The sequence below is a fragment of the Oncorhynchus keta genome, chromosome 19, assembly GCF_023373465.1.
Source record: "Oncorhynchus keta strain PuntledgeMale-10-30-2019 chromosome 19, Oket_V2, whole genome shotgun sequence".
Lineage (NCBI taxonomy): Eukaryota > Metazoa > Chordata > Actinopteri > Salmoniformes > Salmonidae > Oncorhynchus > Oncorhynchus keta.
In genome coordinates, this window is record NC_068439.1 from 73006661 (window position 1) to 73078749 (window position 72089).

The 72089-nt window shown below is 41.8% G+C and overlaps 3 protein-coding genes across 7 annotated transcripts; 1 reads left to right on the forward strand and 2 right to left on the reverse strand.

Moving 5' to 3' along the window:
- Positions 1-821: 821 nt before the first annotated feature.
- rd3 (retinal degeneration 3, GUCY2D regulator) lies at positions 822-9796 on the forward strand. The gene is made up of 3 exons (XM_035794565.2): positions 822-992; positions 6014-6340; positions 8104-9796. Exons 2-3 carry the CDS (start codon positions 6048-6050, stop codon positions 8471-8473), a joined length of 663 nt encoding a protein of 220 aa, XP_035650458.1. The 5' UTR covers positions 822-992; positions 6014-6047; the 3' UTR covers positions 8474-9796.
- si:ch211-22i13.2 (uncharacterized protein LOC553945 homolog) lies at positions 9470-13695 on the reverse strand. Of its 5 annotated transcripts, none has more exons than XM_052471255.1 (8): positions 13496-13695; positions 13172-13307; positions 12515-13027; positions 12265-12399; positions 11139-11200; positions 10964-11059; positions 10760-10852; positions 9470-10617 (listed from the first exon to the last, which is right to left on the reverse strand). In XM_052471255.1, exons 1-8 carry the CDS (start codon positions 13496-13498, stop codon positions 10567-10569), a joined length of 1089 nt encoding a protein of 362 aa, XP_052327215.1. In that variant the 5' UTR covers positions 13499-13695; the 3' UTR covers positions 9470-10566. The 5 variants fall into 5 exon arrangements, with proteins under 5 accessions (XP_052327215.1, XP_052327214.1, XP_052327213.1 ...); XM_052471254.1 differs by having other exon boundaries at positions 13136-13307; XM_052471253.1 differs by having other exon boundaries at positions 13100-13307.
- Positions 13696-14173: 478 nt separating this feature from the next.
- Positions 14174-29697, reverse strand: rhag (Rh associated glycoprotein). Its single transcript, XM_035794561.2, has 10 exons — positions 29303-29697; positions 20462-20645; positions 20113-20263; positions 19223-19370; positions 18465-18631; positions 18069-18206; positions 17632-17753; positions 17229-17299; positions 16948-17021; positions 14174-16438 (listed from the first exon to the last, which is right to left on the reverse strand). Exons 1-10 carry the CDS (start codon positions 29490-29492, stop codon positions 16367-16369), a joined length of 1317 nt encoding a protein of 438 aa, XP_035650454.1. The 5' UTR covers positions 29493-29697; the 3' UTR covers positions 14174-16366.
- Positions 29698-72089: the final 42392 nt, after the last annotated feature.

A 72089-nucleotide genomic window follows, 5' to 3' on the forward strand; every position in this document is an offset into this window, starting at 1 on the left:
ACCCAACAGTGCAAGCAAGCGAACAAGCAAACATAAAAAAACACCCACACACAGATTTCAATGTAAACGCTCTCACACATGCACACAAATGCACATACATATAATACTGAAGCTCATTTCCTTCTGTATTTGTAACATACTCAACACATACAGCATATGAACAAACCGTTGCTTTCATGATCATGCAGGAACAAACTGTGCCGACTGAGCTCATTAGGTATGGGACAAAATAATTGATATTGGACTGACCTTTAAAAAGCTATTAAAAGGCGACCATGTCGACCCATCAGTAAGCTGTCTTGTCATGTTTAGCCCACATACACCATCTCTCTCATCATCTTACTCTCTCTCCTACCCCCTCCTTTTATCTCCCTCCCTCCATCTCCATCCCCATCTCTCTGCCTCCCTCTCAGCTGATAAAGCTTATTGTGGCCAAATAGGCTTAGGAGCATCGCTATGGCAACAGGGAGTCCGTAAGAGGCTTCACAAGGCACTTCATCTGGGGCTGTGATCTGCCGTTGCCCTCTGAGACACTGCCCCCAATCTCTGGAAACAAGCAATGACAGGCCATGCCTCCGGGGAGGAGGGAACTGTGTGTGTGTGTGTGTGTGTGTGTGTGTGTGTGTGTGTGTGTGTGTGTGTGTGTGTGTGTGTGTGTGTGTGTGTGTGTGTGTGTGTGTGTGTGTGTGTGTGTGTGTGTGTGTGTGTGTGTGTGTGTGTGTGTGTATGGAATCAACCACAGGCTGTGGCTCCAGGTAGGAGGGGACTGTGTGTGAAAGGGGTGGGGTTTACTGTATAAGACTAAGTGAGAGTGTGTGTGCTCAAAGACTTCACAAGCAAGACGAGAACTATCGGAGTCCGTGCGACCGACAGCAACACATCTTCCAACAACATCTCTCTCTTCATCTATCTTTTGGTCATAATATACATAATATATTCACTCCCTTGTGAATTCACTTCTGCTATAGCTTCCAAGACTGACGAGAGTTCAGGTAAGCAGAGTTTATTCATACAATGTTTTGTTTTAGTTTAAGGGGAGATGTGCAGTATTAGTATGGACTACAATATGTGCCAAGTGAGGTTTCTGATAGTCAGGGTGTTAAAAGTAGACAATATAGTTTTAAAATATATAATTGATCCAAATCAGTAACATGCATATTTATATATTTATTGTCTAAGAAAGACGCGCTATACACTAGATGAGAACGCCTTTAACCTTAAATCTAATCACACCTACCTACAATTACATAAAAATTAAATAACAGGGAAGCCTATCTACTTCTGGAAAGTTCCATGAAAAAAACCCCTTCTATTCCATGTTATCCAATGTGTTCAGTTTGATCCCATAGTACAACATTAGCACCGTTTATACCTGGTGCTAACATGGAGCTTGTGTCTGGATCATATCCACATTCGGATTGTGCCCACATTTTCAGACAGGTGATATTAATTGTGAACTGATTTTGATGAAGTCTAAGTTTCAAATCTGTGTAAAAGGGGAAAATTCAGGACGAAGGTCACATGTTAGCACCAGGTATAAGCAGGGCTATTCTGGGCAGGAGGACAGAAGCGAGTGGGACACATTCCAGGAAACAGGAGTCAATGCAGGAGCCCTGTTTATACTTAGTTCTGCAGCCTTTGTCTTGATATTGTCCACATTCTGATTGTGCCAGCATTTTTTGACAAGTGTAGATTATCAAAAGAAACATTGTGATCTGATTGTGATCAGATCTTAAAAGTGTAAACAGACAAGATCAGGTCAAGACCAGGATGAAGGATGCATGTTAAGATCAGGTATAAACAAGGCTTGGGAAATACTTGCAAATTCATGTTAACCTTACAATTACACTCAATCAATATGGAAAGTGGTTGGGATTAGCACTGATGGTAGGATGGAAATACTCCATTAAGCGTTTATGAATACTCATTATAACATTATTATCATTATAATCATATACATTTGAGCTCACTGAAATTCTAAATAAGGAGTTGCAGTCAGTATCATAATCAGTGATTAATAATAAACTGGTCTTAAATACATCGAAACCTTAAAGCATTGTATTTGGTTCAAAATATTTTCTAAAACCTAAACCTTAGCTGGAGATGTGTATAAAGGGTGTGACCATTGAGCAAGTTAAGGGAGCAAAACTCCTGGATATAACATTGGATGGTCATGTATCATGTTCAAGCTCTTGGGGCCCTTATGCGCCGGTCATCAATGTCTATTTTCTCTTTTTTTTAAATACTTTTGACAGTACTGTATGCTGTGGTTAAGGCTACGACGGCGCCAGTCCAATGAGTGGAGCTTACTCAGGTGTTCAAAAGCCATATCAGACAGAAAGATGAATGCTTCTTAGGTAGTTCTTTATGAGGTTCCGTTTAGAAAACGATCTCTCTGCAGAAACGACAGTTACAAGGATGGTAAAAACAGCTTGATTGCCGTAGCAACATCAGGGAAACAGAAGTGAGTGGTGCTTCAAACACAGCAGTTCTGCAACATCTTAAGCCTAATTGAGCCTCTCATTCTCCTTAATTGCCGGCCTCAACACGTTACAGAAAGAGATTAACTGTATAGGAAGGATGCTCTGGGGAAAGATTGTCTGGATACTGAACAGCCCAAAATTTGTTGGTTAGATTTCATTTGATTTAATTTATCTTGAATATAACAAGACAAAACCCACTGAGTAGTGGCTGAATGTATCCTCAAGCCTACTACTGTTTTTTCCTAATTGTTATGCTATTTGATATGTAATTTGTATTAAAAGTTTATAAATAGTAGCTAAATAGTAACTAAGTAAGGTATATAGCTATATATAGTACACTGCATAATGAAACAATCGCTCGTGAACTAGTGTTTTGAGGGTGGACTGACTAATATTTGCAGTGGCAATTTTAGCATGTAAATGTTGGTCGGCAAACCATTTTTTTGGGTGGGGGATGCATGCCAGCAAAGCCACAACACAACACGAAACAATACATGAATTGTACTATAACGGTGACAAACTTTGGGCCTACATAAAGCAAGTTGTCCTAATAGCAGAGTCCCAACAGCAGGCCGAACACCTTACCACCACTACACCTGGCTAACAGCCTTGTCTGGCAGCGAAACAGTTTCATTTACTGCCATTAAAAAAAACAGCTGATATGGTTGACTTGTTTAAACAAATGTGGTTTCTACTGACAATTTAGATGTACAAACTACGGCATAGGGGGCAACAAGCGGATAAGAGGCTATCTGTAATTTCGATTAAGACATTAATGAGTGAGTTAGGATGGATGTAAATCATGTAATCAATATAACTATTTGTTCAGTGCTTTTGACATGTACATGACAGAATTCAGAACATTGGCCATTCTTAAAGTGTTCTTCGTGTACACCAAGTTAGAACCATAGGATAAATAAAGGGGGCATATAAGCAAACAATGAAAGCTCTTACAATATTTGATGATTACATTTCTCTAAAACAGGTTATAGGCAACATGTGCACCACCAAGTCAGAACAGTAGGCGAAATTAAGAGGGGTAAATAGACCAAATTATTAGGGTAAGGCACATGGGCTACTAACAGCTTACTACACAACATACACTTAGTATTACTTTCTTAGCTACAGTATACATATCTCCATGGTATTTTACATCATTTATGCAGCGGCATACAAGACATTTTTGGACTCATCTTGTTGTAATGTGTTGTTGTAATCTCTCTTGAACAGGAAGATGGCGTGGCGGTCCTTCATGTGCAAATTTTGTCATCAAATTTGTCATCAAAGTCTGGCATTCTCTCAATTTATGGTGCTTTCAAGACAACTGGGAACTGGGGAAAAAACAAGGTCGAATCATGATGACGTCAGTGATCTAGAACGCTCTAGAAAGAGTCTTTTCGTTCCCGACTTACATTTCTGAGTATGATGACCGTTGAAAACATATTTTCCCAGTCGGATCTCGTTTTTTCCCTGAGTTCCCTGTTGTCTTTAACTCACTGAAGTCAGATTTCCCCGTTTTGAGTTAACAGTTGTTTTGAGCGCGGCAGAAATCATTACCAACCCCTACGCTCAGTATTTTAAGCTGGCTGCCCCACACCACAGAAAGCACTGAGCTAGGCTGAAACACCTGCCTTTTAGTGCTGCCTTACTCAAGAAAGCAAAAAAAGAGACTATGTTAGTTTGCTGCTTTATTAACTCAATTATTGTAATAATGTTTTTGTTTACATTGTTTACAAATTGATATGTCAATTTAACATGCAAAACAGGCAACTCCCCCAAAATAATGTGGGGTTTAAAACAGGTGGGGCTCTGCACTGAATGATGGGTCGCCACTGATTATGTGGCATTAATAGACTGGTTTTACAAACAACTTTCCACCCAAGCTGAGAGAGAGCGCGAGGACGGCTCATATCATGCAGGGTCAGGTACAATCTGCAATGTTTGAATTTCCAACTTTAATTAGCCTATTGAACAAGTCATTATTTTATTGCCAGAAGCCAACATTCTAAAAATGGCAACATTGCGACACATTGTATAGATTGTGAAATGTGAGAAAATTAACATGAGAAGAATACAACCAAATAGGTCTACCAATAAACATGTATCCATTAGCCAAAGCAAAGCCAAACATAACATTGGGGGTGCAGAGGCCATGATCGCATGGAACTCCAATTCATCACCAATTACTCAAGCAAAATTGGAACGTCGGGGGCTGTAAGCGGACACACAAAAACACGCACACATAGACACACATAATCTTGTTTTTACTATAATGTTTTATTTGTTGTATTGTTTGTATATCGTTGTATTTTAATTTGTGTGACTGTCCTTGTCTATCAGTGTGTCGGTGTTTTGTTACTTGTCATGTTTGGTGTTTTTTTGTGGACCCCAGGAAGAATAGCTGCTGCTGGGGATCCAAATAAATCAATATGTACCATTTAAGTCGAAAAGCTACCTACCAAAAAGCTGCACTGATCTGATCATATAGAGAGCAGGGATGGGACTAATCTCATGCTGTCTCTCTATCTGTCCAATAAGCCCGTTTATAAACACCTACATTGTTCATCTACATAATTTACAATAAAAACCAAAACAAACATACAAAATATATATACATTTTTAATCAAAATCCCACTTTCGATAATAAAAACAATAAAAAATCATGCCAACACAGAGGCACTGATGGTCAAATTAGTTTATTCTGATTATTTATGCGTATAACAAACAATATCTTGTGTATTTTTTTCAGTTTTATAAATGCATAGAACAGCCCCCTTCAGTTTAAATGGACACCCCTGAAAGAGGTTGACAGGAAGTGGGAGTCATGAAGCAGAGAAGACTGCATCCCAAATGGTACCCTATTCCCTATATAGCACTACTGTTGACCAGAGCCTATAGGGTGTAGGGAATAGGGTGCCATTTAGGTCAAAGATGCAATGAGAGTGGATGTGAAGGAAGGGACTGGATATGAAAGGCTTTAGCTTGTACAGACAGACACCTGAGTAAAAGGATTGTGCCTGTGAAACACCTCTCTCTTTGTGCTGTTCTCCTTTGGGAATGTTTTTTGATCTGTGATAATAGCCTGTCCAGGGGAGACAGGTGTAGAAAGCCTCCAAGCTGTTGGCAACAAACAGATATTAGCTAGCGAGGGACGCACGTTACCTGTACCTCCCATGGATTACATTGATGTGATGGCAACCCAGGCTAAACATACTTTCTAGACATCCACACAATCCATCCAACGAAATCGTAAGATTACAAATGATCCTCTCTTATACAATATGGAGAATATCATTAGGAGTACTTTGTAGGATTCCCTCCCCTGCCATTTACAATGACCTTTTTCATTAAAGAAATATTGAGAAAACCTCATTGTGGAAAACCAACCCTATAAGACAAACAGTCCATACCACAACCTAGCAAACACAGTAGACTTTTCTTTTATTGCATGCACTGTACAAGAGAGGCACTGTACTTTAGATTTACACCATGGCCTCTCCTCACACTGCCGTCTGGTTCCTCCCATGCAGCACGGGGCACGAGGGGAACAAGGCGTCGGTGGCGATGGCCTCGTGGTTCAGTTGGAGCAGCGAGCCGGACTACCGGAGTCCGCGGCGGGACCCGTCTGACGTGGTCATGGACACCCTGATGCTGGAGCTCAACTGGCAGCTGAAGGAGGCCGAGAGGATGCAGCGTGAGAGGGACAGCGAGTACCGGCGCCTCCAGACTGGCGTGGACTACAGCTGGCTGGTCAACACGCCACGCAACACCTATGACGTGTCACCTGGTGAGAAGCTGGGCCTGGAGGACCTGTGCTCCAAGGTGCATCCAACCTACTGCGGAGCTGTCATACTGAGGTGAGTAACCTTTGACCTTAGTTGTTTCTGTACTTAACCCCCTAACCTAACATATCTGGCGTAAAAAGACGACAGAGCAGAGTCCCCACATCCATTTTTCAGGGAATAATACTGTATTCTGAAAACCAGAAACATCTGCTCCTTCCGACGCAGCGGAGAGTGTTATCCCCCTAATCTACACTGGCCTTTTGGTTAAGTTCTCTATACCACCCCTGACCTTCGACCCCCATTGATTCAATGCTGTCCTCATAATTGATTACCCTCTTACTCTGATCAGGGTTGAGTGATTTTCCTTCCGTGGAAAGAAAATTCATGCACAGTAATGTGAGGCAGAGAGAGAGAGGGACAGATAGAGAGAGACAGAGAGAGAGAGAGAGAGAGAGAGAGACAGAGAGAGAGAGACAGACAGAGAGAGACAGAGAGAGACAGAGAGAGAGAGAGAGAGAGAGACAGAGAGAGAGACAGACAGAGAGAGACAGAGAGAGAGAGGGACAGATAGAGAGAGACAGCGAGAGAGACAGACAGAGAGAGACAGAGAGAGAGAGACAGAGAGAGGGACAGATAGAGAGAGACAGAGAGAGACAGACAGAGAGAGAGACAGAGAGAGAGAGACAGAGAGAGACAGACAGAGAGAGACAGAGAGAGAGAGAGACAGAGACAGAGACAGAGAGAGAGAGAGAGAGAGAGAGAGAGACAGACAGAGAGACAGAGAGAGAGAGAGAGAGACAGAGACAGAGACAGAGAGAGAGAGAGAGAGACAGAGAGAGACAGAGACAGACAGAGACAGAGAGACAGAGAGAGAGACAGAGAGAGAGAGAGAGAGAGAGAGAGAGAGAGAGAGAGAGAGAGAGACAGAGAGAGACAGACAGAGAGAGACAGAGAGAGAGACAGAGAGAGAGACAGACAGAGAGAGACAGAGAGAGACAGAGAGAGAGAGACAGAGAGAGAGACAGAGAGAATATAAAAAGAGCTGGAGGCCAATCGGCCAAATCAACAGGAGCAAGGGTACAGGTGGGGTCTGACCTATTTGAAGGCCTAAGAACTTATCAGCCTAATCTTGAGAGGAGTAAGTATCTTTAAGTATCCAATCTCTATGGGAAGACATAGGGGCCACCATTAAATATCCCATCTGCTAGCGGCCAGCCGATGCGCAAGGGACGCGAGAGCACTGATGCTGTCACAAAAGAATGGTGGAAAAGCAGAGAGAAGCTCTTCTGATATAATAGGCTTGTTTGGATCAAAGGTTTTTCAAGTGCATTAGTGATAGCACGTTGTGGTGGTACAGTGGCGGTGGTAAACGCTGCTGAGTGGAATAGTACGAGCTCATCTCCTTCCCACGCACGTACTCTTTGAACCCTCCACTAGACGCCCACATAGTTTCTCACCTGTGACTAAAACTAGGCAAAGTGAAACAAAGCTATTGATTACAGGGATGGCTTAAGGTTTCTTGGTTTTGTACTATTTTTAAATCTATAGATAAAAGTCATCCATTTATCCTGATGCATATGTATTGGGGGAGATTTGGAACCACACTCACGTGATGAGTCCTGAAGACTTCCGTTGGCTTCTTGTATGAATGCCTAGGCTTGAGCTTGGTGGGCTAACATTCTAGGTTTGAACCCTGGCCAGTAATATGAAGACCTGTGTTGGCTCTCTGAGTTAATTCCTAGGCTGTAGCTCAGGGGCCTAACCTAACACAGCCACCCGACCAGTCACACATGGGTCTAACTGAGACCGATTTGACTTCTCTCTCTGACATCCAGGTTCCGCCAGTTGGTGACTGAGAACGAACCGGAGGTGCAGGAGGTACCTGCCCTTTTCCGCACAGTCGTCCTCGAGGCTTTGGACCGCATGAGGGAGGAGCAGGAGGCGCAGCGGCTCTCGCGCCAGTGGAACAACAAACGGGCCATGAGCATGTCTCTCATGAACTTCAAGTCACGCGTCAAGATCAACCCCTTTGGCAGCACCTTGGGCCTGACCTCGACTGGAGGGGGAGGGGAGGGTGTGTGCGAGCTGAAGACGGTGTCAGAAGACGTGGAGAAGGCGCTGGAGGAAAGGGCTGACAGGTCCCAGAGGGTGTGGAGCATGCCCAACTTCAGACATAAAGGGCTGTACACTACCAAGGCCGTCTGAGCTGGGAATCCACAGGACAGTGTTGTGGTTCAGTGGAGGATAGAGCAACGCTAGTGAGAGGTAGCCTATAATAAACCCATGGAACCTGCCCAGTCTGCTTTGAACAAGAATGGGGAGAAATAGGAGACATGTCTCTCCCATCCTCTCCTTCGGCAGTGTGGGGTCATCCACTATTGAAAGCTTTTGACTTATGAATTTGATATGGGGAGCTATGCTAAGGATATTTCACAATGTTTTGAGATTTTCAGACACATTCTTTGCTGTACCTTTATTGAAGATTAGATAGTTTCTAAGAGAATTGTGTTGCATGCACTTACTTTTACTGTGCTTTTTTTCCCTTTATAACAACATAATACTCCGGAGCTACATGTATTTAAATTGTAGTTAACCAATGAGGCTTACACATGAAACAATCAACAAGTTCTGTTTTTTTCTCAAGCATTTTTTTGGCACTGTAAAGGGAAGTGCTGCTTATCATGGCTTTTTAGTGACCTTTTTATAACTTGAAAAATCAACAGTAAACTGACTGCTCTATTGGAGTGGTTACCATGACATTGTAGATTATATCAATCTTCGTTCTAACTCTTTACAGTTGGAATACAGTGCATCTTGATCTCTTTGTGTTGTCGGTCTTACTTTATTGCTATTGACTTATCAGCAAAATACAATTGCTGCGCAAATATTTTAAATGCCAAATATTTCAAATCACTTTCTTACGGCAAAAAGCATAGAAATCCACATCTAAGCTATGGGGGTAAGCATGAAAAAAGCTAAGCGGTAAGCACAAAGGCACCGTTTTATTACTCAGCAACAAGGTTGAGGTGCCTGGGCTATTTGCCTTGTCCAATAAGACTGACAAAGCCTGGTTACAGGACAAACTGTGTCTCATAAGAGGCACACAATGGCAGCAATAATTCATACACAATGGGAATGGATGCTTGATTGTACTGTAACATTTCAGATGACTATTGTAAAGAATCTCTATAACAGCCGCAGTTTATTGCTGTTGAGAGAAGAGCTGTTTTATTGGGTGGACTCTAGCAGTTTGCCACATCAAGTGGGCTTCACAAAATATAAAAAGCTTTTCCAAAATAATATTGATTTATAGTATTACATGTGATGACATCCAGTCTCAGATTTGTACATACTATACATTATTCTCTGATAATCAATATATCTAACAATAAACTACATTCCTGGGGACCCGAGTTTAGCTGCAAGACTGTTTTGGACCTTCTTAAAACAACTAGAAAAACATAGATCATCATCAAACACAATGCAATGCCGGACTGGTGTTCTATTTGAGACTACGTTACAATAAAATGTACCCAAATCTCTTTGTTCATCAGACCTGGGTTCAAATAGTATTTGCTTTCAAATACTTTAAGCTCTTGAGCCTGCTGGCGTGAAAGATGGACGGGTTGGCACTTTTCCTTTTGTTCCATTGTGCCGGGCAAGCTTAATCAACTGAAGTACTTAAAAGAAAACCGATACTATTTGAACCCAGGTATGTTGTTCATCACTCAGATCTTTGCTTATCTGTAGTCTCCACCACAGCAACACTGTTCTAACTTGCTTAGCAACACCTTGTGCAGCAAACATACTGATAAAAAGACAGTGACTGGCTCCTTTGATGTTATAGTAAAATTACAATTCTAAAGACCAAACACACAGACATCAGTTCCAAACAGTGTGAAGCACAGGAGGTTGGTGGCACCTTAATTGGGGAGGACGGGCTTGTGGTAATGGCTGGAGCGGAATTGGTGGAATGGCATCGAATACACATGGTCCGATGCCGTTCCATTGGCTCCGTTCCAGCCATTATTATGAGCCGTTCTCCTTCAGCAATCTCCACTGGTCTGAAGAAAGGGGCCGACAACCACAGGAGTGACAACACGCTTTTTCTAAAAGAGAGACATGGCACATTCTGTCATTTTGAGATTACATGTCCCACATCTCTTGCAGTGATAATAATAACCCTGTAAATGGATGTTAGTTCAGAGCTTCATCAAAATGGTCGTCTTTCCCTGAGTTCTGTTCTGCACAAAAATTGGAAGGTTCTGGAACATAACCAACGGTGACGGCCCTTTGCATTACAACGTGGAGTTGAGGAACTCAAGCAGTTCGGCGCGATTCTTGTCCCTCTGTTGAAACAATGTGTAGCATGCATACGTTTACATTTTAGAGAGACTTACAATCAGTGCTTTCAACTATGGTAGGCAAAATAACCCTCACTTTTCATAATCAATGTAAGTAAAAAACTTTACGCATCACACTCATACACACCAGCTTGTCTTTCTTGGACTTCTTCAATTTCATTTTGATCTTCTTTCCTGTGATCATGCTGTACTTGCTTTTTCTCCATCTCTCCTTCAAATACTGAAAGATAGATATTTCATTTCAAAATGACAGCTTTCAGAAAGCTTCAAACCACTGGTATGGATGTAGCTAACTTGGTTAAGGATAAATAGTCCCATAAATGTATTCTACCTTGGAGATCTGAATAGGTCCAGGTCCAGCGCTTTCCTCCTCTGGTGTCATTTTCTTGTCCTTCTTTCGTTTATGCTTCTTCCCCTTTTTCCCTTTCTATAAAACAACAACATAAGTCACAAACCACACCTTTATCAAAATAAATACTGAAAACAGAATATTTGAAGAAAAATACCTTCTTGTGTTGTTTTTCCTTTTTCCTTTTCTTAGAATTCCTTCTGGATTTGTTGTGGGAATCTAGACAGGAGAAAGCCAAATCTAACTGAAACACGGTCCTTCAGGCTTTGCCTATTAGCTATACATATACAGGGCTCTAGAGCACTACCATTTTGGGGGCATACGCTCCTAAATATTTTGTTGTTCTACCTGAAATGTTTATTTGGGAGCACCAGTGCCTTTAGATGAGAAAAAAAAATAAAAAATGACCCTGTTAATAATTGTTGTAATGATTTCTTCACTGTTCCACAGCCTCAGAAGAATGCAGATGTGGTAGCACAGAAAGAACGGACAGGGGAGAGCTTCTTCAGGAGATGTGCTTCAAAAGTAGCTAGGATTCATATCGGCACAACGTAGCCTATATCTCAATCTTAAAAATCTATTCTGCTCCGAAATCCTGTATTTTGTAATTGCTGGCAATTATTTTCATTAATACCTCAAATATTTTTCATTGTGCTCCTGAATTTCTTTGTGGGCTGCTACATTTTTCAATATAGGAGCACATGTGACTGTAGAGCCCTGAAATAATATGGTCATCTTTCAGATACAGTGCATTCAGAAAGTATTAAGACACCTTCACTTTTTCTACATTTTGCTACGTTACAGCCTTATTCTAATATGGATGAAATAAATAAAGAATCCTCATCAATCACACAATACCCCATAATGACAAAGTGTCAGGGACTGGGAGATTAGTCAGCATCAAGGGAAAGATAAACAGAGCAAAATACAGAGAGATCCTTGATGAAAACCTGTTTTGAGAGACCTTGAGAGGATCTGCACCAAGTACAGGTGTGCCAAGCTTGTAGCGTCATACCCAAGAAGACTCGAGGCTGTAATCACTTCAAGACGCTTCAACAAAGTACTGAAAAGGGTGTGAATACTTATGTAAATGTGATATATTTTAAATTCACTTGCGAAAATGTACTGTGTGTAGATTGATTAAATTCTTTTTACTTTCATCAATTTTAGAATAAGGCTGTAACGTAACAAAATGTGGAAAAAGTGAACGGGTCTGAAAACTTTCCCGAAAGCACTGTACATGCGCGTCTTTACAATTACAGGACAAGTACTGGCACACTCACCACTGCTGCTGGAACTACTCCTACTGTGGGATGAAGAGCGGGATGAGGATGACGAGGATGAAAAGGATGATGATGATGAGCTGGATGAGGAAGATGATCTACTGTGGCTCCGTTTCGTTTTCCTTTTTTCTTTCCCTTCAATAGAAAAATACAAGAGAACAGTGACTATTTACATTGTCTCCAAGGTAGGCGCACGCCCACACACTTGTGATATCATTTAATAAGTGATCACAATAGACCATTAAATGACCTGTGCTTGGTGATCTTCTGTCATCTCTTGTGGCAGACTCAGTACTTCTTCTGTCATTTCCTCTTGTGGCAGACTCAGTACTTCTTCTGTCATTTCCTCTTGTGGCAGACTCAGTACTTCTTCTGTCATTTCCTCTTGTGGCAGACTCAGTACTTCTTCTGTCATTTCCTCTTGTGGCAGACTCAGTACTTCTTCTGTCATTTCCTCTTGTGGCAGACTCAGTACTTCTTCTGTCATTTCCTCTTGTGGCAGACTCAGTACTTCTTCTGTCATTTCCTCTTGTGGCAGACTCAGTACTTCTTCTGTCATTTCCTCTTGTGGCAGACTCAGTACTTCTTCTGTAATTTCTTCTTGTGGCAGACTCAGTACTTCCTCTGTCGTTTCTTCTTGTGGCAGACTCAGTACTTCTTCTGTCATTTCCTCTTGTGGCAGACTCAGTACTTCTTCTGTCATTTCCTCTTGTGGCAGACTCAGTACTTCTTCTGTCATTTCCTCTTGTGGCAGACTCAGTACCTCTTCTGCCATTTCCTCTTGTGGCAGACTCAGTACTTCTTCTGCCATTTCCTCTTGTGGCAGACTCAGTACTTCTTCTGTCATTTCCTCTTGTGGCAGACTCAGTACTTCTTCTGTCATTTCCTCTTGTGGCAGACTCAGTACTTCTTCTGTCATTTCCTCTTGTGGCAGACTCAGTACTTCTTCTGTCATTTCCTCTTGTGGCAGACTCAGTAGTGGTACTTTTTCTTTCAAAACGTATTATACTGGACTCACTTTTCACTTTGTCTACTTTGCTGGACTAACAAAGACAAAGTAAAGGGAAATGCCTTGTAAATCTATCTGCATTGTGAGCCCAAACCTCTATCATAAACCCGTCAGATTTTAAACACAGATCATCAGTAGCGTTATTTAGCTAGCTAATTAGCATTCCTAAATTCAAAACAAGTTGCTAGCTAGCCCGATAACGTTAGGTACCTAGGTACTTACCATGGTGGCTGTTGTCTCGACCAAAAGACGCGAATGCAATAAAAAGTTGCTGTTTATCAAAGTGATATTCTCTAAACAATTATTAACAATACTTTATCGACTGTACTTATTTGTAAATGTAACTGTATGGCTATAAGATATAACTGGCTGGCTACTCTGCTGACAACACGATTGAGCCATTTTGCATCCCACAATGCACCATTGATTTCTTAAAGCAACACAGCAATGTTTTAAACAGCAATATAATTCCATTTCTATGGTTGTAAACCTCGTTGGGCTCAAATATTATTATAGCATTTGACGGCTTGGAAGAGGTAAGGCAATAACGCTGTATTTCCTTAATAAAAACAACATTCAATCAGAAAGAGAGAAAAAAACTATCCCTAATAGGATACAGTCACTGGATACTGCACACACAAGTCATGAATATACAAAATCATTCAGTGACAGTAATAATGCTCCTCGTGCAGAATTAACCTGACCTTTCAACCCCTGGCAAATCCTGCCAAATCCTGTGTGGTCAAAGGATGCACATTCATTAGTGCATGGGTCTTGACCCTGGAAAAGTTACAGCACTCCATCACCCCTTCTACTAGCCACAACTTTCTGGTTGTAAAAAATAATGTTGATGTTGATTATGCAATGGAATCATGGCAAAAACCACACACAGAGTCACTCTGATATTATATATAATCATATTTATAAGTGGCAGTATTAGTATTTATACATTAACAACAGTGTCATACATATTCATTTTATGTAACCTAAAAAGCTAATGCCATGTCAATAATTTCAACAAAGTCTTGACTGCTGGTGTACTAAGCTTCAGGCCTACGTTTATATCACACGTTGGCTACTACATCAGCCAAATGAAATACTAGGCTATTTATCTATCTGTAGTCAGTTTAATCTTTCCTTGCAACAATGGTCTAGTACAGGAACTATTGCAGGCTATTTTCCTCCTGCATTCTAAAGTATAGCCTTCGCTTTATTCAACAAAATGTTTGAAATATATAAAGACATACTTTTTTCTCTGATACACACTGTACCAATTGCTAGTCCTAGGTGCAGGGATTTAGAGAAACTAACTATATCCATTGTGTAACTAACTACACTGTACATGAAGAGGTTACAATAAGAAGTGAAAGAAATAAAGAAAGCTTATCAGTGACTATCTTTGTCACGCCCCATTTATTCTGTATCCATATTATAATTGTGACATGTAGCCTATCCGGTTTTTAATTGGACGTGTCAGATTTCAATGCAGCCTTTCTGTATTTGAAAAAACTTAGAGGGAAAAATTAAAATGGAAGACACTCTACTTTAGCTTTGAGGTGACTGGGGCTGAAGAAGGAAAACCACAGAGTGTTGGGAGCACACAGAGAGTAGTTTAATGCAGGACCAATCCTTGCCCTGCGCCAATCGCTGTGAGCCATGGTCCCATATTTATCAAGCGTCTCAGATTAGAAGTGCTGATCTAGAAAGGCAAAACTGATCCTAGATCAGCACCCCAATATCAGACGCTTGATGAATACTATCCCTTACCCACTGGGCCAAAAATGGTTGAATCAATGTTGTTTCCACATAATTTCAACAAAAAAATGTAATGTGATGACGTTGAATCAACGTGGAAAACTGATTGGATTAGCTAAATGTCATCAAGGTAAAGGGATTTCAATGTTAACCTAAATTGATTGATGTATTTTTGTTGTTGTTGTTGATTTCACGTTAAATTCACGTTAGTTGACCACTCAAAAATATGTCAATCAAAACTAGATGTTGAAATGATATCTGTGCCTAGCGGGTAGATACTGCCTATACTTCACAGGTCTGGGATCAGATTCTCTCCAGCAGGAGTAGTGGGCTCCAGTGAGTCGGACTTGCTCTGCAGCAGGCCAAAGTAGCAGTTGATTCTCTTCATGAAACAAGGCTTACCACACAATATCGGTTATGTCAGTTGGATGGCGAAAAATATACAATGTCTGTTAACATTTTGAGGAGGATTGGTGATATAATTGCATTTCAGCTTGATATACTGTCTCTACTATTTCTATACTGTTTCTACTGTTTCCAGTGGCTCAGAACAGTGGCACATTATTGGTCATCAAATTCAGTTAAAAAAATAAATCCCTGAAAGTCTTTCCTCCGAATGTGTGAAAGAACAGTTCATGCTTATATGCAAGTTATTAAAGGGGCATTTATATCAAAATGCTGCTTCGCTGAAATCAATTTTCAGACTAACACATCCAAAACTCGGCAAGCATGTAAGGTTTGATATGATTTTCTGTAAACAAAAATACTTACAATGCTATTTCAATTACATTGAGACCTGATAATACATGTTTTGTATGTAACACACCTACCTCTTACACTTTAGTTGGAATTATAATGAGCTATAACATCTTCCCCAAATGCTTTTCAGTGGACCTATTCTATTCAATTAAAGATTAAAATATTTAATACAAATCTATACACAATGAGGACGTAGTTTGAGCTTCCTTGCTGTTCGGATTGAATTAGTGATGTGTAAATAAGGTAGCTTGAACCACTTCAAATATGATTTGATATGATCTCAAATCAAAACATTTATGCTCTGGGTAAAAACAACTGACAAGTTGATAGCACTGGTCATTCTGGGTTGATCTCAATAGCATAACTTGGCTTCCTCTCCTTCTCTCCGTCAGCACTGATGGTCAAGACATTAGACAGGTTATGCAGGAAGTCCTGGTAGGGATCCACCACTTAAACGAAGGAGAGTAGACGAGGAGAGGAAGCCAGCTAAGAATATTAACATACACCCAAGGTCTAATGTCTGGTTCATGATAGCTCCAAGGGTTGTGGATAATGTATTTGCAGCACAGGGCAGGAGATTTAGGCCTCTGCTTTGTTCATGGAATGGTCTCCGTGAGCCAGGCTCTCCTCGCCCTCTTCCTCTTCAGGAACCTAAGAACAGTCACATCTCAGTCAGTAACATAATAATAATAATAATAATATATGCCATTTAGCAGACGCTTTTATCCAAAGCGACTTACAGTCATGTGTGCATACATTCTACGTATGGGTGGTCCCGGGAATCGAACCCACTACCCTGGCGTTACAAGCGCCATGCTCTACCAACTGAGCTACAGAAGGACCACTTACATATCTTACATTTTAGCCCAATTTCATCTACGCCAAATCATATTTGTTATAAGATAGTATTATTTTTATTTACAAATTAAATTGTTTTTGCATGTCACTAGGTGGTCACGTGACATGTAATACAATACAATATGCCATCTTAGCTAATGCCACATTATGGTATTGGATATCTCAAATGTTATATGAGTGTCACACCAATACATGAAACATCATGTACCGTGTACTATATAGCTCAGGTGTTTGATTCAACTGTAAGCTAGTGATGTTCAAGGATGGAACAGTATGATGTGTTTTATCTCTCAAGTTCTTACCTCCCAATAGATTGAATCATCAAAGCAGTTCTGATCTGGAGGCTGTCCCCAGAATGGAAGTTTCATTATCAGACCTGTACAAAGAGATACGTCAATTACAGTATTATTCAATACTTTTCATGGAATAAAGTCAATTGTTATGACCTACGATTTGATGATGAGTGTAGAAATATAATATTTCTATTACCATACGAAAACCGACACGACAGTGTGTTCAAATTGACTTTGTGATGTCGATTTTTTTGAATGACAAAACATTTGACTGTGTTTTGTCCACCCACCTGTCATGGCTCCTCCAACCAAAGCGAACCCAAGGGATGAGGCCAGGGCTGCAGCCTGCATGACAGCGCTCCTGAGAGATGAAGGGTGGAGAAGAGAAAATGAGAAGGGTACAGTACTTTTAATTTTTTTTTTAAGAGACCCTTATTTTGACACTTATTATTATTGAGGCCAAGGTCACGCCTTCACTGAAAAGTGAATTACTAAAAAACATTCCAGAACTGCAGTATCTACACAGAGATCACAAATATGGCCACTGGTCAAAGATGCTGAGTTTCCCATTTCTGTTGAACATGAAAATGACTACACATTGTAATTTACCGAAAGTCTTTATAAAATCCTTCCTGTTTCTTAATCTGCTTGTATAGATGTACAGTATGAAGAGTGTGGTTAGATGAGCCTTACCCATCCTTCTTTCCCAGAGCGACAGCCACAATGCCAGCGATACCCCCAAGGATGCCAGGCATGCCGTGCAGATTGTGAACGCCACAGGTGTCCTGGATGCCCAGGTTGGATGCCAGGATGGGCTGAAATGCAGAGAGAAACAGTTCTCATTTACATTATTCCCTACTCATTTAAAAAAATATAGAGTTATCTGATGGTAGGTGTTTGTTTTGACTAAAATGCAAGTTTCTCCCAGCACGCAAAACTGGTTTCACCAACCGCAACCAGAACCATTTTTGCTCATTAGGCTCATTATTCAAAAGAATGTAGGTGTATTGCCACTCACAAGACACATTACAACCCTAGTTAACTATGGCATTTTCTAGACAGTTTGGTGTCCTGGTCCATCTCAGGATTGTCGTCCTATTGGTTCAGACGTGTGTGACCTTTGTACTCACAGTGAGGAACTTGAAACCCAGGGTGGAGACGATGCCAGCCACGAATCCGATGATCATGGCACCGAAAGGGCCGATATTCATGTCAGCGCAGGTTCCCACGGCAACACCTCCGGCCAGAGTGGCATTCTGGATGTGGACCTATGGAAGCATCTATTAGCTTTGCTACAGTAGGTGCTGTGCGAGATTCTATTGTCTCTCTCCCAGAGACACACACACACACACACACACACACACACACACACACACACACACACACACACACACACACACACACACACACACAAACACTCAATAGCCTTGTTTGAATATATTCAAGTCAAATAAATTGAGGAGGTAAACAATCTACAGCTTTGCTTCTGACTCTTTGTGGTTTGAGTGAAGCATGTGATATCTCACCATGTCCAGTTTCCCTTTGTGCTCCACCAGGCTGGAGACGGCATAGGCGGAGAGCACACAGGCAGCCAGCGAGAAGTAGGTGTTGGTGACAGCCATGAGTTGATCAGCACCGGGTTCTGCAATGGCAGAGTTGAAACTGGGCCAGAACATCCAGAGGAACACGGTACCTGGAGAAGATATTCAAGTAGACTTTTATTTGTCTGCTACTTCAATTGATTCTGAAATATATAAAACAAAATGAATGCATTAAATGTATTAAAACTATGTCAAACAGAAGTTGGCTGGCTAGTCTGAAGCAATTTACGTTTTTGTCCACTAGGTGGCGTATGCGACTATGATATGCGCAGGAGCCTCCACTTGAGCCACACACATACACACCCTTGTGAGTAAAATATAAATATACCGTGCAAACAGACACCAGGGGCTAAATGTATCAAGCATCTCAGCTTCGGAGTGCTGATCTAGGTTCAGGTCCCCTAGTCCATATAATATCATTCATTTTGATTTAAAAGTCAGAACTTGATTTCAAATCAGCACTCCTATTCTGAGATGCTTGATACAAAAGGCATTCCCTAGGCATTCCCTTAGGCACGTATTGCAACAATTCTATTTGTAGTATTCCAAAGATACATAAGGGGACATTTTATCAATATTTAGCTGATCTATCTTTTAATAGTAGTTAGTGACTGACTACAGTAATAAGATCAACTGAATTTTGCATTGACTGTGATGACTGCCATGTGAGTTGCTGCTCCTACCGATCATGGCGAAGAGGTCAGAGTGGTAGACAGAGCCGTCGTTCTCATGACCGTTCCCCAGAGCTGGCCTGTACAGCATGCGGGCCACTGCTAGACCGAAGTATGCCCCGAAGGCATGGATAATCATGGAGGCCCCAACATCATTGGCCTGTGAGTTGGACAAACCACATAAACTACTTAATTATGTTGTAAAACAAAATACAACAATTCAAATAAAAGCCCTCCCAAACAAACGTTCTGCTTAGCCTGCTAGTTGTCTCAATCACTTGTCACTCATCCATCCCGCCTCTGGCCATTCCCAAGCAAAACTAGTGCACTGATGGGTTGGGAACAGGAATGGGACAGATTCAAGAATAAAATTTGACCCCTTGACCTTAAATTATTTTTTTCCAATGGTAGACTCATCCCTATGAATTAACGGCATGATTATATTTATAAGAGCCCTTTTGGTAGGATGAATCTTGTCTAGTTGTTTTGGGCTACCACTTCTCACCACTAGAGAGCAATCTCACTGGGGTTAGGGGTCAGGTGGTGGGGTCGTGGGGTGAGGTCGTGTGTGTAAGGGCCCAGGTAAACGGGTAGTAGTCATGCACAGTAGGGGGTGGCATGCACCTTGTTTACGGACCGCCATGATACCACGGAAGAAGAAGAATAAGAGGTAGTTATGCATGGATCAACAGGAGATTCACCTTTTTTTTTACCATTACTCACAAGATTGCACACAATATTGCTCATTGGACTGTATTAACGAATATACTTTTTTTTGCATAGTGTTGTCTTTCATGTACACGAGTGCTTAGATGAGTGGTTGGGGGTGAAGTTAGTCTGTTGTGACTGACTTAACATAATGGTTGGTTCTGGGTTCTGAGATTATGGTGAAGTGCACTAACCTTCAGGACTTCGGCCACCAGATGTTCATTGATGCCGAAGATGGTGATCTCAAGGAGGGTCATGATGAGGAGCTGGACTGGGCTGGTTTTTCCCAGGACCGCCCCGAACGAGATCAGAACCGTGGCTGTACTGAAGTCTGCATTGATCATCCTTTTGGTGAGGAGTAAGAGAATGTGGAGGTGGAGGTGGGGAGAGAGACAGAGAGAGAGACAGAGAGAGACAGAGAGAGAGAGATGCATTATTAACACTAAAACAGACCACTTCCTCGGGTGTTCTCTATCATGTGGACATAATGCTGCTACTGCTAGCTACATTCCTTCTGACCATACTGTGTTTTATTGTATTTACTTGAAGATGGAGACTTTGATCTTTCCTTCATCCAGGTGCCAGAGGCCTTGCACGAGGAGACCCCACTGCAGAGCGAAGGCGGCCAGGAGCAGGTTGAGGCCCACGCTGCTGAAGCCATATCTCTTCAGGAAGGTCATCAGGAAGCCGAAGCCAATGAAAATCATCACGTGGACATCCTGGAACACTGTGGACCAATGAGAATGCAGGTCAGAGGTCAGCTCAGGGGAGTTTGACTATTTGAACCTTAACACAACATGGTTTTATTGAAGGTCCATTTTGGCCAATCTGGCCCTATTTGATTTATTCATCACATTGAATGAATACTGAATGAAAACAGAGAGGATGAAAACAAGGACACTGAATGAAACTAATAAAGGTTGTCAACAAGACAAAAAAAGAAAGGAATGCAACTGTAAAGACATTCAAATCGGTTGACAGACCAGTAATTGATCAAATACATGACTCACGGAGCAGCCGCATTGGACTGTGCAGCAATCGTAGTAACCCCTATCCCCACAAGGGGTCATTGTAAATCCGGACTTGTTAGAGGATGGAAGACCAATTCAATTTGTCTGTGAATGGGACACTGAGAACTGAGGCTCCCGATAAACGTGTCGTGTCAGTAACCTCATGCTGTTCACATGATTTTAATCAAGTCTTCTGAACTTATCAGAGGGTCTCGGGGAAGCAGACACTCCACAGTTAAACACATTCCTCACTATTAGTTTCAGTTACTGGAATTATAAGGACAGGGATCTTGTGTAGGGATCACTGTCCTTGCACTTTATGTATTGTATGTTTATATTGATTTACATAAGAGGACAGAGACTTTAGAGGGTGTATGAGGGCTTTAGTTCACTGTGTTTGTGGACAGTAGGACGTGAGCTCTGTCCGATCGTCTGCAGATAAGGATCAGGCTACTAGCCCAAGAGACTGACCAGACTGACCAGACGTGTATGTGGTTGTGCATCTGGTGTGTGTGTGTGTGTGTGTGTGTGTGTGTGTGTGTGTGTGTGTGTGTGTGTGTGTGTGTGTGTGTGTGTGCATCTGGTGTGTGTGTGTGTGTGTGTGTGTGTGCATCTGGTGTGTGTGTGTGTGTGTGTGTGTGCGCATGCCTGTGTCTGTAGCTTAGAACAGTATGTCCACTGCCACCAGAGGAATGATCCTAATTCTCCAAGCTCCACTCTCGCGCAATGCTCACAAAAGGTTCCCTTCCCTGAAATGCCTGACAGCAGGAACTTCCTAGTCCCAAAAGCCATGTGCGATGGATGACGGGTTCTCATCTGGAAAGTACATGAAGGTGTGGCAGAAAGGGAAAACAATAGGCCTTATTTCTCCAGGTCTGGTTAGCATTGTGGTGAGCAGTTAGCATTGGGATGAGAAGTTAGCATTGTGGTGATCAGTTGGCATTGTGGTGATCAGTTGGCATTATGGTGTCACGGCAGGACCTAGGGAGACAGTCACTACTCAGAAAGTCCTGGCTGGGGAAGTGATGGGATATAAGGTGTGTGGTGGGGGGTTTGGGGGCTTAGTTGCAGCATAGACTAGCCCATACGTCCATTGTCTTCTTTTTGTCTGTGACTATGTAAAAGCATTTCGCTACACTCGCAATAACATCTGCTAACCATGTGTATGTGATCAATAAAATGTGATTTGATTTACTGTATGACTGTCTACCAGAATGCCATTCTAGAGCTTATAGACATCTCTATCTTACATTGCGGTCTTGAAATACAAGACCTTGCTATAAGTATAACTGATGCTGCATTGTACAGTTGTAGAGGGATTGTTGTAACTGGCAATTAATTTTAGAGTTGAGTTTGTTTGGAGGCTCCCTGTTTCTGCCACACCGTGATAGAGACAGAATAAACAGGAAGGTTAGCTCTTCTAAACAGATATTGTCTCCGATTAGAAGTCTGTGAATTCCTCTCTCTCATTATTGTGTTTACATGTGACTGGCTCATTCTCCCCAGTAGTGCATTGTATTGCAATGGATGATCTTCAGCACACTACACCATGATTGTAATCAGGTTTAGTATTACTTACGCAATGCCTCCGAGACGTCATAGGATACATTATAACCCTTCTGGCACTGGTCAGAACACCCGCACCCATCCGGGAACAAACAAATAACTCAAATCTATTCAATCTTTTCCCTGATATCGAAGTCTGAACAATGTCAAATATGTAAGATATACAAATAGCCTTGTAAAATATATATAAAAGGTAAGATATACAAATAGCCGTGTGTTGACTTGACTTTTGTTACGGAACAAATCTGCGTTTTTGTTGTTTATACATTGCATGCAATATTTTCTGTTCTTTGGCACTGATTGTGGGTACTTATTATTGGGAATGTGCAAATCAAACATCTCTGGGTGGATGCAAGGGAATGGACCGTATGCTAATAATGCTAATAATACAAACTAGAATATACATGTATCGTGTAAAGCTGCTGAGAACTGCCTTACCTGATAACTTCCTGGCGTTGCAATCACAGAGCACCAAACTTTAGAACATAACAGCAAAACAAGTCTCAGCTTTTGTCTTGTCTATATTGCGTATCTTTTTGTCATCTTTTGTCATCTTAACCGGCACTGTCATCTAAAATCTTGAATGTTTTGTTTCTTTGGATTGGTATGGTATGCACTATGTAGTGACCCATTGAGGAAGCCCTTGGACGGTCCTATATCACCTGAATACTTGATCCCTTGTCGAAATCATACCAGTTGGCGTCTCTAAGAAAAGGATGTGGTGAGAGCTAGAGAGGTCCATTTGGAACTCAGCCTCGTAGATGACCTCTTTGCCCAACATGTTAGGTCTTCCCCCATATAGTAGTTGTATTGTGCTAGCACTCTAACCAAGATTTCAAGTATTTTCTGGATTGCTAGTCTTCAACATTTTCAATAATGTTGAATCCTGATATGTTTGGAGGTCAGTGCACAACGATCTACCGAAGACGCTTGCTCTGAAACGTGTCAGCATCAAACATCATTGAAGGGAATCAAATTGCTGTTCCTCAACCGTCCGTCAACATTTCAGTAATCCTAAGTGTGCTCATTCTGTCTCCCGGGCATGAGGACCTAGTGCCAACGCCACTGCATTCACTAGGGCTAGCACCCGTGACAGTATGGATCATGCAGATACAGTTGAAGTCAGAAGTTTACATACACTTAGGTTGGAGTTATTAAAACTCGTTTTTCAACCACTCCACAAATGTTGTTAACAAACTATAGTTTTGGCAAATCGGTTAGGAGATCTACTTTGTGCATGACACAAGTAATTTTTCCAAAAATTGTTTACAGAGAGATTATTTCACTTATAACTCACTTAAACTTATAACTCACTTACCTTCAAACTCAGTGCCTCTTTGCTTGACATCATGATAAAATCAGAAGAAATCAGCCAAGACCTCAGAAAAAAAATTCTAGACCTCCACAAGTCTGGTTCATCCTTGGGAGCAATTTCCAAACGCCTGAAGGTACCACGTTCATCTGTACAAACAATAGTACGCAAGTATAATGGGACCATGCTGGGACCATGCAGCCGCCATAACGCTTAGGAAGGAGACGCGTTCTGTCTCCTAGAGATGAACGTACTTTGGTGCGAAAAGTGCAAATCAAGGAAGAAGCCACTGCTCCAAAACCTCCATAGAAAAGCCAGACTACGGTTTGTAACAACAGCACATGGGGACAAAGATTTTTGGAGAAATGTCCTCTGGTCTGATGAAGAAAATAGAATTGTTTGGCCATAATGACCATCGTTATGTTGGAGGAAAAATGGAGAAGCTTGCAAGCCGAAGAACACCATCCCAACCATGAAGCACGGGGGTGGCAGCATCATGTTGTGGGGGTGCTTTGCTGCGGGAGGGACTGGTGCACCTCACAAAATAGATGGCATCATGAGGAAGGAAAATTATCTGGATATATTGAAGCAACATCTCAAGACATCAGTCAGGAAGTTAAAGCTTGGCGCAAATGGTTCTTCCAAATGGACAACGACCCCAAGCATACTCCAAAGTTGTGGCAAAATGGCTTAAGGACAACAAAACTCAAGGTTTTGGAGTGGCCATCACAAAGCCTTGACCTCAATCCTATAGAAAATTTGTGGGCAGAACTGAAAAAGCATATGCGAGCAAGGAGGCCTTCAAACCTGACTCAGTTATACCAACTCTGTCAGGAGGAATGGGCCAGAATTCACCCAACTTATTGTGAGAAGGTTGTGGAAGGCGACCCGAAACATTTGACCCAAGTAAAACATCTTAAAGGCAATGCTACCAAATACTAATTGAGTGTATGTAAACTTCTGACCCACTGGGAATGAGATTAAATAAATCATTCTCTCTACTAGTATTCTGACATTTCACATTCTTAAAATAAAGTGGTGATCCTAACTGACCCAAGACAAGGAATTTTTACTAGGATTAAATGTCAGGAATTGAGAAAAACTTTGTTTGAATGTATTTGGCTAAGGTGTATGTCAACTTCCGACTTCAACTGTATGGGCAAACCTCCAAGGCACCAGTTTAATTTAGTATCTAACTGAATCTCACTGCAAGTCACTTTTTATGTTGTTAACTGTAATTACAACATTTAATTCCGTCCGAATAGCGCCTGACTTTGATGATAGGACTTTACGGCTGTGAAACAACTTTGTGTTGGATAAATTCTTAAGGTCCCACTTCTCTGAGGAAAACAAGTATTTCACAGAGCCACAGAACCCATTGCTTCCTCTCAATTAATTTTTTTCAATACTGATTTTGTCCCTTGATGATAAAGCCCAGCAACAAGATAGGTTCCTTTTTTCCTAAATTGCATTTCTCTGCTTATTTCCTCTGCTTTGAACCTGTAATTGTAGAGTTTTGGTATGCACCATATAGACAGACGGACAGGGGGTGCAGAGAAAGGAAGTCATTGCCACCTTTGAATTCTTACCCCTTTTTTCTCCCCAATTTCGTGGTATCCAATTGTTGTAGTAGCTACTATCTTGTCTCATCGCTACAACTCCCGTACGGGCTCGGGAGAGACGAAGGTTGAAAGTCATGCGTCCTCCGATACACAACCCAACCAGCCGTACTCCCACTAAAGTGGGACAGTCTTATAGGCTTTTCCAATGGAGGACAGAGATCCAGTTTACTTTAGGGACCCTGTATTTAGGTTAGGCAGGGCTCTGCTTCTTGTAGTACTATATCCTGTTCATTTGTTCTTGTAGTACTGTTATTAGCATTGTTATTAGTATTGTTATTAGCATTGTTATTAGTATTGTTATTAGTATTGTTATTGTATTGTTATTAGTACTATTATTAGTATTGTTATTAGTACTGTTATTTGTACTGTTATTAGTACTGTTATTGTACTGCTATTAGTATTGTTATTAGTACTGTTATTGTACTGTTATTGGTACTGTTATTAGTACTGTTATTGTATTGTTATTTGTACTCTTATTATATTGTTATTACTACTGTTATTGTACTGTTATTATTACTGTTATTGTACTGTTGTTAGTACTGTTATTAGTACTGTTATTATTACTGTTATTGTACTGTTATTAGTACTGTTATTAGTATTGTTATTATTACTGTTATTAGTAATGTTATTAGTATTGTTATTGTACTGTTATTAGTATGGTTATTAGTACAGTTATTAGTGCTGTTATTGTACTGTTATTAGTACGGTTATTAGTACTGTTATTGGTATTGTTATTAGTACTGTTATTAGTACTGTTATTGTACTGTTATTGTACTGTTATTAGTACTTGTTATTGGTACTGTTATTGGTATTGTTATTAGTACTGTTATTAGTACTGTTATTGTACTGTTATTGTACTGTTATTAGTATGGTTATTAGTACTGTTATTAGTACTGTTATTGGTATTGTTATTAGTACTGCTATTAGTACTGTTATTGGTATTGTTATTAGTACTGTTATTGCATTGTTATTAGTACTGTTATTAGTATTGTTATTAGTACTGTTATTGGTATTGTTATTAGTACGGTTATTGTATTGTTATTAGTATTGTTATTGTATTGTTATTAGTACTGTTATTGGTATTGTTATTAGTATGGTTCTTGTATTGTTATTAGTATTGTTATTAGTATTGTTATTAGTACTGTTATTTGAGTGAATTCAGAAAAAGTGGGGCAGTTTTTACATTTCCGTCTTCTGTAACCTCTTCAGAAATCGATCAAACATATTAGACCAACAATTCAAATCAAATTGTATTTGTCACATGGGCCGAAAACAACCTTACTATGAAATGCTTAGTTACTTTTTAAGTAAGTAACAACATTTGAGCAAAAAAAATGTAAAATACAATTGAAATAAATAAATGTAACACAATAACGAGGCTATGTGCGGGGGTACCAGTACCGAGTCTATGTGCGGGGGTACAGGTTAACCAAGGCAATTGAGGTAAATTGAGGTAAATTGAGGTAAATGTACATGTAGGTAGGGGTAAAGTGACTATACATAGATAATAAACAGTGAGTAGTAGCGACGTAAACACACGATACATTTCTGAAATCGTCAGATGTTTCCTATCACAAAAAATTGAATAGAATAGTTATTGGGGTACAATTGGGACTATAATAATAGTATCCCAGTTTATTTAACCTGCTGTCTCAGTCTACCAAATGCAAACTGAAAATATGGTTTTGACTCTGGGTGTGTCATGCCTGCTGTGACTATGATTAGGAAACATCTTGAAGTTTGCAGAAATGTATAATGTGTTGTTGGGCTTATATGTTGGATAGATGACAAAAGAGGTGACAGAAGACAGAACATTCTAAAAGTGTCCCACTTATTTTGAATTGACCCTATATTGTTTCTCTGATCATTTAGAACAACCTATAGTTATAAAAACTATTAGGATGTCTTTGGATATGACTGAATGTAAACAAAGAGGGGAAGTTCACCCATTTTTACACGTGGCCTAATTTTCACTCTTTCTGTCCTTGTAGTTGATTCCTCCAAACCGTTTTTTGTTTTGTTTTGTTACAGAGAAAATTGGTCAGATTTGGCTGAGTCATCATTGACTATAATGCAATATGCAAACATGTTAGGAAAACACATCAACTCCCATTCTGAATGTCTCTGCACAACATTATGTATGTCCACTGTGCCATAAATCCATGTTTGAATGATTGTGTTTACAACAACAAAAATATGCAAATATGGATTTATGGGACAGTGGAATTTGTTTTTCTAAAATTGAATGCAGAGATGATTCAGAATGGGATTCTGGTGTAATATGAGTTGGTGTTTTCTAACATGCTTTAGACACATTTTCATAATGCAAATGGTTTTGGGGATCAACTACAATCACAAAAAGAGTGAAGTGTAAGTCTACATGTAAAACTAGCTGAACTTCCCCTCCAGCATTTCTAAACACTGAACTAATCTCTTTGGGTCACAGCTGCCCCACCCATTTATGGTTAAACCTCCGTACTGTAAGTCTTCAAGTATTTATGCTGTATAAAGATTTATGTACAAAAAAAGGCCATTGTCATATAGGTAAAGTAGTAGGGGTGGGTCTTTGTCACTTTTCCTCTGATAAGTCACAAGATTTACAATAGTCTCCAAACACAAATTAATGTACACATGTGCAAACATTTTTACCCGTAACTCAATCAAATTCCCATTAAAATAAATGAAGAATTTATTTCCCTTCAGCGCATATGCAAGTTGCTCCAGTTACATTGTAAGTATGTGGACGGCATTCAACAGACACTCATATCCAGAGCGACTTACAGGAGAAATTAGTGTTAAGTGCTTTGATCAACTTTTCACTTAGTTGGCTCTGGGAATTGAACCAGCAGTCTTTTGATTACTGGCCCAACACTCTTAACTGCTAGACTACCTGCCACTAAGCTTCCACTTTGTACAATCCATCTGGGGGTAGCCACAGTGAACCTGCCCAGTATGAGAGAGAGGGGTGCCCCTATGACAACTGGAGCATCTGGCCCGTTTCATACAGAATCATTTTAGGCGTGAGTGTTCTGTAATGGACACATGCACAACCAGGGTTGGGTACGTTACTTTCGAAATGTAATCCATTAGAGTTACTAGTTACATGTCCAAAATTGTAATCAGTAACGTAACTTTTTAATTACCCAACACAGTAACGCAATCTGATTACATTCAGTTACTTTTGGACACATTTCATCTTAACAGGCATTAGAAGAAGACAAAAAGGATCCCTCAAACACATTTGGTGTGTTATCATAGTGGTCTCTGACTTGTGGTCAGACTCGCTCAAACAAACTTAAACTTGTGCCTTTTTTCAATTCTGAATTGAACGTCATTGAGAAAACAGAAAGGTGTAATAATGTTTTTTTTTTTTTACTAAACCTCCTTTCTGAAAGTGATCCAAAAAGTAATCATCTAGTTTTTCAAAAGTATCTGTAATCTGATAACAACTGACTACATTTTTTTCTGTGATTAGATTACATGTAATCAGTTACGCCCAACCCTATGCACAACAAGCTCACACTATGCTAACCCACATCCTTTCTCTCTGATTGATCACAGGAGCTACTGCACAATTATAAAGAGAAGAGGGGTCAAATCATTGAGACTCAATTGCATTATTAACTTCATAGACTGTCATCCATAGCAACCATGGCTGCTATCAATAAGCCAAATACAAACAGATCCATTATTCTTCAACCGGGCTCCCACAGCCAGACTGACACACTGACAGACTATGTGTAGCACCACACTGAGGTAGCCTGCTCCCAGATCTGTTTCTGCCTTGCCAACTGCTATGGTCATTGTCATGACAAGACAACACAAACTGATCTGGGAACTGGCTAACACTGAGAACCCTTCAGGTGTCACTTACTGGGGTAGAGGGTCAGAGGATTCTGTTCTGTCGTCTCCTCATGGTGTGTGGCATTGTTGTGGGCTCCGTGCCCCCCGTGTTTCCCATCATCGTAGACCACAAACACAGCAAACAGGATGATGGTGATAATCTCCAGAGTCAGAGCCAGGATGGGAAACTTCAGCCTCATGTTGGTGGAGTAAGCAGGCATGCTAGCATGAACTAATTCTGTGTGTCTCTCTCTCTCTCTCTCTCTCTCTCTCTCTCTCTCTCTCTCTCTCTCTCTCTCTCTCTCTCTCTCTCTCTCTCTCTCTCTCTCTCTCTATATATATCTTGGTCTGTCCCTATCTCTGGCACACTCTCACTCCCTCTCTCCCTATCTATCTTTTGGGGCTTGTGGTGGTAGTGTGACGGTGGAAGAGCAACTGGTGTCTGGTTTTAAATTGGTGGAGGTTTCATGGGGACCAATGGCAGGGCATAACGGGCAGGCCCGGGTGGTTACTCCCACTTCTGGACTTTGCTTATGGGGATTGGTTCCCTCCCTGTTAGGTGTTTACTATTTTTAAAAGAGGGGGCAAAAACAAGACTTTGGCAAAACACACAGTAATGACAACCGGCCAGTGACAGAGCCATGATATGAATGGCTAATGAGCTTTTTCAAACTCATTTACAATTGTAATGTCATATTAAATTGAGGCATAATCCTGTAAAAATTCAGATTAAAAAGCAGTCTTCATCATGTGCTGTGCAAATATACACTTTAAAATCCATAAGATTCTATTGACACACCTGTGCGTCAAATCTAATTAACATGATAAAAAAATCCCCATCAAAATCCATCAGTTTAAGATAGAGATATCCGCTAATGTCGGCCTTCCGCATCTGCGGTGGAACGTGGTAGAGCTACAGCGCTGGTTGTCAGAGCAGGTTAAAGGACCCCACCAGAGTGACACTATTTCAATGTAATTCTGTCCTAGTGCAGAAATGCTTGTTTAGTTCCACCCTCCGAATACTGACATATGGCTCTTTATAAATATTGACAATCATCTCCACCTTCCTTTGTGTGCATAGCTCATATGGTCTCTAGCACAGCCCACACTCCGAGATTTGTAAACAAACCAAAAGCCAGGGTCAGGGTAGCTTCGCTAATAGCTAAGGAGCACAGCACAGCTAACGTAGCTACGACGAGGCGAAGGACCATCTACTCTCCTCCCTCTTCTGCAACGGAATTGAAAGATCAAGTTTAAAGTTTTATTAGTCAAATGTACAGGATACACATGGTATACACCATCCAATGAAATGCTTAAGGATGAATACAGAGTTTAGTGGTAATTCTGAAGTTTTACTGGTGAAGCTAGAGGGTAGCTAACCTACTCCAATAATGCTAGCTAAAACTAGCTAGCTACTGGTAACTATTATCAACAGTGGATAATTGGTTCCAAAAGTTGTTTCAAGCATAACAGTACCTATAACTATGCTAGCTTGCTACCATTCAGCTGTTTCCGATATCCTACATTTCTTAAGAGTAAAGGTAAACAACATTACCAGTTAGCTTGTATTCTCTGAACAATAACACCAGTGTTTAGGTAACAGAATGTGTATAGTGTAATATAGGTTGTAGCCAAGAGATGAGGAAGTGGAGGCTTATTAGAGCACAGACTTGGTTCTAATCTGAGTGGTGCTCATGAGGACCCCCATAACAATTAAAATGTCTATGTGGCATTTCGGAACCCTCAGTAGTCAATGTGTGATAGAACCTACCAGAGCACAGGAGAGGACTATAATGAACGTGGTGGGTGTTCTGTACATTGTTATCATGTATTGTCCATTCCATTGTTTGCTCAGCTTGTAATTGTAGTTGGTTATGTAAACATTATCAGAACAGGCATTGAATGACAAAACAAAACAAAACAAAACATGGACCGATTCAGTGATTTCTTTTTTTTAAATGTACAATTGTCACGGCCGTTAAAAGAAGAGGACCAAGGTGCAGCGTGGTGAGCGTACATACTTTTAATAGTAGATGTCGCCAACTAAACAATAAACAATACCATAACAAACCGTGAAGCTTAAGGCTACGTGCCATCAAACAAAGTTAACTTCCCACAAAGACAGGTGGGAAAAGGGCTACCTAAGTATGGTTCTCAATCAGAGACAACGATAGACAGCTGCCTCCGATTGAGAACCACACCCGGCCAAACAAAAAAAAAATAGAAAACATAGAAATAAAGAAACTAGAATGCCCACCCTAGTCACACTCTGGCCTAACCAAAATAGAGAATAAAAGTCTCTCTATGGCCAGGGCGTGACAACAATTTTATCCACATCTTCACTCTATAAATATTTCTGCTTGCTCAGCCTGTACTTGGTCTGCAACACACAGCCCGGGAGTCCTCAGTCCTGTAATAATCAACTAATCATCAAACTTTGATAATTTGAATTGGCTGTATAGTGTTAGGGCAAAAAACTAAATATTCACTCCTTGGGATCCCGGGGAACGAGTTTGAGAAATGCTGCTTTGCATTTCCCAAAGCAGTTTTGGAGACAAAACTGGTAATAAAACTAAGGCATTTGGGAATAAAACTAAGGCAATGCGGTAGGGCTAGTACTGGTAAAGCGGTTATTTACTAATTGAGCTATACTTTATAGCTTACTTCATATGGATTGACTTTACTGCTCAGTTAGCTGTAGCTAGCTAGCCAGCCAAACTTGAATAATTAGTGAGCAACTACTACTTGCCAGCTAGCTACACTGTTATACTGTTGTTATAATAATATACTGTAGCTCTTTTCTTACTCACCGTTTCACCGGCGTCAGCCCATCCAACATCTTCGAACAGTCAAAGTGTATTGAAGACTGCAGTAAGCCAGTGAAGCAACAGTAACAATAGGTTGTGAACAGGAAGTAAGAGGCAAACACGTGTTAGCTCTAACAAGTTTGTACGTGGTTCCAAATGAACTAAAGCCAGCCCTATAACTCACATAAGTCAGAAAGAACTTGCAAGTCATTGACACCAATTTCCACGAAGTTCCCACTTCGGATTTCCAACTTCAAGCCCAAATATATCATATTTTGACTAAAATGATGACCTATTGACTTAAATCGTTGTGCAACATCATGGGTAATCTCTGGTCATAGCTTCCTGGAGGTGTGCACCAGGAGACCAACACCACACCCCCATGTAGTAGTACTGTACATCCTAGCAATGTCACACTATGTGCATTGAGCCTGGTGTCCTGTACAGAAGAAGAACATTTTAGCCTAATATGCCAAAACTTAAGCAATTTAGCTTGAGGGAGCCAATGGATTTTTTCTGGTCTCGGGCAAAGTTACTTAACACATGTGCTTGTTCACCGAACCACTACTTCCTGGTTAGTCATTGGTGAGTAACCATGCCTGATACCTGAAGAGTTTCATTGGCTACAGGCTTTGGTTTAACGGACTTATGTAATCTTCTGATTTGCAGAAGACTCTTTTTTGAATCCTGTCAATCATATTTGGATCAGATGGGTCTCTGTAAGAGAAAGGATGGTGAATTTTAACTGAGGTGGTCCAGTTACCACACATGCATGATGAGTTAGCCTAACCTTGCTTGAGACCTGAAGAGTTGCATTGGCTCCCCGAGCTTCATCTAAGCAGGCCTATGCTTTTCTGGTGGGCAGGAGACTTGAGTTCGTACCCAGTATGTTGGTTACACTAGACTAAGATTGATGTACAGAGAGCATGACATGGCTAGGATGTACAGTGCATTTGGAAAGTATTCAGACCCCTTGACTTTTTACATAAATGTGATATTACATTTATTTATTTATTTCTAAGAACCTGTTTTTACTTTGTCATTATGGGGTATAGTGCGTAGATTGATACAGGGGGAAACGATTGAATCAATTTTAGAATAAGGCTGTAACAAAATGTGAAAAAAGTCAAGGGGTCTGAATACTTTCCAAATGCACTGTACTACTACAATCCATACTAGTACTAACGCTACCACACACCCTTTGTATCCAAACGTGAAGCTGTCTCCAAAACTGCAAGGTGTCTCTTCAGTAAAAAAGAGTGCTTGCTGGCCAATGTGGTACAAAATGCTACAAAGTAATAGTAAAAAGTGCAAACTATAGTTCATGTAAAGTTGTAAGGACAAAACAATTATGTTTCAATAGCTAATTAGCTTGCTTTCAAAATTGAGAGATTGTGTGTATGTAGCTAATGCAATGAGTTCATCCCTCAATTTTGCAATTCTGTGTTTAGCAGAGTAAAATGCTGTCCTATTCAACATGCAGCAAATGTGAGTACTAATGTTGCCATTTTCTCTTAGGCTACCCATCCGAGCCCCCCTCTGCTATGACTAGACACAGAAGTAAAACCATGGTCAGACAGAGGCCTTTCTCTCCACCCAAGCGAGATATTTATTTTTATTTTTTATATATTAAATGAATACTAAAGTATAGTAAATACACTACAAATTGTAATAATATACTTCAAATACAAGATGTACTTTTCTAATATATCTTAAGTATACTATCATCACACTTCAATACAATTATTAAAATGTTATTAATTAATAGTTTTTTCCAGACTATTAGTATGCAATTAATATAGTAATTGTTTTTGTTTTTCAGTCTGTATACTCACCAGACATGTCACCCATTGAGCAGTTTGGGATGCGCTGGATCGACGTGCACCAGTGGCGAACCATCATTCAGGGCAGGTGGGGCAGAGGCCCACTTGTTTTGAGCCCCACATTTTTAGCAACAAAAATGCTAAATACTTTTTGGTTTGTTTGTTTTTTGGGGGGGGGGCTTGCCTGTTTTGCATGTTATTTTGGCATTAATACATATCACATATCAGTTTACAAACAATGTAAAATAATATATACAGTGGGGAGAACAAGTATTTGATACACTGCCGATTTTGCAGAATTCCCTACTTACGAAGCATGTAGAGGTCTGTAATTGTTTTATCATAGGTACACTTCAACTGTGAGAGACGGAATCTAAAATAAAAATCCAGAAAATCACACTGTATGATTACAGTGTATCAAATACTTGTTCTCCCCACTGTATATCATTGAGTTTATAAAGCCGCATACAAACATGGTCTATTTTTTGTTTTCTTGAGTAATGGAGCTCCAAAATTCGTCGCCAAACCCACTGGCTCCATGTCATCTACAAGACCCTGCTAGGTAAAGTCCCCCCTTATCACAGCTCGCTGGTCACCATAGCATCTCCCACATGTAGCACACGCTCCAGCAGGTATATCTCTCCAGTCACCCCCAAAACCAATTCTTTCTTTGGCCGCCTCTCCTTCCAGTTCTCTGCTGCCAATGACTGGAACAAACTACAAAAATCTCTGAAACTGGAAACACTTATCTCCCTCACTAGCTTTAAGCACCAACTGTCAGAGCAGCTCACAGATTACTGCACCTGTACATAGCCCACCTATAATTTAGCCCAAACAACTACCTCTTTCCCAACTGTATTTAATTAATTAATTAATTTAGCTCCTTTGCACCCCACTATTTTTATTTCTACTTTGCACATTCTTCCATTGCAAAACTACCATTCCAGTGTTTTACTTGCTATATTGTATTTACTTTGCCACCATGGCCTTTTTTGCCTTTACCTCCCTTCTCACCTCATTTGCTCACATCGTATATAGACTTGTTTATACTGTATTATTGACTGTATGTTTGTTTTACTCCATGTGTAACTCGTTGTATCTGTCGAACTGCTTTGCTTTATCTTGGCCAGGTCGAAATTGTAAATGAGAACTTGTTCTCAACTTGCCTACCTGGTTAAATAAAGGTGCAATAAAAAAATATATATATTTTTTTAAATGCAGGTGTTTCAGCCTAGCTCAGTGCTTTCTGTGATGGTGGGGCAAGCCAGCAGAAAATACGAAGCGTTGCACCGTGATTGGCTCAGTGTTCTGTCACTCATGGGGACACCGCCTCACCGCCAAGTCTAAGGGTAGAGCTCGAATATTCAAGCCCGTTGGGTGTTGCCATAGAGTTAGATTAGAAGTGCCCATCCAAGAAGGCTCAAGGTCAAATCAAGTTATTTCTACAGTAGCTTTGATTGGACTGATCATGTCAACATCAAACTTTCAAAATCTTAGCTAGCAGTCATCAACATGAATCAAGTCGACAATCTACTGGAAAATAATTTTTAATCCCTGTCATATGAAGAGAAATAATGAAGAGAAATTATAGATCATCGGCCATTGGACATAAATCGCAAATTCAACAATGAGTGATTTGGAAGGAATCAGTGGCTAATTGCAAGCATTGCAAAGCAATCACTAGCCTGATATTCAGTGGAGTGGCTGTGTGGTCCCAAGTCTAAGATTAAGGGTCTCTTTTCCTAGATTAAAATTATGACATTCAACATTGGCCATACTGTCAATGAAGCATGAGTTGTGCCACGCATGAGTTGTGCCACGCTAAAAACAACTATTAAATCGGAACTGCAAAATCTGAGTTCAAGACATTGTAAAAAAAAACTTGAATTGTAAATCGGAAACTCGGGCCGCTTTCTAGAGCTGCGACCTGAAGATCACTGACGTCATCATGATTCAAACTTTTATTCAGAGATCCCAGTTGTCTTGAAAGCACCATAAATCCAGAGAATGCCAGACTTTGATCACAAAGTTTGAGAACAAAATTTGCCCACGAAGGACCGCTGCACCACCTTCCTGTTCAAGTGAGCATAGCACAACAAGGTGAGTCCAAAAATGTCTTGTATGCTGCTGCATAAATTATGTAATATGTCAGGGAGATATGTATACTGTAGCTAGTAAAGTAATACTAAATGTATGTTGTGTAGTAGGCTGTTTGTAGCCCATGTGCCTCACCATAATAATTTGGTCTATTTTCCGCTCTTAATTTTGATAAGCTGTAGACCACATTATCTACCTAGAGAGTTTTCATCTGTATTTTTCGAAGCTGTCTACATACCACCACAGACCGATGCTGGCACTAGAACCGCGCTCACCATAAGCAAACAGGAAAACGCTCATCCAGAGGCAGCGCTCCTAGTGCCCGAGGACTTTAATACAGGGAATCTTAAATCAGTTTTACCTCATTTCTATCAGCATGTTAAATGTGCAGCCAGAGGGAAAAATGCTTTACTCCACAAAAAGAGACACATACATAGCTTTCCCTATCCCTCCATTTGGCAAATCTGACCATCATTATTTTCTCCTGATTCCTGCTTACAAGCAAAAATTAAAGCAGGAAGAACCAGTGACTCGGTCAGTAAAAAAGTGGTCAGATGTACCAGATGCTAAACTACAGGACTGCTTTTCTATCACAGACTGGAATATGTTCCGGGACTCTTCCGATGGCATTGAGGAATACACCACTTCAGCCACTGGCTTTATCAATAAGTGCATTGTGGGCGTCGTCCCCACAATGACTGTACGTACATACCTCAACCAGAAGCCATGGATTACAGGCAACATTTGCACTGAGCTAAAGGGTAGAGCTGCCGCTTTCAAGAAGCGGGACTCTAACCCGGAAGCTTATGAGAAATCCCTCTATGCCCTCCAACAAACTATTAAACAGGCAAAGTGTCAATACAAGACTAAGATCGAATTGTACTACATTGGCTCCGTCAGATGTGGCAGGGCTTGCAAACAATTACAGACTACGAAGGGAAGCACAGCTGAGATCTGCCCAGTGACACAAGCCTACGAGTCGAGCTAAATAACTTCTGTGCTACCTTCGAGGCAAGTAACACTGACACATGCATGAGAGCATCAGCTGTTACGGACGACTGTGTGATCACGCTCTCCGCAGCCGATGTGAGTAAGACCTTCAAACAGGTCAACATTCACAAGGCCGCAGGGCCAGATGGATTACCAGGACGTGTACTGAGAGCATGCGCTGACCAACTGGAACGTGTCTTCACTGACATTTTCAACCTCTCCCTGTCTGAGTCTGTAATACCAACATGTTTCAAGTATACCACCATAGTCCCTGTGTACAAGAACACTAAGGTAACCTGCCTAAATGGGAGATAGCAGATAGCCTAGTGCTTAGAGCATTGGGCCAGTAACCAAAGGTTTGCTGGATCAATTCCCCGAGCTGACAAGGTAGAACTCTGTCATTCTGCCCCTGAACAAGGCAGTTAACCAACTGTTCCCTGGTAGGCCATCATTGTAAATAAGAATTTGTTCTTTAACTGACTTGCCTAGTTAAATTAAGGTAAAAAAAAAATGTCATTAACAAACAGTAGCACTCACGTCTGCATCTATGAAATGCTGTGAAAGACTGGTCATGGCTCACATCAACACCAGTATCCCAGAAATCCTAGACCCACTCCAATTTGCATACCGCACCAACAGATCCACAGATGATATAATCTCTATTGCACTCTACACTGCCCTTTCACACCTGAATAAAAGGAACACTTATGTGAGAACGCTATTCATTGACTACAGCTCAGCGTTCAACATTATAGTGCCCTCAAAGCTCATCACTAAGAAGGGCCCTGGGACTAAACACCTCCCTCTGCAACTTGATCCTAGACTTCCTGTTGGGCCGCCCCCAGGTGGTAAGGGTAAGCAGCAACACATCCGCCACGCTGATCCTCAACACGGGGTCCCTCAGAGGTGCGTGCTCAGCCCCCTCCTGTACTCCCTGTTCACTCGTGACTGCACAGCCAGACACGACTCCAACACCATCATTAAGTTTGCAATGGTAGGCCTGATCACCGACAACGATGAGACAGCCTATAGGGCAGAGGTCAGAGACCTGACCATGTGGTGCAAGGACAACAACCTCTCCCTCAACGTGATCAAGACAAAGGAGACTACAGGAAAAGGAGGACCGAGGATGCCCCCATTCTCATCAAAGGGGGTGTAGTGTAGCAGGTTGAGAGCTTCAAGTTCCTTGGCGTCCACATCACCAACAAACTAACATGGTCCAAGCACACCAAGAAAGTTGTGAAGAAGGCACGACAAAACCAATTCCCCCTCAGGAGACTTTTACAGCTGCACCATCGCGAGCATCACTGCCTGGTATGGCAACTGTTTGACAAGGCACTACAAAGGGTAATGCGTACGGCCCAGTATGTCACCGGGGCCACGTTTCCTGCCATCCAGGAACTCTATACCAGGCGGTATCAGAGGAAGGCCCTAACAATTGTCAAAGACTCCAGCCAACCTAGTCACAGACTGCTCTCTCTGCTACCGCACGGCAAGCGGTCCCGGAGCACCAAGTCTATGGTCCAAGAGGCTCCTAAATAGCTTCTACCCCCAGGCCATAAGACTCCTGAACAATTACCTCCACACCGGTGCCCCCGTACATTGACATTGACTCTGTACCGGTACCCCTTGTATATAGCACCGCTATTGTTATTTACTGCTACTCTTTAGTTATGTGTTATTCTTATCTACATTGTTGTTTAAGGTCGTATATGTAAGCTTTTCACTGCAAAGTCTGTATTCGGCGCATGTGACAAATACAATTTGATTAGATTTCTTTTAGTTGATTTGACAAGATGTCCCCCAGGGCTCGTGCTGGGTCCCATCGCTTCATCATCTATAGTACATCCTCCCCCTTGGTCAGATCCTCCATCACTTCAACCTTGATTTCCACTGCTATGACGATGACACCCAGACCTGCCTCGGCACCAAATCCCTCCTCAACCCACCTCTGACCCACATTGAATCCTGCCTCTCTGCAATAAAAACTTCATAAAGCTCAACAGTGAGAAAATGGAACTCCTCCTCTTAGGCATTAAATCCACCCTCGCCATTGACATCACCACTGTCTCACCCTCCCCCCACGTACGCAACCTTGGCATCATCCTGGACTCCACCCTCTCCTTTGACCCCCACATAGCACAGACCGTAAAACCCTCATTCTTCCACCTCCGCAACATTGCCAAAGTCAGGTCCTCCCTCTCCCGTCCTGCTGCTGAAACCCTCATACATGCATTCATCCTTCCCCCTTCTTGACAACTGCAACTCAAGCTCTTTCCGTGAGCTCCAAATGGTTCAGAACTTTGCAGCCTGACTTCTCACTAGGGTTCTAAAGGGTAAGAAACTTTTCAGGAATTTTCAGGAATTTTGCAGGAAATTTTCCATTTTTCTTAAATTCATCAAAAAAGTTAGTTTATAACAGTGACCCTTTTTTGTGGGATACGCATGAGGCAATTCTAGGTGTTGTGGCATATTTTGGTTAAACTACACTCTGCACGCACAGTGCATTCTTCCATCACATGTGCAGTGCACTCTTCCATCACATGTACAGCTGATTCTCAAGATTTGTAGGCTAATGAGATGCTACTGAGCCCACACTACTAGACTGTCTGAACCAAGGACTACATGCTTTCTGGTAAGTTTTGATTTCAATATTGGGTGGGGTGAATATATTTTATATGACATACATGATTTTTTTGTTAACTAGTAAATAGTGGCATACAGCAAAGTGTGTTTAAATCATTTCTAACTTGTTGACAATTTCTGCTAGTTACAGTAGTTGTTGCTACCATGTGGGTTTTAGCTTGCTTGAGCCTGCTAACTGAGGAGTGTTAATTCACCTGTTTCCATACATGTTTAATTTTAAAACATGTATCTTACATGTTGTTTAATCTAACTTTTTAACTATTTATCTGTACATGGAATTGTATTTGTTGTTTTTTTACTTATTTTTTTCTAATCTTTATAGGAAAATGTCACAGGCACTATCTGATGTGTGGAGAGATTTCACTGCAGCTAATGTTGAAGGAAAAACGGTCTACATTTGCAAATACTGTGCCAAATCATATGTGAAGAATGCAACAAAGATGTGGAATCATCTGGCCAAGTGCATAAAGTTCCCTCAGCGCTCACAACGAGCAACCTCTGACAAAAGTCCCCCTACTTCTATTCAAGGAGAAAATGATGAATCAGACACCTTATCGATAGCAACAGCTCATGGTCCTCCTTGAATCAGAAGTTTTTCTGACTCAATGGGGGAAGGTAGTCAGAAAAATGCTGATGAAAGTCTTGCTCGAGCTGTGTATGCAACTGGTTCACCTCTGATGCTCACAGGCAATGTGTATTGGAAGAGATTTCTGAATGTTCTTCGCTCAGCATACCCCCTCCAACCAGACATGCTTTATCTACTCATTTGCTGGATGCAGAGTTCAACAGAGTTCAAGTGAAGGTCAAGCAAATCATAGAGAAAGCAGACTGTATTGCAATCATCTCTGATGGGTGGTCGACTGTTCATGGGCAAGGAATAATTAACTACATAATCTCCACTCCTCAACCAGTATTCTACAAGAGCACAGACACAAGGGACAACAGACACACCAGTCTCTACATTGCAGATAAGCTGAAGGCTGTCATCAATGACCTTAGACCACAGAAGGTATTTGCACTGGTGACAGACAATGCTGCGAACATGAAGGCTGCTTGGTCTGAAGTGGAGGAATCCTACCCTCACATCACACCCATTGGCTGTGCTGCTCATGCATTGACTCTGCTCCTCAAGGACATCATGGCACTGAAAACAATGGATACACTCTACAAGAGAGCCAAGGAAATGGTTAGGTATGTGAAGGGTCATCAAGTTATAGCAACAATCTACCTCACCAAGCAAAGTGAGAAAAATAAGAGCACCACATTGAAGCTGCCCAGCAACACCCTTTGGGGTGGTGTTGTCGTCATGTTTGACAGTCTCCTGGAGGGGAAGGAGTCTCTAAAAGAAATGGCCATATCACAGTCTGCCGATATGGACAGCCCCATCAAGAGGATCCTCCTGGATTATGTATTTTGGGAGAGAGTGGTAAGCAGCCTGAAACTCCTGAAACCTATAAAAGTAGCCATTGCACGGATTTAGGGAGACAATGTCATCCTGTCTGATGTTCAGACTCTGCTTGCAGATGTAAGAGAAGAAATCTGTACTGCCCTGCCCACTTCACTGTTGCTCCAAGCAGAGGAAACTGCAGTTTTGAAAAACATCAAAAAGCGTGAAGAATTCTCCCTGAAGCCCCTACACGCCACAGCGTAGATGTTGGACCCCAAGTATGCTGGCAAGAGCTTCCTGTCTGGTGCAGAGATCAACAAGGCCTATGGTGTCATCATTACGGTGTCTCGACACCTTGGCCTGGATGAGGGCAAGGTTCTTGGCAGTCTGACAAAGTACACTTCCAAGCAAGGGTTTTGGGATGGAGATGCAATATGGCAGTCATGCCAACATATCTCATCAGCCACCTGGTGGAAGGGACTTTGTGGATCTGAGGCTCTTTCCCCTTTTGCCTCCATCATCCTCCAAATCCCACCAACATTTGCTGCCTCAGCACAACTGGTCCTTGTTTGGGAACACACACACCAAAGCATGCAACCAGCTGACCAATACAAGGGTTGAAAATTGGTGGCCATCCGGGCAAATTTGAGGCTTTTTGAGCCTGACATCGAGCCATCCTCAACAAGGTTGGAAAGTGACAGTGAAGATGAGGCCTCAGAGTCTGATGTTCAAGAAGTGGACATTGAGGAGGTCCAGGGAGAAGACATGGAAGCCTGACAGGCAACAACCAAAGCTTTAGTTTACTATAATTTTACAGATGTATGTTGAAAAACGTTTTTGGGAGATGCGATGGATATTTGGGGATCATTCAATATTCCCTTTCTTTTGTTGTTCATTGAAATCATCCCATGTGAAGAGTCAACTCATTTAATTATAGTTACATTTGTAACTAAATCGTTTTTAAACATTTCTATTGGAAGGATTTAATCATTTGCAATTATGTCACTTATGATAAGGTGAAAGGTTTATGTTTCTGTCTCCATATAATATGGTAAATATATCCAATGCAAAAAAACAGCTACATTTAAATGGTATTAATATTAATTTGCATATATCCCCATATATTCCCGTTAATTCCCATATATTCCCATGAATTCCTATGGAAAGTTACCACCTCTGAATATTCCCTAAGTCGTGGCAGCACATCACCCGTGTCTTCTGTGAACTCCTCTGTTTCTCTGTGTCCCAACTCATTGATTACGAGATCATCCTTCTGACCGACAAAACCCTTCCTCACCTTGCCCCCCCCCTACCTCTCAGACCTTCTTCTCCCCTACCAACCCACACATTCACTATGTTCCACCACAGCAGGCCACCTTGTCATCCCCAGTTTGAAGCTCCAGAGCTTCAGCGACAGGGCCTTCTCCAGGGTTCCTCCTTGGCTCTAGAACTCCCTTCATCAAGAAATTTGTCACTCTGAGTCCATCACTATCTTTCAGTCCCTCCTAAAGCCCCACCTCTTTGACAAGCCTACATCCACCGCCGCCACCCAAAAGACATACACACACACACATGTAAAGCAATACACTACAAAGACACTCCTCTCTCCACCATACTGAGCACCACTTAACCCTTACCCTACCCCTTACCCTAAGCCGGGTTTGTATCCTAAACCCAACCCTACCCTCCCCATACACTGATACATTGATACATCACTTTCTCTCCCTTCCTTGAGCCCACCCCTGTCTTTGTTCATGTTTTTGTTTAGTCTGATGATTTGTTTTGACTCAATAATTGTAAAGCGACTTTGTGTTCTTGACAAGCTATTTAAGTCCCATGTATTATTATTATTATTATTTAATTAGAACTTATTAGCCTATTTTCTGCTCCTGCTGAAGTAGGCGCCGTTTAACGTTAGCTTCTTACTTCATCCTTCTAGCTGGCTAAATAATAATAGCCAGAGCCCTTCAATGTTACTGTAATAGAAGTCTCTGCAAGCAGCTAGCCATCTGACTGACAGACATGTCTATTTTGTGCACTCTTTCTCTAAAACCAAAGCAAAACAAAGGAGTTGATTGCTGACTTTAGGAAGCAGAGGAGGGAACATGAACCGATCCACATCAACGGGATTGGAGTAGAGAGAGTCAGCAGTTTTTAAGTTCCTCAGCGTCCACATCACCGAGGACTTGACATGGACCAACAACACCACCACAATTTAAACACTTGTCCCCCAATCCTCTCTTCCCCAAAAACACGTGTAAATATTGGACTATAAATTGTACCTTGTGTATTCTACTTATGCTAAATGTTTTTTTTCTATTCTACCGAGCCATTTTCTTTATGTTCGTATTCTTATCTTTTATTATTTGTTATTGGTGTTGCATTGTCGACAAGGAACCTACAAGTAAGCATTTCATTGGATGGTGTATGCTATGTGTATCCTATACGTAAGACCAATACATCTTGAAACGTAGTGATGTGGAGCCGAAGTAAGAAGCTAAATATTAGCTAGACATTAGGCCATTTAGTAGCTAAATATTAGCTAGACATTAGGCCATTTAGTAGCTAAATATTAGAGCTGTAGGCTAATTATGTAAAGTGCAAGAAAACAAAGTTAAAGTGGCACTCCAGTTTCCTTTTCACTTCATTTAACACCTGATTTACTTAACAAAAGGTATATCTCCATAGGTGGTCCAGGTACGTCATCACCAAGTACGTCATCACATGATGGGGGCTTTCCTCTCTTGTTCTCTATTTCTCCTCTATTGTTCCTCAAGCAAGGGGAGAGGCTGATGACATCACCGATTTCTATCAGACCAGCTTGTTGACTGCCCTACTCCTTGAACTTTGCAGATGGGGCTAAAAAACTTTTTTTTTTTTGCTCATAACAGATTTTGTGACATTTTAGTGTGTGTACTTACTGTATTTATCCTTGTGTCACTTTTCAACAGTAACATTTCCAAAATCACTGGAAGACGTCTTTAACAGATGATGAAATGGCAGATCTGTGGGTTCCTCCAGTCTGTGCTCTGTGGTCCTCGGGCATGCACAGCTCCACTATTGATTAGGTCTAGGCCTACGTTTTTAGACAGGTAAAGTATTCTACACTGCATGACCAAAAGTATGTGGAGCATCTCATTCCAAAATGATGGGCATTATTATAAATATGGTCCCCCATTTGCTGCTATAACAGTCTTCACTCTTCTGGGAAAACATTACACTAGATGTTGGAACATTGCTGCAGGGACTTGCTTCCATTAAGCCACAAGAGCGTTAGTGGGATTGGGCACTGATGTTGGGCGATTAGGCCTGGCTCGCAATCACCGTTCCAATTCCTCCCAAAGGTGATCGATTGGGTTGAGGTCAGGGCTCTGTTCATGCCAGTCAAGTTATTCCACAACGATCCCGACAAACCATTTCTGTATGGACCTCGCTTTGTGCACGCGGGCATAATCATGCCTAAACAGGAAAGGGCCTTCCCCGAACTGTAACCACAAAGTTGGAAGCATAGAATTGTCTACAATGTCATTGTATGCTGTAAGCATTAAGTTTTCCCTTCACTGGAACTAAGTGGCCTAGCCCGAACCATGAAAAACAGTCCCAGATCATTATTCCTCCTCCACCAAAGTTTACAGTTGGCACTATGCATTGGGGCAGGTAGCGTACTCCAGGCATCCGCAAACCCAGACTCATCTGTTGGACTTCCAGATGGTGAAGCATGAATCATCACTCCAGAGAATGTGTTTCTTTTTTTCTTTTTGTTTAATATTTATTTAACTAGGCAAGTCAGTTAAGAATAAAATCAAATCAAATCAAATTTATTTATATAGCCCTTCGTACATCAGCTGATATCTCAAAGTGCTGTACAGAAACCCAGCCTAAAACCCCAAACAGCAAGCAATGCAGGTGTAGAAGCACAGTGGCTTGGAAAAACCTAGGAAGAAACCTAGAGAGGAACCAGGCTATGTGGAGTGGCCAGTCATCTTCTGGCTGTGCCGGGTGGAGATTATAACAGAACATGGCCAAGATGTTCAAATGTTCATAAATGACCAGCATGGTCGAATAATAATAAGGCAGAACAGTTGAAACTGGAGCAGCAGCACAGTCAGGTGGACTGGGAACAGCAAGGAGTCATCATGTCAGGTAGTCCTGGGGCACGGTCCTAGGGCTCAGGTCCTCCGAGAGAGAGAGAGAAAGAAAGAAAGAGAGAATTAGAGAGAGCATATGTGGGGTGGCCAGTCCTCTTCTGGCTGTGCCGGGTGGAGTTAAGAACAAATTCTTATTTACAATGACGGCCTACACCGGCCAAACCCAGACGATGCTGGGCCAATTGTGCGCCGCCCTAAGGGACTCCCAATCACGTCCGGATGTGATACAGCCTTTTGCTCCAGAGTCCAATTGCGGTGAGCTTACACAACTCCAGCCGACGCTTGGCATTGCGCATGGTGATCTTAGGCTTGTGTGCGGCTGCTAGGCCATGGAAACCCATGTCATGAAGCTCCCAACAAACCGTTATTGTGCTGACGTTGCTTCCAGAGGCAGTTTGGAGCTCAGTCGTGAGTGTTGCAACCTAGGACTGGCGATATTTACGTGCTACACGCTTCAGCACTCTGCAGTCCCGTTCTGTAAGCGTGTGTGGCCTAACACTTCGAGGCTGAGCCATCGTTGCTCCTAGACGTTTCCGCTTCACAATAACAACATTCACAGTTGAGCGGGGCAACTCTAGCAGAGCTGAAATTTGATAAACTGAATTGTTGGAAAGGTGGCATTCTATGACGGTGCCAGATTGAAATTCGCTGAGCGCTTCAGTAAGGCAATTCTACTGCTAATGTTTGTGTATGGAGATTGTATGGCTGTGTGTCCAATTGTATATACCTGTCAGCAACAGGTGTGGCTGAAATAGCCGAATCCACTAATTTGAAGGGATGTCCACATACTTTTGTATATATAGTGTATCTGGGCTACAACAACATAGTGCAATGATTAATTTATTATTGTTATAAACAATAAGGCAGGTAGCCTAGTGGTTAGAGTGTTGGACTAGTAACTGTGAAGGTTGCTAGATCAAATCCCCAAGGTAAGCATATGTTGTTCTGCCCTTGAACAAGGCAGTTAACCCATTGTTCCTAGGCCGTCATTGTAAATAAGAATTTGTTCTTATCTGACTTGCCTAGTTAAAATAAATGTTAAATATATGTTTGTTTTTTTAAATCAAGTGATTACACAATTATTGTCTATAGGGTGTGAACTGCAGTGATGTATGTTCATTTGAATAGCCACTCAAACATGTTTTGCTTCATGCCAAAGTAACTGCATACAGACTAGGTCTGATTATGCTATCAGCAGCGTCTCTAGTTGCCTACTTGAGCCGACTCCAACTTGGGATAGTTCGTTTCACGTCTCTGGCCCTCGGCATGTGCTGCAAGAGGGCGGAGTTAGCTGTTTGAGAGAGTGGTGAATGTGCTGCTAAAAAGGTAAATCCGGGGGACGTAGGCGAACAAAACGAACAAACCACTGTTCATGAGTCCACTCTTTCTCAAAGAAGCAGGCGCATTTAGAACTCAGTTAGATCATTTTTTAATGTTGCTATGGGCACAGCTAAACAACGGAAGTGAGGGATTATGCTTTACTTCCCTACTGCAGTGCGCCGGTGCCAAATGTGCCAGAGTAAATTACTCAAAGGAGTCCATTTATTGCGCATTATTGTGAAGTTAACAAGTATAAGTTTAAGTGTAATTTGACAGGTATTTCATTCAAGTTGGCTAACGTTCGCTAGGCCTTCTTGTAGTTCTGCTATTATAATAACAGTGGGACTGACCACCTCCTTTGACTCTCAACACCTTAGCACGCATGCACTCACCCACACACGCACACACATCACAACTGCTGCTACGATACGATTATTGTCATGTGTGTCCTGTACACGTGACTAATACATCTTAAAATGTAGTGATGTGGAGCCGAAGTAAGAAGCTAAATATTAGCTAGACATTAGGCCATTCATTACCTAATATTAGGGATGTATGCTAATTATGTCAAGAGCAAGAAAAAGTTAAAGTGGCACTCCAGTTTCCTTTTCACCTCATTTAACACCTGATTTACTTACATCTCCATAGATGGTCCAAGGACGTCATCACCAAGTACGTAATCACATAGTGGGGGGACTTTCATCTTTTGATCTCTATTTTTCCTCTATTGTTCTTCAAGCAAGGGGGGAGATCGATGACATCACAGATTTCTATCAGACCAACTCCTTGACTGCCCTACTCCTTGAAATTTGCAGTTGTGTCTAAAAAAACACATTTTTTCTCATAATTTACACTTTAGTGTGTGTATTTCACTGTATTTATACTTGGGATATCGCTTTTCAACAGTAAAATAAATACAAAAAATCACAAACGGCAGATCTGTGTGTTCTTCAAGTCTGTGCTCTGCTCTGCTCTGCGGTCCTTACGGCACGCAAAGTTCCACTATTGATTAGGTATACATTTTCGGCTACAACAACATAGTGCAATCCAATATCTTATTGTTATCAAGTGAGTACACTATTATTATGTATAGACTGTAAATTGCAGTGATGTAGGTTAATTTGAATTACCGCTCAAACATGTTATGATTATGCTGTCAGCAGCGTCTCTAGTTGCCTACTTGAGCCGACTCTGACCTGGGATAGTTCGTTTCACGTCTCAAGCCTGGGATAGTTCGTTTCACGTCTCAGGTCCTCGCCTATGCCGCGAGAGGGCGGAGTTAGCTGTTTGAGAGAGTGGTGAACGTGCTGCTAAAAAGGTCAATCCGGGCGGGGGACGCAAGCGAACATTCCACTCGTTCGCAAAGACCGCGATTAGAACTCAGTCAGATCAATAATATCCACCTCGTTTTCTAATGTTGGTATGGGCACAAGTCAAACAACGGAAGTGATTGTTCGACTTTCACTTTACTTCCCAACTGCAATGTGCCAGCGGCAAACCACAAATATGATGACATTGCTACAGTAGGTGTACACTGAGTATACAAAACATATGAATCTATGGGGAAAGTTATGATCCCGTATGGATGTCACTTGTTAAATTTAATTCAATCAGTATAGATGAAGGGGAGGATATAGGTTAAAGAAGGATTTTTTTAGGCTTGAGACAATTGAGACATGGGTTGTATGTAATTCCATTCAGAGGGTGAATGAAAAAGACAAAAAATGTAAGTGCCTTTGAATGCGATATGGTAGTAGGTGTCAGGTGCGTCGGTTTGTGTCTAGAACTGCAGCGCTGCTGGGTTTTTCACGCTCAACAGTTTCCCATGCGTATCAAGAATGGTCCATCACTCAATGGACATCCAGCCAACTTGACACAACTGTGGGAAGCATTAGTCATCATGGTCAGAGTCGGCTCAAGTAGGCAACTAGAGACGCTGCTGACAGCATAATCATAACATGTTTGAGCGGTAATTCAAATGAACCTACATCACTGCAATTTACAGTCTATACATAATAATAGTGTACTCACTTGATAACAATAAGATATTGGATTGCACTATGTTGTTGTAGCCGAAAACGTGAGTCTCTCCCCTGACAAATTTAGGCTGTTCTGAAATTTCACTACATTTCATCAGCCAGTGATTGTCAAGCAAATAACTATCGGTCTCATGGTAATTGACCGTTAATTAACATAAACACATTTAGAATCTCCTGGCTTCCAAACATAGCCTACAAGCCACTGATGCAGACCTTTGGAACATTTTAAAATGTCTAATACATCCATGTAAGATAGCCTACACCGTCACAATAAATCCATTATTTATTTTAGACAGGTCTAAAGAAACATGATATGAAGATAATAAAGTTTAATCGGAAGAACAGAATAGCATACTCTTTGTTGTCCTTTTGTTAGGTCCTGATGTGGCTATGTCATATGACTGTGGGCTACACTATTTAATTTAGCAGACAAGATTTTCGTAGAATTCCGTGGCATTGTTTTATATCAGTTTATAGTATGAACAATACAATTGAACAAAGCTGAATTAAATATAAATTACATTCTCTAAATTATTTGAGGGAGTGCGCACGTCCCTATTCTGTGTTGACAAAGATATAGTTACTTCTATACGCATAATTTAGAGTTAGTAATGTAACTTTAGTTGTTCTACAAATGTTGGACTATATGTTTTGATTTTAAATACATTGTAAGGCTTGATGCAACTATAATGATGATTTGAAAACAAGATGTGTAGGCCTAACAAACAGCAAAAGCACTAGCATATGTAAATCTACTATCCCCCAAAGTACAAAAGTTGACCTATTCTATTCTGTGTGAGAAATAAATATTCCAAACATAGGCTGAGACAGTTGTGGGATGCGATAGATCCCAAATTAATACAACCACTAGTATCCCAAAACTTTTTGAAGCAATGTGGCTAACGCAACAGATCAGAACGATAAACTATTAGGATATTTCATCACATTTTAAGCACCGCAATGCACTTTCGGCAGTTGGCTATAAGCACCAATATTCCATTAGCATTATCAAAAGTTACCACAAATGCAATTATGCATATAATGATTTTATTATAAAGATGCATGTTTATGGTGAAAATGATCTTCCCCAAACTTGAAACTCACGCGCTGCTTATGTTTGCCAGTTAGGCTCTACTCCCCTTGGAAAGCAGAATAATGTGGTTCATTTTAAGAAGTTATTTTGCCAATTTAGTTGTGATAGAAACCTTATCAAAACATATGGGCTAGGCTACATGAGGTGTGCGACTATTATTCGGAAAAAGTAATGTGTCTTGCCTTATTCTGGGCATTATTTACAAGTGATGATATATAATTCTCAAGTGACAGGCTAATTTTGTCACCCATCAGACTATTCTTGATTTAATCTCGTCTTTACATATACTAAATAATATATGTGTGAAATTTGTTTTGATTTAGAATAGACGATTATCATGCATCTGTCTGGAAACAGGGGCAGAGGGGAAAAAAATACATATATGCACTTAAATAGCGAATGGAGGACGCTTTTCCCGTGGTTCATTTTCATGCCAACCAGGTAGGCTATACTCCTGTTGTAAAGATAAGCAATGTGCTTAATATTAGTAAAGTTGAGAAATAAATATAGTAGGCCTAGCCTATAGAAAGCTGATGCGAACCTTCTCTTGTTAATAGAGGCCATCACACACTGTTTTCTCATGCAATTGCATATCCTATAGAAATGTTGCGCAACATGAGCTCATGGGCTCTCATGAAGTGTTTGATAAGATTTCACATCGACTCTGTACTGGTATCTCTTGTTTATAGCCAAGTTATTGTTACTCATTATGTATCTATTACTACTTATATTATTACGAGTTTTACTTTTCTATTATTTCTCTTGTCTTTCTCTCTGCATTGTTGGGAATGACCCGTAAGTACGCTTTTCACTATTAGTCCACACCTGTTGTTTACGAAGCGTGACAAATAAAATGTGAATTGATTTTATCCACAGTTTCCTCATTTAGTTTCTGTGTTTTAAAAGCGTTTGAAAATGAGGTGGGTAAGTGTTCAATGCTTTGATCAATGCTGGGGGCAATATTTAGACGTTGACCCCTACAAATATAGGGGTACCATCTTTTTTAATGGCCCTGTTACAGGTACTCTTATGCTTGAAACAACTTTGGAACCAATTTTCCACAGTTGCTAACAGTTAACAGTTGCTACCTGGCTGGCTAGCTAGCAAGCTTTATTGGTCCAAGGAGTAGTTTAACTAGCCTCTAGCTTTACCGGTAAAACTCCAGTATTACCACTCAACTCTATTCTTCCTTGATCATTCAATTCCATTGCAGAAGAGGGAGGAGGAGAGTGGATGGTCCTCCGCCTTGTCATAGATAGCTGTGCTGTTCTCCGTAGTGATTAGGAATGGATGGAAATGTACATAAGGGGTACCTGGAGGAAAATGAGGGAGTGTCATGCTTTTTTCAAGTTCCTTCAAGGGAAAGGTTTAGCATGTTTAAAATCTAGTCCAAGAAAGGGTCATGCAATTTGTAGTTGATTAATTTAAATATTTCTCAATATTTCTCACATTTTAGAATTAGTTGCTTATTAGGCTATATATTGATGTGTGCCCGATTCCACCATGTGCCCGATGCCGCCATGTGCCCGATGCCGCCATGTGCCCAATGCCGCCATGTGCCCAATGCCGCCATGTGCCCGATGCCGCCATGTGCCCGATGCCGCCATGTGCCCGATGCCGCCATGTGCCCGATGCCGCTGTGTGCCCGATGCCACCATGTGCCCGATGCCGCCATGTGCCCGATGCCACCATGTGCCCGATGCCGCTGTGTGCCCGATGCCACCATGTGCCCGATGCCGCTGTGTGCCCGATGCCACCATGTGCCCGATGCCACCATGTGCCCGATGCCACCATGTGCCCGATGCCACTGTGTGCCCGATGCCACCATGTGCCCGATGCCGCTGTGTGCCCGATGCCGCCATGTGCCCGATGCCGCTGTGTGCCCGATGCCACCATGTGCCCGATGCCACCATGTGCCCGATGCCACCATGTGCCCGATGCCACCATGTGCCCGATGCCACTGTGTGCCCGATGCCACCGTGTGCCCGATGCCACCGTGTGCCCGATGCCACCATGTGCCCGATGCCACCATGTGCCCGATGCCACCATGTGCCCGATGCCACCATGTGCCCGATGCCACCATGTGCCCGATGCCACCATGTGCCCGTGTGCCCGATGCCACCATGTGCCCGATGCCGCTGTGTGCCCGATGCCACCATGTGCCCGATGCCGCTGTGTGCCCGATGCCACCATGTGCCCGATGCCACCATGTGCCCGATGCCGCTGTGTGCCCGATGCCGCCATGTGCCCGATGCCGCTGTGTGCCCGATGCCGCTGTGTGCCCGATGCCGCCATGTGCCCGATGCCACCATGTGCCCGATGCCGCCATGTGCCCGATGCCGCTGTGTGCCCGATGCCACCATGTGCCCGATGCCGCTGTGTGCCCGATGCCGCTGTGTGCCCGATGCCGCTGTGTGCCCGATGCCGCCGTGTGCCCGATGCCGCTCCTCATCCATTGTAAACAAGACACACTGATTTGACATGGAGAAATATGATAAGATTAACACACAGGCGTATCTCTCTGTCCATTCTTAGCCTGTAATTTCTGTAATTTGTGTGCGATTAAAAAATATTTTGCTAATATGTAAAATGACGTAGAATTGCATAAAATGTTTAGAAAATGATTTTTTTTCTCTGATCTGCAAATACAATAATATATTAATGCAATCCTTTTAAAATAAAGGATATCTTTCCACCCCTACTCTTGTCTACGGCAGTCTGCGAACTCACAACCTTCTGGCCCGCAGCTCTGTGCGCTATTGATATTCCTGCATTGCTATGTAATGCCCTCAGGACTAAAACTGCATATCTCAGGCTCTGGTCTGTCCAAGAGGGTAAACCGTAGACATGTTCTCTGCTATCCACTTCATGTTTTTATTATTATCTTAGTTATAGGGGAGGGTCACTTGTTTTTTTCCCCAGGTGTTCAGGGAGGGTTTAGGTCAAATATATTTTGTTGAAGGGAGGGCCATCCATTTTCATTTCAGAGAGTTCCGATATTCTCCATGTAACCCTTATTATAAATAATGTTCACTCCCTGAGCAAAGCCCTTATTATAAATAACGGCCACTTCCTTAGCGAAGCCACCCTGACCCTGGATTGTTTGGTTTGTTTACTCTAGGAGTTTGGGATGTGCCAGAGACTGTATGGGCTGTGTACATGGAGGAAAGTGTAGATGTGCATGCCCGGTTAATCAACATTAACAATAAAAAATATATATAGATATGTTATTTAACCTTTATTTAACTAGGCAAGTCAGTTAAGAACAAATTCTTATTTACAATGACGGCCTACCAGAGGGCAAAAGGCCTCCTGCGGGGCTAGGATTAAAAATAAAATATGAAATAAAAATACAAGACAAAAAACACATCACGGCAAGGGAGACACCACAACACTACAGTAAGAGAGACCTAAGAGAACAACATAGCATGGTAGCGTCACAACATGACAACAACATGGTAGCAACACAACATGGCAGCAGCACAACATGGTTCAAACATTATTGGGCACAGACAACAGCACAAAGGGCAAGAAGGTAGAGACAACAATACATCACGCAAGGCAGCCACAACTATCAGTAAGAGTGTCCATGATTGAGTCTTTGAATGAAGAGATGGAGATAAAACGGTTCAGTTTGAGTGTTTTTGCAGCTCGTTCCAGTCGCTAGCTGCAGCGTACTGAAAAGGGGAGCAACCCAGGGATGTGTGTACTTTGGGGACATTTAACAGAATGTGACTGTCAGAACGGGTGTTGTATGTGGAGAATAAGGGCTGCAGTAGGTATCTCAGAGAGGGCGGAGTGAGGCCTAAGAGGGTTTTATAAATAAGCATCAACCAGTGGGTCTTGCGACAGGTTTACAGAGATGATCAGTTTACAGAGGAGTATTGAGCACAGTGATGTGTCCTATAAGGAGCATTGCCGGCAACTCTGATGGCCCGAATGGTAAAGAACATCTAGCCGCTCGAGACCACCCTTACCTGCCGATCTATACATTACGTCTTCGTAATCTAGTATGGGTAAGATGGTCATTTGGAAAACAGGGAGAGTTTGGCAGCTGGGGTGAAAGAGGAGCGATTACAATAGAGGAAACCCGATCTAGATTTAACCTTAGCCTGCAGCTTTGATATGTGCTGAGAGAAGGACGGTGTACCGTCTAGTCATACTCCCATGTACATGTATGAGGTAATTACCTTAATCTCTAAACCCTCAGAGGTAGTAATCACACCGGAGGGGAGGGGGGCATTCTTCTTACCAAACCACATTACCTTTGTTTGGGAGGTGTTCGGAACAGGGTTAAGGGCAGAGAAAGCTTGTTTGACTCTAACAAAGCTTTTTTGTAGAGCGTTTAACACAAAATCCAGGGAGGGGCCAGCTGAGTATTAGAATATCATCTGCATATAAATGGATGAGAGAGCTTCCGACTGCCTGAGCTATGTTAGTCATGTAAATTGAGAAGAGCATGGGGCCTAGAATCGAGCCTTGTAGTACTGCCTTGGTGACAGGCAGGGGTTGAGACTTTATGTTCTGACTTTATGCACTGCACTATATGAGAGAGGTAGTTAGCAAACTAGACCAAAGAATCCTCATATACACCGATACTCCTTAGCCACCCCACAAGAATGGAATGCTCTACCCTACCAAAAGCTTTGGCCAAGTCAATAAAAATAGCAGCACAATATTGCTTAGAAGCAAGGGAAATGGTGACATAATTTAAGACCTTTAAGGTTGCAGTGACACATCCATAACTTGAGCAGAAACCAGATTGCAAACCCGAGAGAATACTATAGACATCAAGAAAGCCAGTCAGTTGAATATTGTCAAGTTTTTCCAACACTTTTGATAAACAGGGCAAAATTGGCCTATAACAGTTAGAATCAGCTTGAGCTCCCCCTTTAAATAAAGGATGAACCGTGGCTGCCTTCCAAGCAATGGGAAACTCCCCAGAGAGGAGAGACGGGTTAAAAAGGTCAGAGATAGGCTTGGTGATGATAGGGACAGCAACCTTAAAGTAGAAAGGGTCTAAACAATCTGAAACCAATGTTTTTGGGGGGTCAAATTTAAGGAGATCCTTTAGCACCTTGGACTCAGGGACCGCCTGCAGAGAGAAACTTTGTAGCGGGGCAGGGGAAAAAGAGGGAGGAGCATTGGGGATAGTCGCATTCGAAGGGGTGGGAGATGTGGAAATGTTGGACGGGCAAGGAGGCATGGCTGAGTCAAATAGGAATCCTGACTTAATGAAGTGGTGATTTAAAGAGCTCAGCCATATGATCCTTGTCAGTAACAACCACATCTTCAACATTAAGGGACATGGGCAGCTGTAAGGAGGAGGGTTTATTCTCCAGGTCTTTGAGCCTTTTCTGGAACTTCTTGGGGTTAGACCCACAGAGAGAGAACTTCTCCTTAAAGTAACTAACTTTGGCCTTCTGGATAGCCTGAGTGCACTTATTTCTAATTTGCCTAAATGAAAGCCAGTCAGCCTGAGTATGCGTGCGCCGAGTGAATTTAGCAAATGGAATTCTTGAGGTGGAGTATCTCTGCCACGTCACGGTCAAACCAGGGCTGAATGTATTTGTTAACGGTACCACTGAAAATATCAAAAAAGAAGGTCCAAGTGTCTTCGACAGAGGGGATCAAGCTGATTCTAGAAGTCAGATCATGAAGGAAGGCTTGTTCATTAAAGTTTTTTAGCAAGCGTCTATGACAGGTCAGGACAGGTTGTTTCACTGAGCAGCTATTACAAACACAGGCTGTAAAACAGTGATCACTAAGATCATTACAGAAAACACCAGACGGATACCTATCAGGATTATTTGTAAGGATAACATCAAGGAGAGTAGCCTTTTCTGGGTGTTTGGAGTCATACCTTGTGGAATTGGTAATAATCTGAGAAAGATTTAGGGAGTCCCATTGCTTTCGGACCTGGTCAGGTGGTTTAAACATGTCCCAGTTTAAGTCACCTAGCAGGACAAATTCAAACTTAGTGTATGGGGCCAGGAAAGAGCATAGGGCATTTAGGGTACAAGCCGGTGCTGATGGTGGCCAATAACACCCAGCAACAGTCAACAAAGAGTTATTTGAAAGTTTAATGCATAAAACCAGAAAATCTAATTGTTTTGGGACAGACTTGGTGGAGACAACCAAGCACTGAAGGTGTTCCTTGTTAAAGATTGCCACTCCACCACCTTCGGAAGATCTGTTTTGCAGAAAAAGGTTATAACCAGAAAGGTCAACATCAGTGTTCAAAACACTCTTTCTTAACCACGTCTCAGTAATGACCAACACATCTGGATCGGATCTGTGAACCCACACTTTCAATTGATCAATTTTAGGTCATAATCTTCTAGTGTTAACGTGCAGAAAACCCGGCCTTTTATGAGAGCGGAAGTCAGTGAAGCAGATATCAGAGCACAAATCACAATTGGGGTTAGCAACAATAGATGGGCCAGGGTGTACAAGCACATTTCCAGATATAATCAGCAGTAATACAATCAGAGCACGGCAGAGGACAGGGAGAGCTCTGCAGTGTTGATTTATAACATTTTAATGTGCATTAGATGGCAAAAAGATCATATTGTACAGCAATTTCATCAGGTAACATGAATACAAAGCCAGCAAGTGTCACGCCCTGACCTTAGTTATCTATGTTTTCTTTATTATTTTGGCCAGGTGTGACGAGGTGTGTTTGTGTGTTTTTGTCTTGTCTAGGGTTTTTGTATATCTATAGGGTTTTGGTATGTCGAGGTAAATGTAGGTCTATGGTGGCCTGAATTGGTTCCCAATCAGAGGCAGCTGTTTATCATTGTCTCTGATTGGGGATCCTATTTAGGTTGCCATTTTCCATTTTGGTTTTGTGGGTTATTGTCTATGTGTAGTTGCCTGTCAGCACTTGGTTTATATAGCGGCACGGTTGTTTTGTTATCTTGTTAGTTTGTTTAGTGTTCTTTCTTTATTAAAGGAAGTTTGTATTCATATCACGCTGCGCGTTGGTGTCATCAATACGACAAACGTGACAGCAAGACATAGTTAGAATAGGATGGGAGGCCAAGAGTCCGTGTAACCAATATAGAGTCAGAGTCCCAAGTGTGGGAACATACTTAGACTGTCCCACGGTTTGGTAAACAAGCAAGTTCATAGTCAACCAAACATGAGGCAAATAGCATAAAGCACAAGCAAAAAATATAACAACTTGGGGCTAGCCATTGTAAGGTCAGAGTCACTCGCCACAACAGTGCATGTGCGAAAGCTTGTAAGAGAGAGGGGAGTGTGGTGGTAAGGAGCCATACGCCTGTGTTCGGAGGGTGGAACTAAACAGGCATTTCTACACTGTATAAGAATTATGCCGAAATATTGGTGTTACTCCCTCTGGAGGGGCCCGTTAACATTCTGCAAACTCGTGTCATACAGCCATTAGCTGCTACACACCAGCTCAGCGCCGGAATCAAAAACTAGTTCAGTTTCATGTCAAGTCAAACAGCAGTTCGAGTGGCTTCAGAAAGTATTCATACTCCTTGACTTATTCCACATTTTGTGTTACAGTCTGAACTCAAAATGGATTGAATAAAAAACCCATCTACACACAATACACCATAATGACAAAGTGAAAACATATTTTTCAATTCTTTTGCAAATTTATTGAAAATTAAATACAGAAATATCTCATTTATACACCCCTGAGTCAATATTTTTTAGAAGTACCTTTGGCAGCAATTACAGCTTTGAGTCTTTTTGGGTAAGTCTCTAAGAGCTTTGTACACCTGGATTTTACAATATTTGCCCATTTATTATTAATACAATTCTACAAGCTCTGTCAAGTTGATTATTGATCATTGCTAGACAGACATTTTCAAGTCTTGCCATAGATTTTTTTAAATCAAAACTGTAACTAGACCACTAAGGAACATTACACTTTAAACAATGCTACCTAATATAATGTTTACATACCCTACATTATTCATCTCATATGTATACGTATATACTGTACTCTATATCATCTACTGCATCCTTATGTAATACATGTATCACTAGCCACTTTAACTATGCCACTTTGTTTACATACTCATCTCATATGTATATACTGTACTCGATACCATCTACTGTATCTTGCCTATGCTGCTCTGTACCATCACTCATTCATATATCTTTATGTACATATTATTTATCCCCTTACACTGTGTATAAGACAGTAGTTTTGGAATTGCTAGTTACATTACTTGTTGGTTATTACTGCATTGTCGGAACTAGAAGCACAAACATTTCGCTACACTCGCATTAACATCTGCTAACCATGTGTATGTGACAAATAAAATTTGATTTGATTTGATTTATGTTGTCTTGATAAGCAACTCCATTGTAGATCTGTCCTTGTGTTTTAGGTTATTGTCCTGCTGAAAGGTGAATTCATCTCCCAGTGTCTGTTGGAAAGCAGGCTGAACCAGTTTTTCTCTAGGATTTTGCCTTTGCTTCGCTCTTCTGTTTTCTTTTTATCCTGAAAAACTCCCTAGTCCTTGACAAGCATACGCATAACATGATACAGCCACCACCATGCTTGAAAATATGCGGAGTGTACCCAATGGTGTTGTGTTGGATTTACCCCAAACATAACACTTTGTATTCAGGTCAAAAAGTTAATTTCTTGGCCACATTGTTTCCAGTATTACTTAAGTGCCATGTACATGCGTTCTTATTTTCACTCATTTAGGTTAGTATTGTGGAGTAACTACAATGTTGTTGATACATCCTCAGTTTTCTCCTATCACAGCCATTCAACTCTGTAACTGCTTTAAAATCACCATTGGCCTCATGGTTAAATCCCTAAGCAGTTTCATTCCTTTCCAGCAATTGAGTTAGGAAGGACCCCTGTATCTTTGAAGTGACTGGGTGTATTGATAAAGCATCCAAAGCCTAATGAATAACTTCACCATGGTCAACGGGATGTTCCGCATCTACCAATTGGCGCCCTTCTTGCAAGGCATTGAAAAACCTCCCTGGCTTTTATGTTTGAATCTGTGTTTGAAATTCACTACTTGATAAAGGGACCTTACAGATAACTGTATGAGTGGGGCACAGAGATGGGGTAGTCATTCAAAAATCATGTTTATTGAACACTGAATGCAACAACAAAAAAATACGAACAAAATTCCAATTTGACATTATGGAGTATTGTGTGTAGATCAGTGACACAACATCTCCATTTAATACATTTTACATTCAGGCTGTAACACAACAAAATGTGAAGGGGTGTGAACACTTTCTTAAGGCGCTGTATATTCCAACTCTGCCAGCAATACATTTCTGTTAGTCTTGGAGTTCAACCCAGTGGACCTATTCCCAGACCTATTGGGAATCGCTTCCACATGTTGGAGGGATATTATAACCCCCTTCTAAACGTTCTATCCATTAAGTACTTCTATGGTTGGAGAACAGGCTGAGAGAGCAGCCATATTAGTTTCCACCAGCTTGTTAGAGTAATGTGCCTCTCGGGGGGAAAAAAGGTGCTGAATTACGATGTTAAGAAATGGTTGGTGAAGATAAAGGGACACACATTAAAAACCTTTTGTTTAAGCGTTATTTTTTATTTGAAGTGTATACAGAAATATAATTAGTGACTTTGAAATATTATCATATGCATTCATTATAATGATCATACCTTGCCACCTGATAGGTGGACAGAAACTGTAAAGGTTCATGTTGATTGATCAGTCAGTTACATGCCACCTCACTGTTATTTGTATAAATATGTGTCTTGCCTTTGAACTGCCTTGGCTTTCACACAAAAATACTATATTTGCTTGATCAATAAAGTAGTTGCTTGACTTTCTCTTGGAGCTGTAAGACATCTCAGGTCACAAGTGTGGAATTCCTGTTTCACCACAAACATGAGACAGAAACTGAAATACTGTATACATAATGATGAGAATATGAACAATAGAGATTTAGCTGAGTAAGTAGCTGATTTGTCATGTGTCATCTCAGTGCTTGGAAAGTGAACTGGATGGTGCTGTGTTGAAATGTGGGATGATTCAGTTTGGACTTTTTTTGGTTAAAAGCAGTTTGTGGAAATCAACCAAGGAGTGCAAATAGATTTCAAATAGATTGCAACAGAAGGGAAAATGTACAAATCCCACTGAAAGGTGACTTTCAAGCTGTGTGTTTTTAAGAATGCAACTGTTTTTGCCACAATAACAGGTTGTACTTTTTATTTTGAAAAAGCAGATTTTAGAGTGGACTGGGTCAATCAGATCACTTTAGGGGTTATTATTTCTAAAAATCTATAAGAGTCAGAATATGTATATTTGACCAAACTCAAATTACTGTATCATAGGTTTAGTAGCAGAGCTTGTACAATAAATTAGATCATCAAAAAACTATAGAGTAGTCAGGTTAATTTCCCATCACACTTTAAGAGAAGATAGCTAGCTGTGTTCTCTATTTCTCACATAAAAAGTTTGTCAATATCGCTCTATTGCTACTAAAAGCAGTGAAATACTATGTTCCATGTAAACTTTATTCTGGCACTAAGTCGGAATTCTGTTGTTTAAAATATATCTTTGTACATAAACTCAATGGAATGTTCACCGTAATCTTGAGCAGGAGCTGTTGATGGTGTTTTTAGCATTCTATGCTAGCTAGCTAGCTATGCAGTTTTTCTGTTAGCTAGCATTGTAGCTGTTATTTGGTTTTGAGATGGTATACAGCACCAGACAGAAGTCACTTTTCATAGGAGGTTTGACGAATTAGGAAACGGAGTGGCTGCGGATCCAACTTTTTACAAAGGTCCCAAGATGTTCTACTGTACGCACACTTTCTGCTCTACTTGTAGAGAACAGGCTATCCTATCTCATTTAATAAAATGTAGATTTTAGAATGATTGAGATCATATCGTCATATTTTTCTCTAATGTGGCCAAAACAGAACAGCGTGCGCCACTTGGCAAAATATGTACTTTGATTGAAACTAAACACAGGTAGGCTATGTTACAGTTTGTTAACAATCTGCTCTGAAATTCGCTTACGGTCCATAATTCAAAACAACACTGTAGGCTACTTTGAAATGTTAGTCTATAACTGAAGAAGATCTAAATGCGTATCCCATTGAAACTGATTCAGATCAAGTGGTTGGTATGCAGATGTTGCATGGAACGTTCACCTGTAAAACTTGAAGAATCATCATTCACTGATTGACAGTGAGAAAGGCACAAGGGAAGGTTCTCCACAAGAGGAGTCGAGACTGTGTAGAAAATCCTGCACATGCTCAGAAGATACTGGGGGGAGGATTACTACTAGATCAAAGTAGATCCTAGATCTACTAAATCATATTTTGGTTGGGGTGGCAACAATTTAGCCTAAATTAATATAGGGGAAACACTGTTAAAAGGAATATTTGAATGTAAGTGTGCTCAATTATTTGACTTCTCTTGTCTTCTGCTCCCGTTGGAGAAAAATGTCCTGTTGTAATTCAATGTTACATACATGTTGCGTTTATATTTTTGTTCAGATATGTTCAGAACCTGATAGAAGTTGTGATGTCATCTTTACTCAAAACATCACGACTCAGTGTCACCTGTTACATTTATATCCAAACACACTGGCCCACACATTTGGGCTGTATATGGGGTCTTAAAGGGACAATACACTTTCAACTCAAACTTGAATTTATTAATGAAATGTCTTTTCAACACCATGCAGCCTCTGCACTGATAACACAAGAAAATGCCATTCTTCTTGCACTGTTTTGATCAGTAGCTGGAAGAGTGTTTGTAGTCAGACTGTTTGATGAGTGTTCATATATTCACTTTTCACTGTGGAGACTCTCTTGTACCCCACTTTAAATATGTGGTTGTTTCTTCTCCAAACACATTTTTTTCCCTTCTTCCATTTTTGAATAAAGTCCCCGTGGGGCAGCCATTGATGGCTGGAAGCTGTAGTTGTCAACGGTCATGGATCCGGCTGTGATTGGCTGGATACAGGGTGTATCTGTGGTTGGCCAGATCCTCATCCTGAGAAGAGCAGGTGCCTGGCACCATAAGGTAAGACCAAGCTGTCCTGAGATTCAATCAAGTTATGGTGGCCCCAATGGGACAACACTGCTAATGGTATTGTATCGCCATTAACACTGATTCCACTGAATAGTAGTACTACGCACTATTAGTCTTTAAAAACCTCTGTAGAATGTACTATGTATCATGGAAATGGTTTAGTTTATTAAATTGACTGGAGAAAAATCTGCTACATCAAAGTCTCAAGTCGGCACAAAAAAGGCCCACACAAAAATCAACAACAGCTGGTTATTTTTATCAGGACCAATCACTATCTGAATCTAGCCTGTCTGTGAACTCCACATTCCAGGAAAGCCATTAAGCAATTTATCTTCGTTCAGTCACAAGCCACCATAAAAGGCAGATTTGTGGAAAATATACAAGTCCTTGGCCCCAAAAGGCGTCCCTTTGTCTCGGAGCCCCACATGCTGTCACATTACGCAACTTACACTGCAAAGACATCTCCAATGATTTTACTATTGAAGCCTGACGTTAAGTTGATATACCTAGTTTACTCAGTACGGTATATTTTCTAGGAATGATAGCTTGGCCTGGGAGAATGATAGTGAAAATGTGAGGTGGTTTGAGGGGAGATGATAAGGGGAACGTATCAGAGAAAAGAGGGAGGATGATGATGGTCTTTCATGGGCTTCAGAGTGGCGCAGCGGTCTAAGGCATTGCATTGCAGTACTAGAGGCATCACTACAGACCCTGGTTTGATTCCAGGCTATATCAAAACCGGCTGTGATTGGGAGTCCCATAGGGCAGTGCACAATTGGCCCAGCATCGTTAGGGTTTGGCCGGTGTAGGCTGTCACTGTAAATAAGAATTTATTCTTAACTGACTTGCCTAGTTAAGTAAAATAGAAATGAACAATTACCCTAATTAACTATATTCTACAGGGCCATGACATGCCTTTACAGCTGTGATGGGCTCTCAACTAAAAGGGATAACCTGTGATCTTTGTTATTTTACAGTTCCCAAAATCAACGTCTTTTTACAGAAATCTACAGATCCCAATGTGTTTGTTTACTACCAACTGTTTGCTACCAACTGTTGTTATCTATTGTCCTCAGCTGTAGATTAGCAGTAGTCCCAAAACAATGGGTTATGTGGCTGAACATGTTCAGTGCACTTACATGCTTTGAGGCAGGTACACTGGGGCCATCTTGATCCATAATTGTGGGCGAGATGTAACTTGTAATGCATGGTGGGTGGTGGTCTTAATTGTGTTTTCCACATTTGTATAATGTTATTGTAAAGATAAACAACATGCTCGACTCCACTTTATATAAACTTAAATCAGGTGCTGGATCCTCGTATATAATCCAAAGAATATAAATAGGACAGGACTCCGGTAGATAAACGTACATTTACATGTTAAGTTTATTTACCAAAATGCAGTCCTATTTATGTTCTATAGTGGTATTGTATCGACACATCATTTCTGACATGGTTTGTTTAGAAACAATGCGCTCTTTATTAAACGGTGTGTCACATATTCGTCAGGTCTAGATACTAGACGGCTTCATCATACGGCTTCATCACCAGCGGGATCATCTGCGACCAGCTACCCGGACAGCTGATGAAACTGTGGGTTTGCACAACCAAATCATTTCTGCACAAACTGTCAGGGAAGCTCATCTGTGTGCTCGTCATCCTCTCCAGGGCCTTGACTTGACAGCAGCTAGGCGTATTAACCAACTTCAGTGGATTAACGCTCACCTTCGATGGCCACTGGCACGCTGGAGGAATGTGTTCTTCACGGATGAATCACGGTTTGAACTGTACTGGTCAGATGGCAGACATGTGGGCGAGCAATTTGCTGATCTTAACGTTGTGAACAGTGTACCCCATGGTGGCGGTGGGGTTATGTTATGGGCAGGCAAAACCTACAGACAACGAACACAATTGCATTTCACCTATGACCATTTGAATGCACAGAGATACTGTGATGAGATCCTAAGGCCCATTGTCGGCCATTCATCCACTGTCATCACTTCATGTTTCAGCATGATAATGCACATCGCAAGGATCTGTACACAATTCCTGGAAGCTGAAAATGTCCCAGTTCGTCCAGGGCCTGCATACTCACCAGACAGACCACCCATTGAGCATGTTTGGTATGCTCTGGATCGACAAGTACGACAACGTGTTCCAGTTCCCGCCAATGTTCAGCAATTTCGGACGGCCATTGAAGAGGAGTGGGACAACATTCGACAGGCCACAACCAACAACCTGATCAACGCTATGCGAAGGAAATGTATTGCACTGCATGAGAAAAATGGTGGTCACACCAGAAACTGACTGCTTTTCTGATCCACGACCCTACCTTTTTTGTTTTAGGTATCGGTGTCCAACATATGCATATCTGTATTCCCAGTCATGTGGAATCCATTGATTAGGGCCTAATTAAATAATTTAAATTGACTGATTTCCTTATATGAACTGTAACTCATTAAAATATTTGAAATTGTTGCATGTTGCGTTTATATTTTAGTTCAGTTTAGTTATATTTTGTCAAACAAGCTGTCCAGTTTACTGAACACCCCCTTAATATCTGTGATGGCTTATATCTATTACTTACCACTTAAAGCACCAATTTCTTATCTCCCCCACTAAAAGCCTGGTACAGTTGTTTTCCCCCCACTGGACGATACAGTCTCGGCACTCCTTTACGGACCAGATGGCTATTACATGAATGTCCGATGAACACATTCCAGGGGTTTCCAATAATCTTGAACAGGATTCCCGGAGTGTTCTGCGCAGTGATCGGAATGCACAGCTTTGGTGACCCTTCACAGTGTTGATTAATTATTTTAATTGCCAATGTCTCACTGCCAGTATTAACTGGGGGTTATTGTGCAGAGTGTTGCTTGGTGGAACCTGAGATCCTGTGCTTCCAGATCTGCATTTCTTGTTTTATGCTGGGTTTCTGTATGAACACTTTATGACATCTGCTAAACAAATTAGATTGGATTTGTTACAATGATGGAAAAATACCAGGCCCCATCTCCTTCCCACAGTAACCTCTGCCTGACATTATTTCTCTTAGCACCCCCCATGTCTGTTGTTGAGTAACCCTGTGTGATTCACAGGCCGCATGTCTGGTGGTTGTGATTCACAAGTCACACACCCCCGGACCAACCTCACTCCACCCTACGCCTCAGAGCACTGTGCTTTAGTTGGTAGAGGTTCTATTTACACTAGCGGTGTGTTGGGAGTCTACTGACTTGGGGAAAGTGCACAGAAGGTCAGTCTAGATTGCTATTAGAGTGAGGCTGCAGGGGTCTATGATTTGCACCAGTGAAATATTATGACTACTTTTATGCTGTTATTGAGTTCTTCTGCTTCAGCTGCTGCTCGTATTACTTTTGATTCTACCACCGTGGATACCACTGTAGAATTATTATCATGGCTTAAAGAGCCTTACAATTACTCCCAATAGCATTACTGCTATACAGCATATCATGGTGCTGATATAACTGTTATGAAGATTTGAGTGAGGAGTGAAGTAGAGGAGTGGAGAACTGTGCAGCCCCCTTAACAAGCACACTGTGCATCTATAGATAGTAGGCTTATGTAGCTTCGTGATGGAGTTTAGGCTTAGTGGCTGGGGTTAACAAAGCTTGTAGTGTGAAGGAAGAAGGAGAATGTCATGAAGATGGCCCATTGCAGCTGCGGAGACAATGGACAAATAGAAGGGTTTTTATATCTTAGAACTTTCTGAGGCTGGACATTTAAAATAGAATGCATGATTGACGTTCCACATTATTGACATTATACTTGATCATTTAAAGTGCACATCTGCTAAGAACTGTGTAGATTTGTTTCCTTCAATGTAGGGATTGGAGTGATACGAGTAGGTTGAAGATAATTACCACTTAGTCATTTCTTGCAATGTCTCTTATGTACATACCGTTTCAAATTAAAGCGTAAAGCAAACTGGAGTATTCCTTTCATGCATGTGTAACCATGGGGACTGTAGTATTTACCCAGGGGTCTCTGAGGGGTCACCATCACTCATATACTGCTACGTCCCAAATGACAAAAATGGGGTCCTCCCAACCTTGAGCTCTGATCTGCAGTGCATCTGTTGCCCATCTGTAAGGGGATCCGCTTTGACCCACTCCCGGAGAGCAACCCCAAGTCTATCCATCACAAACCAGGCCTTCTCTTGCACTCTCAGCCTGCAGCTGCTCCACAGAGTTACCTTTCCAGCAACCGGCCCAGTGATGAAACTACTTTCAGCTTGGATATGAGCAAGGACTACAGCTATGTGACTATGCCTGAAAATGAATATGTATGGTAGGCTTATATGTGTGCTTGAAGGTATGTCGGCACCCTTCTGTTTCGCATCTTTAGAATTTAGGCCGCTTTGCAATGACAGGTGTTGTATAATGTATGGTTTTGGGAAAAGCTGTCTATAGTTTGATGGTGGTGAGGGCTACAGTTTGTACTCCACAGACGCATGGAGTACATGTTGTCCATAACATGGATTGCCAAGAGTGTGCAAAGCTGTCATCAAGGCAAAGGGTGGCTACTTTGAAGAATCTCAAATATAAAATATATTTTGATGTGTTTAACACTTTCTTGGTTACTACATTATTCCATATGTGTTATTTCATAGTTGTGATGCCTTCGCTATTATTCTACAATGTAGAAAATAGTAAAAATAAAGAAACACCTGGAATGAGTAAGTGTTTCCAAACTTTTGACTGGTACTGTATGTTATATGATGCCAAGCGACCTCTCTAGTTTAGACACCTTCAACCAATGGAATGGGTCAAAATATTGTCACAAATGATGAACATGATCATCTAGTCTATTCTGTGAACACTTAACCCCACAGTCTCCCAGGAAATGCATTGCCTTGCTGCTGGAGGGGCCCTCTCCTTTCCTACAAATACTATAAAAAGTAATGCATAACCTGTGGAGGATGGGAATGGACAGGGAGGTAGCCTGGCCCCGGCACGTTTTCATGGACATTTCTGTGATGGAATGGCAGAATGGTGTGCCTGGCAGGCAGTGGTGTAAGCAAAAATACTTTAAAGTACTACTTAAGTAGTTTTTTGGGGTATCTGAACTTTACTACACTATTGATATTTTTTTTACAACTTTTACTTTTACTACATTCCTAAAGAAATTAATGAACTTTTTACTCCATACAATTTCCCTGGCACCCAAAGTACTTACATTTTGAATGCTTAGCAGGACAGGAAAATGGTCCAATTCACACACGTATCAAGAGAACATCCCTGGGTATCCCTACTGCCTCTGATCTGGAGGACTCACTAAACACAAATTATGTCTGGCTATCCGTAAATAAAAAAACAAGAAAATAGTGGTTTCTTGTTTGTTTAATATAAGCAATTTGAAATTATTTGTACTTTTACGTTTACTTTTGATACTTAAGTATATTTCTGTAATTACATTTACTTAAGTATATTTTAAACCAAATATTTTTTTTACTTTTACTCAAATAGTATTTTACTAGGTAACTTTCACTTTTACTTGAGTCATTTTCTATTAAGGTATCTTTAATTTTACTACAGTATGACGGTTTGGTACTTTTTCCACCACTGCCGGCGGGAGCAGGTGGTCGGAATGAGGAGGACAAACTGGCGTGCCTCGGAGCATAATAATTCTGCCTGCCGTCCCCTCACTGTCCATACACACACACACACACACAACCCCACCCCCCTTAAAAGTCACCCCACCCTTAGTTTCCTGTGGCCCAGGCAGGAGGAGAACAGTTGCGCACCCTGATAAGGGGGCTAAGAGGAAGGCCTATGCAGCCGGGCAATCAGCATGTTAGACGTTGGTAATCAAGAACAATCGCAAGCCAGGATCTTGTTTATATAGCGTTGGACCTACATGCTATTTAAGTGAGATACACACACAATGTGTATAACATTCTATAGTGCACCATAGAATGTGACTCCATTGCACCTAGTCGACAAGTATACCCCGGGCACGTATTAACAGCTGGAGGGAAATCGAGCCCAATCCGACCCGAGTCACATACACTATTAAACTACTGTCCAAGACAATACTCGAGCAATGGCAGTTCTTATGTGGTAACACAAAACCAGTATATCTCATGTCAGTGAAGCAATTCATCTGACCCACCATTGGAATCCAGTTGAAGTTAAATGATTGCATTAAATTCCATTGTATGATTTATCTGTGCATACTCTTTGTATTCTTGCATTCCCTCATTTGTTAGTACCCACAAAGCATCCCCATACTGTATTACCTACATCTGTTCCTCTCTATGCACATGTATGGTTGCGCAGATCCCACCTGGGTTATAATAGTATTTGTTTTCTTTCAAATACCTTGAGCAGTAGAACCTGCCTGGAGTGCCAGATGGGCAGTAGATTGAACCTGCCTGGAGTGCCAGATGGGCAGTAGATTGAACCTGCCTGGAGTGCCAGATGGGCAGTAGATTGAACCTGCCTGGAGTGCCAGATGGGGCAGTAGATTGAACCTGCCTGGAGTGCCTGGTGGGCAGTATATTGAACCTGCCTGGAGTGCCAGATGGGCAGTAGATTGAACCTGCCTGGAGTGCCAGATGGGCAGTAGATTGAACCTGCCTGGAGTGCCAGATGGGCAGTATATTGAACCTGCCTGGAGTGCCAGATGGGCAGTAGATTGAACCTGCCTGGAGTGCCAGATGGGCAGTAAATTGAACCTGCCTGGAGTGCCAGATGGGTATGCACTTTTAGGACTATTCCAAGGGTTCCATTACACCAGGAAAGCTCAATGAAATGCAGGTAAAGCATTTGAATGAAAACTAATACTACTTGACCCCCTGGATCTGGTGTAGCTCACCCTGGAAGTCACACAGAGTTTGATATGGGCTGACTGCTTGAAGAAAGCCGGGACTACCTGCATGTTTGACAAGTGAGACTTAGTACCGTGTTTATAGCGTGACCCGCTGTGTGTGCAACATACTGGTTATGATGACAGAGCAGAGCGGGGAGCTACATATGTAACTGTCCCCATAACACTCCTTGAAATTATTTTATTTTAACACCCATAGGATGTCCCCATGATAGGGGCGATAAGTAATTAAGGATTTGGTTAAGAAACAAAATGACTGCTAGGCCTATGAATACTATACTTCAGATCCCTAATTGAGGTTTGATGAGTAATGATATGTACTATTTCTATTTTGTTTTAGGTGAATGCTCAGTAGGCAGGTTTCCATTTACCCAGGGTTATTCAACTAAAGCAATGTCGCAAACCAAATCTTTGCGATATTTGTCATGGAAACGGCAGATATAGGCTAGGAGAAATGTTTATATAGATCGACAACATTTTTGTCCATTCGACAGGGGTGGATTTTTATTTTGTCTAACTTTCTTTATTGTGACAAATGATGATGGAAACTGTGTTTAAAAAATATATATATGATTACCGAATCATTTTGAAGGTACGCGGGAGATGTCAACGGGTAGCTATAAAGCTCCTCTGCACATTTAATTCTAAATGCCTACTGATTGCAAAATAAAAAAATTAAACTACAAAAATCAAGTTTCTTTGCAGGACAAGGATTGTCCGGACTTTCAAGAACAACAGCCGTGCCAATATATCCTCCAAACACCGGCTTCGTGGGCATTATCACTTAACTATACATGCTGGCTTTCGCAGGCTACCTGAGACATGAAGCATATATGGGAGGGGATACAGACTGCCGCCAATGTATTATTGCTTCATTCGCCTAAATGAGTAATGGAAACAGTTCAACCACTATATTTTTATTCAACACTAGTTTTTTGCCTTTTTTGTGTGTATTTTTATTGACACAGGATAGTTACATTGAAACGCAAACTAGCTGGAAATTATCACATCTATTTTCAATGCGAACTTTATTCAATGTTGAGAAAAAAAATCACTGGACAAGTTAAAGGAAACAGAGCTAAACCTCTGAGGAACAAATCGCTGCCATTTGGAACCTAAGTGAAAAGAAAGGGGTTGTGGGAGGTTGGGATAGAAAAAGGAGAGAAAACACTGTTAAAGACTTTGGCTCTGTGAAGACATACTGTACTTCCCTGTCATACAGAGCCAGCCTCAATGGTTAGAAAGTGATAATATGTGGCCCGAGGACAGCCTGTAGGCTTACATGTAGTTTGACAGTCAGGTGGAGGAGGGGGCCTTAGTTCAGTTACACTACGCAGGAGGAGGGGGACTTAGTTCAGTTACACTACGCAGGAGGAGGGGGACTTAGTTCAGTTACACTACGCAGGAGGAGGGGGACTTAGTTCAGTTACACTACGCAGGAGGAGGGGGACTTAGTTCAGTTACACTACGCAGGAGGAGGGGGACTTAGTTCAGTTACACTACGGAGGAGGAGGGGGAGTTAGTTCAGTTACACTACACAGGAGGAGGGGGACTTAGTTCAGTTACACTTAGCAGGAGGAGGGGGACTTAGTTCAGTTACACTACACAGGAGGAGGGGGCCTTAGCTCAGTTACACTACACAGGAGGAGGGGGACTTAGTTCAGTTACAATTCGCAGGAGGAGGGGGACTTAGTTCAGTTACACTACGGAGGAGGAGGGGGACTTAGCTCAGTTACACTACACAGGAGGACGGGGACTTAGCTCAGTTACACTACACAGGAGGAGGGGGACTTAGTTCAGTTACACTACGGAGGAGGAGGGGGACTTAGCTCAGTTACACTACACAGGAGGACGGGGACTTTGTTCAGTTACACTACGCAGGAGGAGGGGGACTTAGTTCAGTTACACTACGGAGGAGGAGGGGGACTTAGCTCAGTTACACTACACAGGAGGAGGGGGACTTAGTTCAGTTACACTACGCAGGAGGAGGGGGACTTAGTTCAGTTACACTACGCAGGAGGAGGGGGACTTTGTTCAATTACACTACGCAGGAGGAGGGGGACTTAGTTCAGTTACACTACGCAGGAGGAGGGGGACTTAGTTCAGTTACACTACGCAGGAGGAGGGGGACTTAGTTCAGTTACACTACGCAGGAGGAGGGGGACTTAGTTCAGTTACACTACGGAGGAGGAGGGGGACTTAGCTCAGTTACACTACACAGGAGGAGGGGGACTTAGTTCAGTTACACTTTGCAGGAGGAGGGGGACTTAGTTCAGTTACACTACGCAGGAGGAGGGGGCCTTAGCTCAGTTACACTACACAGGAGGAGGGGGACTTAGTTCAGTTACACTTCGCAGGAGGAGTGGGACTTAGTTCAGTTACACTACGGAGGAGGAGGGGGACTTAGCTCAGTTACACTACGGAGGAGGAGGGGGACTTAGCTCAGTTACACTACACAGGAGGAGGGGGACTTAGTTCAGTTACACTTCGCAGGAGGAGGGGGACTTAGTTCAGTTACACTACGCAGGAGGAGGGGGCCTTAGCTCAGTTACACTACACAGGAGGAGGGGGACTTAGTTCAGTTACACTTCGCAGGAGGAGGGGGACTTAGTTCAGTTACACAGGGAGGAGGAGGGGGACTTAGCTCAGTTACACTACACAGGAGGACGGGGACTTAGCTCAGTTACACTACACAGGAGGAGGGGGACTTAGTTCAGTTACACTACGGAGGAGGAGGGGGACTTAGCTCAGTTACACTACACAGGAGGACGGGGACTTTGTTCAGTTACACTACGCAGGAGGAGGGGGACTTAGTTCAGTTACACTACGGAGGAGGAGGGGGACTTAGTTCAGTTACACTACACAGGAGGACGGGGACTTTGTTCAGTTACACTACGCAGGAGGAGGGGGACTTAGTTCAGTTACACTACAGAGGAGGAGGGGGACTTAGCTCAGTTACACTACACAGGAGGAGGGGGACTTAGTTCAGTTACACTACGCAGGAGGAGGGGGACTTAGTTCAGTTACACTACGCAGGAGGAGGGGGACTTTGTTCAATTACACTACGCAGGAGGAGGGGGACTTAGTTCAGTTACACTACGCAGGAGGAGGGGGACTTAGTTCAGTTACACTACGCAGGAGGAGGGGGACTTAGTTCAGTTACACTACGCAGGAGGAGGGGGACTTAGTTCAGTTACACTACGGAGGAGGAGGGGGACTTAGCTCAGTTACACTACACAGGAGGACGGGTACTTAGTTCAGTTACACTACACAGGAGGAGGGGGACTTAGTTCAGTTACACTACACATGAGGAGGGGGGCTTATTTCAGTTACACTACACAGGAGGAGGGGACTTAGTTCAGTTACACTACACAGGAGGAGGGGGACTTAGTTCAGTTACACTACACAGGAGGAGGGGGACTTAGTTCAGTTACACTACGCAGGAGGAGGGGTACTTAGTTCAGTTACACTACACAGGAGGAGGGGACTTAGTTCAGTTACACTACACAGGAGGAGGGGGACTTAGTTCAGTTACACTACACAGGAGGAGGGGACTTAGTTCAGTTACACTACACAGGAGGAGGG

What these genes read in the sequence shown, in the direction of transcription:
- rd3 (XM_035794565.2), top strand. Translation starts at nt 6,048, where the DNA reads ATGGCCTCGTGGTTCAGTTGGAGCAGCGAGCCGGACTACCGGAGTCCG. An exon ending in TGCGGAGCTGTCATACTGAG is followed by an intron (nt 6,341 to 8,103) that starts GTGAGTAACCTT and finishes TCTGACATCCAG; the next exon opens with GTTCCGCCAGTTGGTGACTG.
- si:ch211-22i13.2 (XM_052471251.1), bottom strand. An exon ending in CAGAAGATCACCAAGCACAG is followed by an intron (nt 12,400 to 12,514) that starts GTCATTTAATGG and finishes TTTCTATTGAAG; the next exon opens with GGAAAGAAAAAAGGAAAACG. An exon ending in GACCTATTCAGATCTCCAAG is followed by an intron (nt 10,853 to 10,963) that starts GTAGAATACATT and finishes TCTATCTTTCAG; the next exon opens with TATTTGAAGGAGAGATGGAG.
- rhag (XM_035794561.2), bottom strand. Translation starts at nt 29,492, where the DNA reads ATGCCTGCTTACTCCACCAACATGAGGCTGAAGTTTCCCATCCTGGCT. An exon ending in TGGTGGCCGAAGTCCTGAAG is followed by an intron (nt 19,371 to 20,112) that starts GTTAGTGCACTT and finishes TCCAACTCACAG; the next exon opens with GCCAATGATGTTGGGGCCTC. An exon ending in ACAAAGGGAAACTGGACATG is followed by an intron (nt 18,207 to 18,464) that starts GTGAGATATCAC and finishes ATGCTTCCATAG; the next exon opens with GTCCACATCCAGAATGCCAC.